The following is a 60948-nucleotide window of genomic DNA, read 5'->3' as shown; positions in this document are numbered from 1 at the left end:
GAATAAATTGGTGTTTGAAAACTCAAAACTGTTACCATTGGAAGTGATTCACAAAGCTTCAACTTATCTTACATGGCCAAACTCAATTGCATGTAACCAAAACATCAGATCATGTCTTAATCCACATTGATGGTTCTTATGACCCTTTTATAGGTTCTGCAAAACTCGATCGCCTTCATCCTCCAATGCACTTCCACCAATTGAACCATTGTTAAAGGAGCCATGTTGGGCAGCAGACAGCTATGGTGAGTCTTAGTAAGGGCCTTGGAATTAGCAGCTTCGAATGCTAATCTTACCAAGTAGAGCATTCACTCTGACTCTCAAAAACTTATAAACCTTTTGAATAACAAGAATGATAACTATGACATGGAAAGAGCAACTTCATTGATTTCACATCAACAATCTACTCAAGGATTTCCGATCAATATATAGTTTTTTTCTTTTCATGTTAATAGAACGCAGAACCGAGTTACTCACATTTTTGCTTATTTTAGCTTGTAAGCTACGATTCTGTATTCAATTGTCAATTTGTTCTGTTTTTTAACGAATGAAGCTGCTTCTTTTTCTTTGAAAATAAAAACGAGAAGAATCAATGTCCATAAAACCCCATCCGAAGAAAAACAATACGGCAGTAATATATGTAACTTTTGATTGGGTTTCCTTGCTCATTGACACAGCTTGCATTGTCTGTAGCAGGTTGGGAGTCGAAACAAGGAGCTTTTACTTGCAAAACATTATGGAAGGATTTCCGTATTACAACACACTAGTGCAAGATGTTTCATTCAACAAACCAACTAATTAACACACGTAAGACGTACACAGACAACCGAAAAGAAGGGCTCAAGGAAGGGAAAAGCAAAAAAAGTCACACACCGAAATGCACACGTTTAGGTTTAGAGGGAGAAACACATGCATAAACCTGCTTGCATAGTTTGTTAAACGTTGATACTCTGATTTCTTTTCCTCCGAAGCAGTTTTACCAATTTTTTCAGCCCTCTTTTCAGCAAGCGAATGGTGTTGAGCAGGAGAAGAAGAAGGCCCATGATGCACAACCACATCGTAGACATAGCAAACATAAATTGGTAATTAAATTGTGCTGCCAACCCATTTAACGACATAAGGTAGGTTAATGTCATTGCTGTGATGGCGATCCACATGGCCACCATCAGAATCCACACAAAAATCCTGTGTCTCATTGGTAATCCACTAACCAGCAGCAGAATTATGCTCAGAGAGGCAATTAATCCCGCTGTGTTAAAGTTGATAAACCAATGGAATATGCCTGGATACATATCAGCCAACACAGAGGTGCCTGCAGTGTGTGGTTGTGTGATAGCATTGGTGCTATTATCACTACTATCTTGCCAAACTCCACCAGGAGGATTAACTCCTGCTTGAAAGGCCATGGTTGCAATAAGCGATGCAACCACCATTAATGTACCCCGCTTCTTTTCCACCCAGTCTTCGTGGTTTCGAGGCTTTTTCCTCAATTTTGAATCCATTTGTCTTTCATGGATTACTTGATCATGTTGCGCAGCTAGAGAGATCTGTACTACGGGATGCGTTGATGTGGTGTGATGATGGGCTGTTGGAGGTATATCCCTGAATCTTAGAGCTCCGGCACCTCGAAGAGCCTCTTCCATGTCCATATCCATCAAATCTCTCGGACCATTTGTTAAAACATCCAAGGCTGTGAAGGAGTTGTTGTTTACAGAGTTCACTTTGATGGCTGTTTTCTCAAGCAAAAACCTTACCATCTGCACATTTTGTTTTGCACCGTTAATTACCTTTTAATTAATCATGGAAATGTATTAAAAGTAAGTATTAATAGGGGGTTATTTATAATCCATTTTTCAAAGAACCATTAACCTAATTAAAAGTTTAAGCTGTTAGGCGAGGTCTTTAAATAGGTTTTTATAATTAATGCCCATTGGGCTTAAAGTGTGGATTAGTATGGGCACAGCCATATCTTGTGCTGAAATTTAATTAATTAAAATGGATGTGACAGGATTAAACAATAGACCACTTGGTCAAACAGAATCTAATACCATGTCAAAAAACCATTCAACCTAGAAAGCTATTAGGTGAGGTCTTTGAATAAGTTTTTATTCTCTAATACCATTCTCATTTGAGAAGGCTCAAGCTTTAAATTGTGCTGCTGCCAAGCAAAATTACACCCCCCCACAAAAAAAAAAAAATCACATGGCACTATAACAAGAAAAAAATGAATGAAATTTTTCAAAAAGTAATACATGAAAAGTATAAGTCATACAAGAAACTTGTTGTGTTGGTAGTTAATAAAGTTTAGCTAACTCTAGAATAATTTTAAAAAGGAGCTAATTAGAAGTTTGTTCTAGAATGAGAGTTAATCAACCTTTGGTCATTGTTAAAGGTGCCAAACAGCTGGTTGGCAAGGTCTCCTGCTGGTTGTAGTAGAGACTTGGGGTTGAATCCCGCTTGCACCTAGGTTGGGGTTGGGTGATAGGCTATCCCCCCAAACCAAGCCCTAATTGAAATCAAACTGAGTCAAGTCAAATATGAGCTACTCAAGCTTGAATTGACTTAAAAATTTGGAGCTTGAAAATCAACTTAAGCTTGATCTGAACTTGACTCAAGTAGAAAAACTCGAGTGTACTGAATTACATTCAACTATAAATAACTTAATATTAAAAATTAAGTTATAAATAAAATATTTAGGATTATCCGAATATAAATGTATTTATATTACAAAATATTTTAAAGGTTAATATTTTACTGTGCACTTGATTAGGATTGCGAGCCACTGGAGTTAGGTATTATCATGGTTTTTAAAACCAGACCGGACCGGAGAGTCGGACTAGAAAAGCCTGGAATCGGTCACCTGTTTTCCCCCAAAACCACTTTTTTTTTTCTCCAAAACCGTTGATTTTGGTCAGCAAACCGCTGAACCATCCGGTTAACCATTCGAACCATTTGAATCGTTTGAACGGTTTTGACCATTTTTCAAAATTTTAATTTTTTTTTTTATTTTTTCGTTACAATGGGCAGACCATTCGGATCGAACTATCAGACCGTTTGAACTGATAACTGGACCCCTGACCGATTCGATTTTAAAAACCATGGGTATTATGATTCTCAATCACAACTCGACTAGCTATTTGACTTGTTCAAGCTCAACTTAGACTTGTTATTTGTGAGTTGAGTTTGAGTATTTAATGGCTCACATACACCCCTAATGTGGTTCAACTACATTGAACTTGGTCAATTCAATTATTTATAACCCTTATAAATACCCTAATCCTTACCCCGTTACCCATTTTCATCACGAATTTAGAACAACAATTAAATACAATCTCTTATTCTCATACTTTTATACTCTCAATCTCTCATATCATACTATTCTATTTCCTTATTCTCATTTTTTTTTTAATTTTTAATTTCAACGAGAAAAGGCTTCATCGATTGTCTTAAGTTGAAGTTGACAATCTAGGAGACTTAAACGCTTTTCATTCAAGTTGAAATACTGAATCATTAGACTTCGAGGATTGAAGTGCAATAGTCATTCTGGTTGGATTTTTTTTATAAATTTTAGATTTTAATATTTATTAAAATGGTTGTGATGAAGGATAATTTGACCCGACCTATGAAACGACGACACGTGGACGCCGACTCAGCGTAAGCGACACCTCAGCATTGTGTTCCGATACGGTTAAGTGATAGGCTCATAAAGCAGCCCACTATGTGGTAGTGAGGTAAAGGAGGGGCTCGTCACAATGCGAGCTCCGAGTTCGCCGAGCTACCTCAAGGGATATTCCGAGGTAAACTTTAACTTGCAATCTAAGAAAGCCAGCTTGCCCGAGCTCCCGAACAAGGAAAATCATCCGAGGACCAATTCTACTAAGGGTACTTCTAAAGTATTCAAAGCTCGTTGCAGAGTAGCTCGCGAATGGGCTGCAAAAGCTTTCCTTAGGAAGCTTCTATTTAATAAGCCGTACCTGTCAGGATGGGCCACGTCCCTAACTGACGGCGCAGTCCCTGTCCTTTCGACAGTCTACCCCCATGTCTCTCAGTAGGCGGAGGCGTGCCTGTCACTTTGGGGACGTGTCACTCGCCCAAGTAAGGAGTACGTCCCAACGGCCACCTGCGCAGCCCTGGCGGGTAACGGGGGTGGCAGGGACCTAGTGGCGGTTATGCCCGATCTCGCAAGAGCACTCTTATAAAAGCCCCCCCAAGGCAGAAGAGAAACTCTCTCTTGAGACCTCTAACCTCTCGAATATAGTGATAAAGCGCGACCTCCACTCTTAGCTTTAGTTTTTCTCTTTATTCCCCATACACAATACTAACTTAAGCATCGGAGTATTCCCATCGGGCAAATCACCGGGAATCCTTCCTTTCATTTTCTCAGGTGCCGCTCGTTGCCAACAAGGAGCCAGTCAGCCACCAGCTAGGAGTGTTCGGATCGTGCCACATCATTTGGCGCCGTCTGTGAGAAACACTTCAAAAGGCCTTCCCTTTAAATTCTTTCAGTTACTTCTTCTTCCTTGAAACAACTCAGCGCTCATGGCTTCCTCTAGCAACGTTGGACGAAGCATGGAAATGGGTAACTAGAGGGAGCAACCCCAGTCTCCTACTGTCTGTATCGGACAGTTCACTGTCCCCCTCTCAGCGAACAGAATTCCCAGCTTGAACGTGCCTCTCACAATGGCACCTATCATCGCCCCACTCCCCGCTACAGTCGGAACGACGTTCACCGAACCCTCGGTTGTGCCCCCAGCGGCCAGCTCGAACCAGATGGAGGACTTGATGCAGTGCATGAAGGCCATGCAGGCCCAAATGCAACAGTTCCAACAACTTCAGCTCTATCAACAGCATGTGTTGCACCAGGTCTCCCAGTACCAGTATTAGCAGTAGTTCCCCCAGCTGCCCCAACCCCAGCTTCAACAGCCTCAGCTCCAACCTCAGCACCTAGCCTCGCAACAAGCCAAATCTCGCCACCAGAGCGAGCACTCCGACCGAGGAGAAGCCCCCCAAAATCTCTCAAAAAACCAGGCCTCCCCCCACGACAGACGGGAGAGACCGGCTACCCCGATCTCGCCGCGGGTGGACAGGTCGGGAGGACCTCGGCTCGGTAGGTCAACGTCGCCTAGACAGTCGAAGTTCGAAACCCCGATCCTTGAAAACCGGTTCGAGATCGTACCAATAGACTCTAAGAAGGCCCCTTTTGTCCGCAGCCATCACCAGCAGATCGGGCTGCTCCCGGTGCAAACCATTCTGGACATCGCGGAGGTGAGCAGCACAAACGTCGAGCCCACCACGAAGCAGAGACGCCACCGCCGAGCTCGCCGATCTGTCACCCGCGATTTGCCCGAGCTCATGGGCAAAGAAGAGGTAGGCTCGGCCGAAGCCAAGGCTCCCCTCCTCTCGGTTCCGTCCCCCCTGTCCTCCGAACTCTTGGCAGTCCCAATGCCCAAGGATTTCAAGCTTCCCCCTCTTGACAAGTATGACGGGTTGTTCGACCCGAATGATCATGTAGACGCCTTTCAGTCACAGATGCACCTGGCGTGAGCCAGTGAGTCATGCATGTGCATGGCCTTCTCCACTACTTTCAGGGGAGCAGCATGCATGTGGTACCGGAACTTGGCGCCCGGGTCGATAAGAAGTTGGGTGCAGTTCGCACAAGCCTTCACGTCCCACTTTGTCACCAGCAAACGGTGCCCGCAAGCTGAAGAAAGCACTTCAATGTAGCCGAAAGAGAGGGAGAGTCCATCCGAAGTTATATCAAGTGGTTCAACGACGCTTGTATGCAAATACTACGCCTGGACCCGCCGTACGCCTAGCAGCGGCCAAGAAGGGCGTAAAGCACAAAGAGTTCAAGTGGCACATGGTCGTCAACCAATCCGCGACCATAACCGAGTTTCTAAAGCTTGCGGATAAATTCATAGCCACTGAAAAGGAGATCAACCAGAAGGGTGAAGGTGCACCCAAAAAAAGAAAGAGAGAAGGGGAACCTCCCAGTCAGTCAAGAGGACACCCGAAGAAAAAAGGAAATAGTTCGGGGTGCAAAGCCAGGTCAGTTGTTCCGAGCTCCTGCACTAGACCAGGCAGACTACACTCCACTAAATGCAAAGTGGGCCGAAATTCTGATGGCAATCAAGAACGCCCCGTACGTGAAGTGGCCGTGCCATCTGAGGGGGAATCCCAATGAAAGAAATAAGTCTATATTGCAGTTTTCACAAGAACCACGGTCATAGTACCGAGAGTTGTAAAAACCTCCGCGACGAGAGAGAGAAGCTCATCCGTCGCGAATATTTGAGAAACTTTGTACAAAATAATAATAACAATAATAATAGTAATAGAACAGGTCGGCAAGGGGAGCACGGTAAAGACGCTCCCGAGTCTAGTAGCAGGCCGGCCGAACAACCACAGAGATAGCCTCCAAAGGAGAGGCCAGTTCGGGGAACCATACACATGATAGTGGGAAGTTCGATCCTTGCAGAGTGCACCTCGGCGACTGCTCGGACGTCAGTTCGCGAGGTCACCGGGGAGGAGCAAAACCCCCCAAAGTGGCCAAGAACGGAAGAGCCAATTTTATTCACAGAAGACGATGCGCGAGGGGTCCATTACCCCCATGACGACGCGCTCGTAATAAAGCTGAGAATCAACGACTTCGAGGTTAGGCGCATACTCGTCGACTTGGGCAGCTCGACCGACATACTCTTCAAAGTCGCGTTTGACCAGCTCCAGTTGTAGAGAAGCGACCTGAAGCCCACAGACACTCCTTTGGTAGGCTTCAGCGGAGAAGAAGTCTGACCCCTTGGGAAAATAACAGTACCTGTAGAGATCGGCACATGACCTTGCATGGTCAGGTTCGAACACAACTTCCTAGTGGTAGTGACCCCCTCTCCCTACAACGCCATAGTAGGTCGACCAATCACCCATGTCCTATGGGCGGTGGTCACCACCTACCACTTGGCTATGAAGTTCCTAACAGACTTCGGTGTGGGGTAGCGCGGGGCGATCAGCTCGAGTCCCGCAAGTGCTACGTTGCCGCCCTAAAGTGGAAAACCAAGGTCGATAACCTTGAACTGGAACGACCCAAGGAGCAAGGCGAAGAACGAGTCACGCCCACAGAAGAAACAGTCGCGGTCCCAACCTCAACAACAGACCCAGCTCGGACGCTCAAGATCGGCGCTTCCATCCAGGAGCCCCTATGATTCGAACTGGTAAGTTTTTTACTTCAAAATTTAGATATTTTTGCATGGTCCATAGCAGAAATGCAAGTATAGACCCCGAACTCATAACTCACAAGCTGAACACTGATCCTGTAGTTAGGCCCGTTAGACAGAAGAAACGCAACCTAGCCCCGAAACGGTGGAAAGCGGTCGACGAGGAAGTCGAGAAGCTCCTCGCGGCGGACTTCATAAGAGAAGTCCACTACCCAAGCTGGGTAGCCAACCCCGTACTGGTAAAGAAGGCCAACGACAAGTGGCGCATGTGCGTCGACTACACCGACCTGAACCAGGCTTGCCCGAAAGACTGCTTCCCGCTCCCCAAAATCGACCGTTTGGTGGACGCGACCTCAGGGCATGAGTTGCTAAGTTTCTTGGACGCCTACTCGGGCTACAACCAGATCAAGATGGACCTGATAGACGAAGAAAAGACTACCTTCATCACTGAATTCGGTCTGTACTGTTACAAGGTTATGCCCTCCGGGTTGAAAAACGTAGGGGCAACCTTTCAAAGGCTTGTAAGTAAATTGTTTGCGCCGTTAATCGGTAGAAAAGTAGAATGCTATGTAGATGACATGGTCGTCAAAACCCAATTCTCACATGAATTAATACAAGACTTGCATTCTGTTTTCAGAATTTGGCGTAAGTTCAATATGAAATTGAATCCAAACAAGTGTGTGTTCGGTGTAACCTCGGGTAAGTTTTTGGGATACATCGTTAACCAACATGGCATTGAAGCCAACCTGGATAAGGTTAAGGACATCTTAGACATGAAACCACCCCGGAAGCCGAAGGAGGTTCAGAGGTTGAATGGCCGCATAGCCGCCCAAAGCCGTTTCATGTCTAAGTCGGCGGGCCGCTGTTTGCCATTATTTAAGGCAATAAAGAGCAAAGGGTTCGAATGGACCCAAGATTGCCAGTTCGCGTTCGACGAGCTCAAGGAATACATTACTAGCGTGCCAAACCTAACCCGGCCCGATGAGGGCGATGTTTTAGAGCTCTATCTCTCGGCAAGCGACGAGGTTGTCAGTTCGGTACTAATAAAGGAAGTAGATCGAGTCCAACGACCCATCTATTATGTTAGTAAAGTATTGTAGGGAGCAGAAACAAGATACCCGGAGATGGAAAAGCTAGCATACACATTGATAATTGCAGCTCGGAAGCTCCGCCCGTACTTCCAAGCTCATTCTGTTATCGTCCTTACCGACAAACCTCTGAGGCAAGTATTGCTTAAGCCCGAGGTCTCCGGTCGGTTGACGAAGTGGGCCATTGAGCTCAGCGAGTACGACTTCCAGTACAAGCCGTGAACTGCCATTAAGGCCCAAGCCTTATCAGATTTCATAGCTGAATGCACATTCAGCTCCGAGGTTCCCAGGCCGGTTGAGCGTGAGGCTCCCACCTCGGGTGAGCCCGAAGCTCCCGGGTCGATCGAGTCCGAATCCCACGAAGTAGTAGCCAGTGTGGCACCTCTCCTAGCTTGGCCAACCGCGAGCTGGGATGAGGAGCCCTGGATCCTTCACATAGATGGCTCCTCGAACCAACAGGGCAGCGGTGTCGGAATAGTTCTGCACGGCCCAAGTGGCATGAAACTGGAGTACGCGCTACACTTTGAGTTCGAGGCGTCTAACAATGAAGCAGAATACGAGGCGTTGATAGTCGGACTAGCCTTAGCCAGAGAAGTAAAAGCCAAACACATTGTTATCTGCAGCGACTCCCAGCTCGTGGTTAACTAGGTCACGGGTGAGTATGAAGCTCGCGAGCCGACCATAGTTGCATATTTAGCCAAAGTCAGAGAGGCCTTGCCCAACTTCCAGTCACACTTTATCAGACAGATCCCTAGGTCGGAGAACGCCGAGGCCGATGCCTTGTCCAAGTTAGCCAGCACTAGCGACATCACCATGAGAACCGTGTACATAGAGGACCTGTCTCGGCCTAGCATTCTCGAGGGGGTAGAGGAGGTCGCTCCCGTCGTTCAAGTAGAGCCGAGCTGGATTGACCCACTCATGAGCTTCTTGTTACACGGGACTCTCCCTGCAGAGCGCAATGCAGCCAGAAGGGTGCAATGTCAAGCAGCTAAATACGTCATGATAGACGAGTGGCTATACAGGAGATCCTACACGCTCCCCTACCTGCGTTGCTTACGACCTACCGAAGCCGAACTCGTACTCCGCGACACTCATGAAGGTCTGTGCGGCGGACACTTGGGGGGCAGGGCCCTCGCCCTGAAAGCGCTTTGACAAGGGTATTACTGGCCAACGATGAAGGCAGATGCCATTGAACTCGTTAGAAAATGTGATAAATGCCAGAGACATGCCAATGTTCACCACCAACCCACTGCCGACCTCAAATATCTCACCAGTCCGTGGCCTTATGCACAATGGGGCATTGATCTACTTGGGCCATTCCCGCCAGCAACGGGTGGAAGGAAGTTCTTAGTGGTAGCAGTGGACTATTTTACCAAGTGGGTAGAAGCCGAACCCCTCGTAGCAATAACAGCCCGAAATGTCCAAAACTTCTTTTGGAAGAACATCGTATGTCGCTTCGGATTACCTCGGGTATTGATCTCCGACAACGGAAAACATTTCGAGGATATCAAATTTCAAGACTGGTGCCGAGACATGGGGATTCAACAGAACTTTACTTCAGTCGCGCACCCTCAGGCAAATGGTCAGGCAGAAGTCACAAATAGAGCCATCCTCCGCGGACTAAAGGCACGGCTGGATCGAGCTAAAGGATTGTGGGCAGATGAACTACCCAGTGTTCTATGGGTCTACCGGACCACGGAGAAAACCGCCACGGGAGAAACACCTTTCAATCTCACCTATGACACTGAAGTAGTGATCCCCGCAGAGATCGAAGTACCTACGTTGCGCCTAGAAGAATACAGTGATCAAACAAACGAAGATGAGCTACACACCAACCTCGACCTACTCGACAAAGTAAGGGATCTCGCGTACATTAGGACCGTAGCCTACCAGTAGAGAGTAGCTCGGTACTACAACGCCAGGGTCAAAAAGCGGAACCTCCACGTTGGCGACTTGGCCCTTCGTAAAGTTATGGTACCTGAACCCGGCACTGGCAAACTCGGGTCCAACTGGGAAGGTCCTTACCGAGTGAAATGAGTGCTCGGGGAATGAACATACGAGCTCGAGACCCTGGAAGGGAAACAAGTACCTCGAGCATGGAATATCGTCAATCTGAGGCAATATTATCTGTAAGAAGCGAGTAGGCCACGAGCTACTCCCAAAGCCTAAGGGCCAGAATACCGAGCTAACATGACCTCGGCACAAGAAGACCCCAATCGCCACTTCGGCTTGGGAGAATCCAAGAGTGGACTACGGGTCCCTCCCTAAGCCTAAGGGCCAAAACACTGAGCTAACAAAGACCTCGGCATGAATAAAGCTACTTCAATGGCGAAGGCAAAGTATGAAATATTAAAGGCGTAAGCAGCTCGGGTTCAAACCCTACGAAGCATAGCTCGTCTCGATACGTCGGTCGAACTAAGGGATAACCAACCAATGCTTAGTTCGGACGTATGTAGTAATCACTTCGCGGTATGCCACGGAGGCCCTAAACGTGACAGATAGGGAGAACGCCTACCGAAGAGCCCTACTTTGGGTAGGTAACTTCAATAACCCAAATGATGAAACCGCTTTAGCAAAAATAAAAGGAGTTCATCATACTCAAAAGAGGGGAGAAATTTTCATTGTCAAAAAAAAAAACACAACAAACAAACAACAAACAAATGCAGTAAAGGAAAATAACAAGTGCAGCAACTGAGCTAAGCAGCTCGGGAAAGGTATGATCATCATAGGGTAAAACCGCCCAACCAAAAAACTGGTGAAAGACCAGGTTCACGGCACCCGGAAGCCACAAAAGCTCAGAGAAATGCCACCTCAAGGATCTGCCTCCTCATCCTCCGGAGAGTCAGGATCCTCTTCGTCCGCTTGGTCTGCTGTCTCAGGGGACAGACCCTTCATGGTAATGCCGTCGAGGTTAAGCCCGGAGAACTTCTCCCGAACCAGCCACCGGCAGAGCTTGAACCCTGAGCGGTACGAACCCAAGCCATACTTCACCTGGAGGTCATGAAATTCCTAGGAGTCTTTAAAATCCTAGACTGCTTTCTCTCGCTCAGCCTCCCCCATCTGGTCAAAGTTTAGGGTCTGATTCAGAAGAGTGGACTCCAGTTCCCGCACCTGTTGCCTGAGGAGCTCCCTCTCTCCCGCCATCCTCGACGATTCCTCCATATAGCGTGCGCTCTCTTCAGTAAGCCGAGCGATTTGAGCATCCTGGTCATGAACGAGCAGCTCCTGAGACTCGCTCCCCTTGCGGGTGTGATGGAGCTCGCCCCGAATCCGGTTGAGCTCGACCTGGAGCTTCTGGTTGGCAGCACACTGGTCGAGGGCGTCGACGCGATGGATGCGCGTCTGGAGAGCCATGGCATGGATGACAGAATTTACCTATCGGCGAAAAAGAAAGATCAGAAGACAGCGGAAAAGGGCAAAACAAGAGAGAAAAAGAGAAAAAGGCCACTTACCACCATGCAGTGAGCAAAGGCGAATGCGGAGAGATCCTCGGGCTCCATATTTCCCCATTGAGTGATTTCATCATTGGTGATTGCCTTCCGACTCCTCCGACGAGCTACCAGATAATCATTTACCCCTTCTCAGTTTCCCATTGGGAATTGGGGGTAAGGACGGGGCTGAAGGGGGTTAAAGGGTACCTCCCCCGGTTGAGGGAGCTCGCTTCCCCCAGGGTTAATCCCACTGGTCCCCTCAGGAGGGGGCGTCGGAACATCAGGTAGAGAGGGCAGGACCGGCTCGACAGACCCGAACTCAGCGCTTCTCGAAGGAGGGGTCCGGTCGGGGCGCGTCCTCTTCACCTAGCGTCTCTGGCTGCCCGAGAGAAGGTGGCGCGAATCGGCACTAGACATGATGGCTGCCAAAAGACCAAAAGATATCAGTCTAACAAGAAACAAAATGCATGTGTACACAACAGTCACAAGGCGCTACGCGACCTAAAAGACCGACCTACCCGGGCTCAAGCCTGCCTGCACGAGCTTCTCCTCGGTTAAGTAGTCCGAGCAAAGGAAGCCTACCAACGCCCATGACAACATCATTTTCCGAATCTCAGGGTTCAACTCGGCCCCCGGGTCCTGGATAGCACCCCTCCAAGCGGTGGGAAAGGGCCACCCCTCGGGGTTACGGACCACAAAGTAGTCCCGCTTCCAGGCGGGAATCTTATTCGGCAGCTCGTATAAGAGCTTATAGCCGCGACGGGGGGAGAGGTAATAAAAGCGCCTATCCGGAGGAACCCCAGGAGCAGCATTCTTTATACAAATGATAGAGGCGAAAATGTCAAGGTCCAAAGGGAGGCAATACTTGTGACATAGGGATATAGTGCCAATCATGTTTCGAACAACGTTAGGGTGAAGCTGGTCAATGGTGACTTTGAAGTGGTTCAGCACCTCCACTATCAAGGGGTGCAGGGGAAGGCGCAGGCCAGCCTCGAGCTGTTCCTGAAAGATCACTATGTCATTGGGACCATGCTCCCAAGGGAAGTTGCCAGTGGGGAGGCTGTAAACCAGGTCCCCAAGAAGGCGAAAGTAGCGGATCAGAGACCTGAGTCTCTCTACTGTCATTAAGGAAGGGCCAAAGGTATCAGACTCTCTCCCTCTAGAAGTGGACGCCATGTCGCCAGAGGCCTCCCGAGTCTCTGGGATATGCTCCTAGGCTCCCCCCGAGCTCAAGGGAGCATCATCATCTTGGCTATCACCCCTGTGGTAGGTATGGCGTGGGTACCCAGACATGGCTGACGGCGATTGGGACTCACCAGAGTAGACGGAATGGAGCAGATTGAGAAACTTGAGTAGACTAGGCGAAGTGCGCAACCTCAGAATCCAAAGCAAGATAGCGTGGACGGAGATAGGGCCGAGGGGGGCTCCCCATTTATAACCCTCGCCCTCTCAAACCGACGGTCTGGATCAAAGCAGATCCAACGGTCCACGGGCGCCCTGACCACACGCCTTCTAAAAACCGAAGGCGATTGGCAAAACGTCTTCTGCGATTAAGGTAGTCACAGCTGCACGACATTCGGAATTAAAGGCCACCTCAGCACGTTTTCGGAATCCGAAAAGTCAGAGAAGTCAGAAGATCTCTTGATTCCCGCAAATGCATTTATTGAAGACAGTCAATCAAGTTTGAATTTCAGTCAAATCAGTCAATCACGCTTCATAAACTCACCGCACTAAGGCGGCACTCTTAGCCCGAGGAGGGGGGAGGGGAATTGATGAAGGATGATTTGACCCGACCTATGAAACGACAACACGTGGACGCCGACTCAGTATAAGCGACAGCTCAGCATTGTGTTCCGATACGGTTAAGTGATAGGCCCATAAAGCAGCCCACTACGTGGTAGCGAGGTAAAGGAGGGGCTCGTCACAATGCGAGCTCCGAGTTCCCCGAGCTACCTCAAGGGATATTCCGAGGTAAACTTTAACTTGCAATCTAAGAAAGCCAGCTTGCCCGAGCTCCCGAACAAGGCAAATCATCCGATGACCAATTCAACTAAGTGTACTTCTAAAGTATTCAAAGCTCATTGCAGAGTACCTCGCAAATGGGCCGCACAAGCTTTCCTCAGGAAGCTTCTATTTAATAAGCCGTACCTGTCAGGCTAGGCCACGTCCCTAACTGACGGTGCAGTCCCTGTCCTTTCGACAGTCTGTGCCCACGTCTCTCAGTAGGCGGAGGCGTGCCTGTCACTTTGGGGACGTGTCACTCGCCCGAGTAAGGAGTACGTCCCAACGTCCACCTGCGCAGCCCTGGCGGGTAACGGGTGTGGCAGGGACCCAGTGGCGGTTATGCCCGATCTCGCAAGAGCACTCCTATAAAAGCCCCCCCAAGGCAGAAGAGAAACTCTCTCTTGAGACCTCTAACCTCTCGAATATAGTGATAAAGCGTGAACTCCACTCTTAGCTTTGGTTTCTCTCTTTACTCCCCATACACAGTGCTAACTTAAGCATCGGAGTATTCCCATCGGGCAAATCCCCAGGAATCCTTCCTTTCATCTTCTCAGGTGCCACTCGTTGCCAACCAGGAGCCAATCAGCCACCAGCTAGGAGTGTCCGAATCGTGCCACATCAGGTTGGTTCCTCTCAAATCCAATTTGATGCTGGCTCTAGTAATTTTAGGGTATGAAGAAAAAAAATAAGTGATGTTTGGAGTTATTTTACAATGAACGGTGAAAGGCATGAGAGTAGTTTGCAATAAATGTAAACATTATTTTTACTATCAAAAAGGTAGTATTGGTATTGACCATTTGAACATACATCTAGCATATTGTTAGATGTTCAACATAGAAAATTTTGAATTTAGCTTGGTGGAAAATACAGAAAAATAATCATTCTATGTTGTTACGGCACATGATCTACTAACCCCTGTGGTGCCTACAATAACATCAAAATGTTGTTTTAGCATAGGAAATAAAGTGTTAGATGAGAGGAGGAACCGGATGAAAGATGAAGCATTGGAGATGCACATTTGTGTAAAATATTGATTTGATGCAAAAGAGAGATTGCAAGATAAAAGAGGACATGACATGTCATCCTATCACCACTTAGTGGGTCTTCAAGAAAATTTTTATCGAAAATTTTGAGATTTTCATCAATTTTATTCGTATCTTGTTGAGTTATTTGTAAATTTGTTTAATTCCATTTTAAATTTTAAATTTCTGTTTTTTATAGCATTTTTTTAATTTCATTGTAATTTTTCAATTTTATTTAATCATTTTATATTTTTATTGTACGTAATTGATTATTCATATAGAATAACATGTTAAGATGATTTTTTTTTTCACATTGTTGTTGCAATCATTAAATTTGTCATTTTTTCCTTTATTTTTTTTTTATTTTTTTAAGTTTTTTGTTTTTTTTTTGTATTGAAAACACAAAAAAAAAAAAAATGAAAATGAAAAATACAGGCTGGCATGGCAATTGGCCCACCTCAAGGCCCGCAGGCGAGGATTGTGCTCGGCTCACCCCTAACCTGCACTAGCCGTGGCATGCGGGCGACACGAATTATGCCAACTAAATCCTTTTTATATCGAATTATGCCAACTACAGGCCAGACTTCAGTGGAGTGGTTTACTAGCTGTTGTAGGACTTCTGTCACACTTCAGGCCAGGAGATTAACTATCACAAATCCAACATTTTCTTCAGTGCCAATACTCCTCCCAGAATAAAAAGACTATTATCTAAATGGCTTCACATTCCGTACATGAGGTCTCCTAAGTACTTAGGTCTTCCTACAGAAGTGGGGAGAAACAAAAGGCAACTCTTTCAAGAGCTGTATGAGAAGTTAGAAAAGAAGACTACGTCTTGGAAGAGAAGCCTCCTATCCTATGTAGGAAGGGAAGTTCTTCTTAAGGCGGTTGCCTTGGCCTCTCCGATTTATGCAATGTCACATTTCAAACTATCCGTGCACACTTGCAAAAGAATCAATCAGAGAACATACAGGAGGGCTGGGTTACAGGTATATCCGGGCTTTTAACGGGGCTCTCCTCGCAAGATTGGCGTGGAGGCTAATAAGAAACCCTCAATCTTTATGGGCCAGGGTAATGAAAGGGAAGTACTTTCCTCGCTCGTCATTTGGGAGACTCAGTTGGGCAACAAAGCTTCGTGGGGTTGGCAGAGTTTGCTTTGGGGTCGAGATGTCCAAAGGAGAGGCTTTATCTGGGGCATAGGAAATGGTGAACAAGTAAAAATTTGGGGGGAAAAGTGGTTGCCGAACCTTCCAACTCATCGATTGGACCGGTTCTATGCTCGGCTCTACCAGGCGTGGCTCGGGTTGTGTATGGTTTACGTGCGGACGTCACGTGACTTGTAGACTCCGCGGATGTAAAAAAAAAACATGCTAAACTGATTTCACCTCGAAGGTCGCGTAGCCAGTTTTCATGAAGACCGTCAGATCGTTTCGATCTCAACCGTTGATGCTCGCGTATAGTGGCTACAAATAGCGAGGGTCTTGGCCATTTTCCTTCACCACAAATCCTCAACCGTAGTCTTGAGCTCGCGTCCAAAGCCTCCAGCCCGGGTCAGTTCTTCCAAGTCTGGTCCATCTCTCTTTGGTGAGTCACCCTAGCTCTTCTTCAGTTTCATTATGTCTTCCTTTGATAGCTAGTTAGATGAGCCCGAAGTGCCCGAGGTGGGTACCTCGGCTTATGGTAACCCTACCGGAGTCTAGTCCCCCGAGGTGCGGGAGGCCTCGGGTAACTTGGCGTCCACCTCTCACAGAGGTCGGATGTTGGACAGGTTCGGACCCTCCACCATGACCCTAGAGAGGCTCTGCTACCTTATTCGGCAGTACAACCCGCCCAGTGAGTACACCTACAGTTTACCTGTAGGTAACTTCCCATGGGAGCACGACCCTGATGAGGTCGTAATCTTCCGGGAGTAGCTCATAGCCGGGCTGCGCCTACCCTTCCATCTACTCATAGTGGAGGTCCTGAACCACTTCAACGTTACGATAGACCAACTTCACCCGAACTCGGTCTGTAACGTGGTTGGGACCATCTCCCTCTGCTACGAGTATGTCCTCCCCCTTAACTTGGACATATTCTGTTCTATTCTCACCATCAAGAAGAGCGCTTCATGCATTCTCCCCGATCACAGGAGGGCTTACTACTTGTCCCCTCGCCTGGGGTTCAAGTTGATGCATAAGCTTCCTACCAAGATCCCGACCTAGAAGTAGGACTACTTCGTAGCCTGAACCCTGCGGGGTGGCCCTTCCCTACTCACTGGAGGGCGGTTATCCAAGACCCCGACATCATCATCGACAAGAAGACCAGGGAGACATTCCAGTCATGGGCTGAGGTTGGTTGTAGTTATAAGGATTACATCACCGAGAGTATGCTCATCCAGGTTGGCTTGAGTCCAGGTAGGTAGTTAGTACCTTAGTTGTTTGGCCTGCTCCTTTCTTTTACTCGAGTACTAATGTCGAACTTTGTTGATGGTCCCATGGAGGCATATAAACTTAAGGGAGATCGGCTCTTCAAGCACATGAAGGGGAGGAAGAAGCAGGCTGCTAAGAGAGCTCGTATCGAGTCACCGCCAGCCCCCACTCCCGAGCCCAAGCTTCCGTCGGCTCCAACATCCGAGCCCGAGCTCCCTCGGGCTCCTCCGATTATTGACTTGGAGGACTCCATACCACCTAGGGAGCCTGAGATCTCGGCCGAGGTTCCCACCGGGGTTGCTGACGTAGCAGCTGAGGTCTCCGCCGACCCTATTCGTACAACCGAGACGGCAGTCTCCAGCTCGGAGAGCCTGGATGGGGGTCGAAGTATCTTGGTCCCCCAGTGCGGCCTTCGAAAAAGCAAAGGGTCTGTTTACAACGAGGAAATCTCGGTCTGGGCCGATATGCTCAACCCTGCTCAGCTCGGAGCCCGGGCTGCCACTCACACTATGGTGGTAAGTTTTCTTCTCTTTCCTTTCCTTTTCTTTTATATATACGTTTCTTCGGTACTAACTAACTTCCTTTGTCAGGCGAACTCTGTCGTGCATGCCCTTGCTCTTCAGTCTGAGAGGAACCTGAAGCGTGCTCTGACCACTGAGGAGTCCTCCCGCACTGCCCATACCGATCTGTGGGCAGCTCACGAGCAAATCCACCGGTTGGAGAGCGGTGCCAGGGCTCAAAGGGACATTATTATGGCGCTGACGACAGAGAAGGATGAGCTAACACGCGAGAAGGACGTGTTGAGGGGCGAGGTGGGGGCCCTCAAAGCGGAGCTGGCACACGAGAAGGGTGTGTTGAGGGGCGAGCTGGACGCCCTCAGGGCAGAGGCGGGAGGCCTCAAGGACAACAAGAAGGCCCTCCTACACGAGGTGGAGTTCCTCAAGGCTGACATCGAGGAGAAGACTGAGATATTTACCCAGGCTGTAGAAGAGACGAAGATCAAGGCTGTCACGGAGTACATCCAGTCTGACAAGTTCGATGCCGTTCTGGGGGAGGCCTATTGCAAGGGGTTCAAGCTCAACAGGTGGCTGATAAGACACACGTACCCCGAGCTTGACATGAGCATCATCACCACCTCGCGAATCACGGATGAGATAGCTCGTCAAGCCACAAAGGACTTGGATTCAGAGGAGGAGGACGAAGAAGCAGACGCCCCTGATCAGCCTGAAGCTCCCAAGGAGGTCTCGCACGAAGATGAAGAGCCCCCGAAGTGATTGCCTTTGTATTCCGAGCCTGTGAGCTCAATCTTTGTTGTTTTGTTGTTTTGTTGTTTTTTTTGTCAAGATCACTGTAGAAAACTTACTTGTTAATGAGATTGATCTTTCTTTTCCAAGTGTTGTTTTATCCGAGCTATCATGGTTGAGTGTGTGAAGTGATTGACATAGTAGGGCATAGTAATGCATATGCTCGAACTGTCTTGTGGAGTGCACCGAGGTGACTGACATAATAAGGCGTAGTAAGGCATATGCCCGAACTGTCTTCTGGTTGTTAGCCGAGCTAAACTAGTCATCATGGAATCTACTAGTCTACTTGCACCCTTGATACATTATGTATTGTGGTGCCGAGCTCCTTGGTCAGTTTCATGTTTTAGCCCCTTGGCCAGGAGGGGAGTGGCTTCAGCCACCCTTAGAATCCGTTCGTGTCATAGAGGCAGCTAGGTTACTATGCCGGAGTCTGTTAGTTCGTCATTATGGCTCTTAAGCCCTGAGAGTGACTTGTGGTCTGCTCTTGGAGTTCATCCACATCATAGAAGCGACTGGGTTTTATCGCGCCGAGGTCTCTGTTAGCTCGGCATTTTGGCCCTTAGGCTCTGAGAGTGATACGTGGTTCACTCGGTAATTTATAGGTAAATACTGCTTTAGGTTGACAATATTCCATACCCGATGTACTTGTTTCCCTTCTAGGGTTTTGAGCTCGTATGTTCCTTCCCCGAGTACTCGCTTTACTCAGTAGGGTCCTTCCCAGTTCGGACTGAGCTTACCAACACCGGGCTCAAACACCATAACCTTACGGAGAACCAGGTCGCCAACGCGGAGAGTCCGCTTTTTGACCCTGGTGTTATAGTACCGAGCTACCCTCTGCTGGTAGGCCGCGGTCCTGATGTATGCGAGGTCCCGTACTTCATCAAGTAAGTCGAGGTTGGTACGTAGCTCGTCTTCATTTGCCTTGTCATCATACGCTTTTAGTCTCAGTGAGGGAACTTTATTCTCAGCTGGAATTACTGCTTTGGTGTCGTATGTGAGGTTAAAGGGGGTTTCTTCTGTGGCGGTCTTTTTCGTGGTACGATAGGCCCATAATACACTGGGCAACTCGTCTGCCCATAGTCCCTTAGCTCGATCTAGTCGCACCTTTAGTCCATGGAGAATAGCTCGATTCGTGACTTCCATTTGACCGTTTGTCTGAGGGTGCGCCACTGAGCTAAAGTTCTGCTGAATTCCCATATCTTGGCACTAGTTTTGGAATTTGATGTCTTCGAACTGCTTACCATTGTCGAAGATCAGTACTCGAGGTAATCCGAAACGACATACTATGTTTTTCCAAAAAGAGTTCTGCACATTCCAGGTTGTGATTGTTGTGAGGGGTTCAGCCTCGACCCACTTCGTGAAGTAGTCAATTGCCACCACTAGGAACCTCCTTTGCCCTATCGCTGGTGGGAATGGCCTGAGTAAGTCAATCCCCCATTGTGCAAATGTCCATGGGCTAGTGAGGTATTTTAGGTCGGTGGCAGGTCGGTGGTGGATGTTGGTGTGCTTCTGACACTTATCGCATTTTTTGACGAGCTCGGTCGCATCTGCCTTCATCGTTGGCCAATATTATCCCTGTCGTAGCGCTTTCTGAGCGAGGACGAGCTCGGCTTCAGAGGGTCGCAGACAACGCAGGTAGGGGAGCGTGTAGGATTTTCGGTACAGTCATTCGTTTATCATGAAATATTTGGCTACCTGACGCTCTACCCTCCTGGCGGCATTACAATCTGCGGGAGGGTCCCGTGTAGCAGGAAGCTCGTGAGCGGATCAATCCAGCTCAGCTCTGCTTGAACGATGGGAGCGACCTCCTCTGCCCCCCTGAGAATGCTAGGCCGAGGCAAGTTCTCTATATACACAGTCCTCATGGTGTTTCCACTAGTGCTGGCTAATCGGGATAGGGCATCGGCCTCAGCGTTCTCTGATCTCGTGATTTGATGGATGAAGTGTGACCGAAAGTTGAGCAGAGCCCCTCATACTTTGGCTAAGTATGCTACCATGGTTGGCTCGTGAGCTTCGTACTCACCTGTAACCTGATTGGCTATGAGCTGGGAATCACTGCAGACGACAATGTGTTTGACTTTCACTTCCTTCGTCAGATCCAGCCCGGCTAGTAGTGCCTCGTACTCTGCTTTGTTGTTGGATGCCGCGAACTCAAAGCATAGTGCGTACTCCAGTTTCACACCACTTGGCCCGAATAGAATGATCCCAGCTTCGCTGCCCTGCCGGTTTGATGAGCCATCTATGTAAAGGATCCAGGGTTCCTCGTCCCAGTTCGCGCTTTGCCTAACTAGGAGAGAGGTCGCGTTGGTTGCTACTTCACGGCGCTCGAGCTCAACTAGCCTGCGAACCCTGGGCTCACCCGCACTAGGGGCCTCGTGTTCCACCGGCCTGGGGACTTCGGAGATAAAGGTGCATTCTGCGACGAAATCTGCTAAGGCATGGGCCTTGATAGCAGTTCGCATATTATACTGGAGTTCGTATTCGCTGCGCTTGATGGCCCACTTCGTCAGCCTTCCCGAGACCTCAAGCTTGAGCAATACTTGCTTCAGAGGTTTGTTGTTAAGGACAACGATGGTGTGTGCTTGGAAGTACGGGCAGAGCTTTCGGGCTGCTATGACCAGTGCATAGGCTAACTTTTCTATCTCTGGGTACTTTGTCTCTGCTCCCTGCAACACTTTACTAACATAATAGATATGTCATTGGACCCGATCAACTTCTCTTATTAGTACCGAACTGACCATCTTGTCACTTGCCGAGAGGTATAGCTCTAAAACATCACCCACTTCGGGTCGGGTTAGGACTGGGATGCTAGCGAGGTGCCTTTTGAGCTCATCGAACGTGAGCTGGCACTCTTCAGTCCATTCAAAGCCTTTGCTTTTTATGGCCTTAAAGAAGGGCAGGCAGCGATCTGCCAACTTGGACATGAAGCGGCTCAGGGCGACTAACCAGCCATTCAACTTCTAAACCTTCTTTAATTTCCAGCGTTGTATCATTTCTACGATGGCCTTGATTTTGTCTAGGTTGACTTCAATGCCTCGCCGGTTAACGATGTACCCTAGGAATTTACCCGAGGTGACACCGAAGACACACTTGTTCGGATTTAGTTTCATATTAAATCTACGCAAAATTTCAAAAACTGAATGTAAATCATGTATTAAATCATGTGAAAATTGGGTTTTGACGACCATGTCGTCTACATAACATTCTACTTTTTGCCAATTAGTGGCTAAAATAGTTTATTTATAAGTCTTTGAAAAGTGGTTCCAGCGTTTTTCAATCCGAAGGGCATGACCTTGTAACAATACAAGCTAAACTCGGTTATGAAGGCAGTTTTCTCTTCATCAACTAGGTCCATCCTGATCTGATTGTAGCCCGAATAGGCGTCCAGGAAGCTCAGCAACTCGTGCCCCGAGGTCGCGTTCACTAGATGATCAATCCTGGGAAGTGGGAAGTAGTCCTTTGGGCAAGCTCGGTTCAAGTCGGTGTAGTCGACGCACATGCGCCATTTACCGTTAGCCTTTTTCACCAGGACGGGGTTGGCCACCCAGCTCGGGTAATGAACTTCTCTGATAAAATCGGTTGCAAGGAGCTTCCCGACCTTGACTGCCCTCCATCGCTTTGGGGCTAGGTTGCGTTTCTTCTATCTAATGGGCCTAACTACAGGATCAGTGTTGAGCCTATGAGTTATAATGTTGGTGTCTATGTCGGGCATTTCTGCCGCTAACCATGCAAAAATATCTAAATTTTTTAGTAGGAAACTTACTAGTTGAGACCGTAGGGGTTCCTCAATAGAAGTGCCGATCTGAAGTACCTGAGTTGGGTCCTCTGTCGAAGTCGGGATGGGGATGGTCTCTTCGGTAGGCGCGACTCGCTTCATGAACTGCTCTGTAGGTTGCTCTAGCTCGAGGTTGTCTGCTACCTTGGCCTTTCCTTTGAGGGCGGCTACGTAGCACTTGCGAGACTTGAGATGGTTGCCCCGCGTCACTCCAACTCCAAAGTCTGTAGGGAACTTCATTTCCAGGTGGTAGGTGGAGACTATTGCTCGTAAGGCGTGGGTGATGGGCCGACCTACTATTGCTTTGGACGGTGAAGGGGTTGCGACCACCAAGAACTCATGATTGAGCTTTACCACACTAGGCCAGGTGCCGACCTCCACCGGTACAGTGACTCTCCTTAAAGGCCTGACCTCCTCACCACTGAATCCCACAAGCGGAGTGTTTGCGGGCTTCAGGTCACTTTCCCGGAGCTAGAGCTGATCGAAGGCCACCTTGAAGAGAGTGTCTACCGAGCTGCCCGAGTCGACTAAGATGCGCCTAACCTCGAAGTCGTTGATCTTTATCTTTATGACGAGCGCGTCATCATGGGGTAATGGACCCCTCGCGCATCGTCTTCTTTGAAGAAGATCAGTTCCTCCACCCTTGGCCGCTTCGGGGGGTTAAGCTCTTCCCTGGCGGCCTCACGGGATGATGGCTGAGCTGCAGCCGAAGTGCAGCCCGCGACTATTGATCCTCCAACAATTACATTGATGGTCCCCCGGACTGGTCTCTTGTCGGGAGGCTACACCTATGGCTGTTATGCTTGTCTATTGGACTCGGGAGCCTCTTTATTCTGCTCCCCCTACTGACCTGCTTTATTATTATTATTGTTCTGTACAAAATTTCTCAGATATCCGCGACGGATGAGTTCTTCTATCTCGTCGTGGAGGTTTTTACAATTTTCGGTACTATGACTGTGATCTCTATGAAAACTACAATACAAGTTTTTATTCCTAACATTGGGATCGACCTTCAGCCGAGATGGCCACTTCACATATGGGGCGTCCTTGATCGCCATGAGGATCTCGGCCCGCTTTGCGTTGAGGGGCGTGAAATCCCTTTCTGCTGTCGGAGCTCGGAAAGGTTGAATTGGCTTTGTCCCCCGAGATTGGTCCTTCTTCTTCTTGCTGTCACTTGGAGCTGGGGGCTCTGGTTCCCTTTTTCTTTTTTCAAGGGCCTGCTCATCCTTCTTGTTGATCTCCTCCTCTGTCCCTATGAACCGATCAGCGAGTTCGAGGAACTCGGTCACGGTCTTGGGTTGGTTGACAACCACGTGCCACTTGAACTCCTTGTGGGTGATGCCCTGCTTGGCCGCAGTGAGCCGAACTGCGGGGTCTAGGTCGGGTATCTATAAGCAAGCGTCATTAAACCGCTTGATATTGTTCCGGATGGACTCTCCTTCCCTCTGGACTATGCTAAGGGGGCTTTCTTGGGTCCTCAGGCACCTTTTACTGGTGACGAAGTGGGAGGTGAAGACCTGTACGAACTGCACCCAACTCCTTATTGAACCTGGTACGAGGTTTCCGTACCAAGTGCGGGCCACTCCTTTGAAAGTGGTGGAGAAGGCCACGTACATGCAAGACTCGCTCGCTCTGGCCAGATGCATCTGGGACTGAAAGGCGTCCACGTGGTCATTGGGATCGAAGGACCCATCATACTTGTCCAGGGGGGAGCTTGAAGTCCCTTGGCATGGGGACAACAAGGAGCTCTGGTGACAGGGGGGAAGGAACTGGAAGAAGCGGAGTAGCTTTTACCTCGCCCGAACTTACCTCTACCTTGCCTTTGAGCTCAGGCAGATGGCGGGTGGTAGCTCAGCGAGCTCGGCGACGCCTTCGCTGCTTCTTAGCTAGCTCGACGTTGGTGCTGCTGGCCTCAGTATTACCGAGCTCGATGGGCCCAGGGAAATGCTTGGACGGCTACGGTAGCTGCGAACAGAGGGACCTTGTTCTAGGTCGTCGGCCAGCACTTCAGACTGGTTTTCGGCAAGTGGAGGTTCGAACTACGAACACTGAGGTGATACCGGCCTAACCGGCTGGGAGGCCCCCAACCTTACTACAGGCCACAAGGCGGGGGTAGGGGGTCTTTCCTTCCTTCCATGGGATGACACCGAGGTCTCTCCTCGGCGGGAAGGAAGTTCACTTCGACGGTGAGGCTTGGTTGGTTTCGTAGCTGGATGCTGAGGGGGGAGTGACGGAAACTGTTGTTGATACTGATATTGGGAAACTCGGTGCAACAGTTGTGCTGGTGGAACTGTTGCATCTGAGCCTACATGGCTCGCATGCACTGCATCAGATCCTCAAGCTGACCTTGGCTGGCCACCGGAGGGAGGATGGTGGGTTCAGCGAAGGTTGTTCCGACTGCAGAAGGCAGTGAAACAGCCACGGGTGCTACCATCTGATGCACATTCAAACTTGGAGCCCCGTCCACAGAGAGGGGGACGGTGAATTACCCGATGCAGACGGTGGGTAACTATGGTTGTTCCTCAGGGGTGTTCTGGCATCCGGCGTTGCTGGAGGAAGCCATAGATGTCGGTGATGCTGATGAGTTCTTTGAAGAGAGTTGCACAGAAGTTAAAGGAAGGCCTTTTGAACCGCTTCCCACAGATGGCGCCAAATGATGCAGCATGATCTGTGCACTCCTAGTTGGTTGAAACTTGGCTCCTAGCTGTAACAGACGACGCCTGGGATGAAGAGGAACGTGAAGGGTTCCCGGGGAGCTCTCTTGGCGGGAACACTCTGATGGCTAAGTTAGAACTCTGAGGAAATCTCAAAGAAAACACAGAGAGTTAAGAGTGTTGAAAGTGCTAGCTTCAATACCTTTGTTTCGTGAAGGTCGAGGTCTTCTTATACCGGAGCTCAATCACATCAGGCGTAACTACCACTGCCCTAGCCATTACTGCCAGGACTGAGGTGGCAGGTGCAAGCTGTTGCTGCAGGATATGGACTCGTCAGGCGTGCCATGCTTTTTAGAGACGGCAGGCACGGCGCCGCCTGGCAAGTGATGTGGGCATTGCCACCAGATCTGACAGGTACGGATGTCAGACGGATCTTCACTGTGGGCTGCCAAACTACTTTGCACTGAACCCCCTAAGACTGGGTTGCCTTGCACTGAGGTGCCGAGGTACGCCGAGGTGCTTGCACTGGAAGCGAGCCTTGAGCAAGTACGAACAGGAGTTTCAACGGTGCTGCCCCGAGGTGTTTCTCCATTCTTAGGAAGGGAGAGCTTAGAGCCCCTTAGGAGAAGCTCGGGTCCCTTCGGAGGGAGCTCGGGGCGCTCCATCCTCAGGCTTGGGGCGGGCTGGGCCTCGCTTCTCGGCGAGCTGCCCGCCGAGTTGTTTGGTTGGGCTTCGGCGAACTTGTTGCGCTGAGTTGCGGTCAGGCTATCGCTGAGTTGTCACCTATGCCAGGTCACGTCCACGTGTCCCCGTGCTACGAGGTTGGGCCAAAACACCCTACATCAAAAATATATATATATATATATATATATATATATATATATATATATATATATATATATATATATATATATATATATTCAAACTGTCGTTGACCTGGACGGTCAGACCGTTCGGCTCGGGAGCCATCCAGGCAACCGGTTTCGTTTTTGCATAAACCTGGAATCTGGTAAAAAACCGTTGAAAAATCAACAAAACGTTGACCCAAGTGGTTGAACCATTGAACCGTTGACCCGTTCAACGGTTTTTTACCGTTTTTTATTTTTTAGTTTTTCTTTTTTTCTATTTTTTAAATTTTCCTGTCATAATGAACCGGCGGTTGAACCATTGAACCGTCAACCCGTTCAACGGTTTTTGACCATTTTTTCTTTTTTAATTATTATTTTTTTAATTTTCCTGTCAGAATGAACCATCCGTTTGAATCGGACGGTCGTACCGTTGACCCAGAAACCGGTGACCACAACGATTCTGTTTCTGGGTCATTTTTTAAAACATATCAAAATGTGTTTAAAATATTATTTATATTTTAAAATTTTCTTTTATTTTAAGTAAATTTATTTGTCAAAAATTTCTATTAAGTATTAATTAAAAAAAAATCAGGAATTTGGGTCCATATGGGAAACCTGCCTCCGTTAGAGATTCGGGTGAGAGACCGGGAATATGATCGCTGCCCCGTTGCCATTCCCATTTGATGACTATGACAAAGGATTGGGGTAAAAGAGATTAAAAAAGTATTATTTATAACTATCTACTATATAAAAAAAGGGAGTTTAACGTTCTCCTTTTCCTAAATCATCAACTTTTTCTTTCCTTATAGCATACTTCTGAATTCGTTAATTTCCCACTTTGTTATCCCCTCTCTCTTAGGTTGTAAATGAATCAGATTTGGATCAGAGTTAGCAAATTTTGAATCTAATCCAATTATTCAAAATTTTGCATCTGAGTCCATTTTGAAATCTGATTAGATTTGCAGACCTTTAATTCAAATTCTAATTCTAATGGATCAGATTTAAATTCTGCCATATACATTTTTAAATATAGATGAAAAAAAAAAGTTAATTAGGAAATAAAATTAATTTTTGATTAAAAATACATGTACCAACTTTTTAATCTAAATTAGAAAATAAAATTAATTTTCTGTTGGTTGGATTGCTCTTATCTTCTTGTTTTGAACATGTTGAATATTCAAATTATAAATTGTAGTCATAAAATTATCTTTCTTGACCCATTAGAGTTGCTAGGTTTTGTACTCTTCAAGTCTTCACATTGGGTTTGATTATTGGTTCAGCGTTTAACATTAAATATGTTTTTAAAGATGAAAATATTTTGCTTGTTTTATTTTGATGAAGAAAATATATATATTTTTAATTCTTTTATGCATGACAAGCTGGTCAAAACTAACATATATAGTAAACGATTTTTCGGTAAATTACATATTACTACCTACCTTGGGGTAGTGGCAAACTGGCAATTGTTCCCTAAACTTTCATTTACCCTCTCCATTAAGTTGAGTGATGGAAAAAGTTAATTTACTTAAAAGATCAAATGAAAATTGAAAACAAAATAATCAAGAAACTTCTATGAAAATCTTGAGCCAATATCAACTCAACCAAGAACATATGGAAATCTAAAAAAATAAAAAAAAAAAAGCTAAACTGAACCCTAACACTTGTTTTAGAAAATTGTTGGAAAAAATAATTTGGAAATGAAAATTAAATTCAGGGGGTAATTACCACTACCCAAAATTACAGGGTAATAGTTGTGATTTATCCTATTTTTTTTAATATTGTGCACGTGTAAATCACGTGTTCTTTCTGCTGGTTTAACAGAATCCGGATCTGCTCCTCACGTATCACTCCTCACACCAACCTCATTACACATTGCAGCCATGCATTATGCAGTCACTCCGGCAGGTTTTTAGTGAAACTCCCAACTATGGTTTTCAAAACTGAACCGGATCGGAAAACTAGGAATTGGTTAGGTGATTGGTTCTATTTTTCACCAAAACCGGATTTTTGTCAAATAAATATTGATTTGATCAACAAAATCACTGACCCGAGTAGTTGAACTTCGAACCATTTAACAGTTTTGACCGTTTTTTAATTTTTTAATTTTTTATCAGAATAGGCCGATCATACAATTACCGTTCGACCCGAAAACCTGATGCCTAACCGATTCATTATCCGGATCGGTTTTAAAAACCTTGCTCAAAGTGACTGAAAACTCACTGCAATTAAACTAAACAGGTGTACGATTTTATACTGCAGAGAGGTTTGAAGTTGCAAGGTGATTCAAAGACAATGAGAATGATATGGTACCTCAATCTGCTTGCTAGCTACTGCAAGATGGAAAACGGTGTTGCCATCATCGTCCTTGTTTACAAAATCAACGTTCCCGATTAACCCCAGCATCAACTCCAACACCTTCAACTGGCCATGCTTCACGCAGAGATGTAGAACAGTCCCACGATCCACCGATACCCCAATTAGTTGAGGTCTTGCCTTGGTCAGCACCTCGACCACCTCAGCTTGGCCATTCATCGCAGCCAGATGGAGAGGCGTTTTCCCATCGTGATCACGAGCCAGCTGGCAAACATCATCCAGCAACAATTCCTTTACGATTTCAACATGGCCTTTTGCTGATGCCAAGTGTAAGGGTGTGCGCCCCCGGGAGTCTGGCTTCAAAGCAAGTTTAGTCTTCTTCGATACAAGCACTTTAACGAAATTGACGTAGCCGAGCACTGCAGCTATGTGCAAAGGAGTCTCGGTGATGCAATCTTCTATACCTTTCTCAAGAATGAGGGGATCCTCTTCAAGTAATTGAAGCAAGGAACTTACGCTCCCTTGTTTTGCTGCATCACGAATCCTTGTATCCATTCTCTCACTCACTTCAACGTTTCAACAGTTATTCATCACTTGCTATCCCCGCCTTAAATAAGTAATTAGTGGCCATTAATCTTATCATCCACTTGCCCTTATTTAATCTATCTTCTTCCTTTCCTTTCATTATTAATAAATGTATTGCAGGTGACAATTTCAGAAAACAATAATACTTTTAGTATTCTTCGTCACAACCCATGAAATAAATATAAATAAACAAAACAAAATGTGCATGTGGATTAAATTTTATTTGTGTGATATTTTTATTGTTAATTAAATTGCTTGTTATTTACTACATTTATTTTTATTTAATATAATAAATATGTAATGTCAGAGATCTCTAGTTTTTTTCTACAACTTTGTTTTACTTGTTGGTAGAGTGGCCATAGGCCCATTACCAATGGAATATCCAGTGGCCATGTGACAAGCCACATGTTGATAGAAGATGATTATTTTATGGTTATTTTCATGCAATACTCTCACACACAATCATTCATTTTAAATTATTACCCATTTATTTATTTTTTATAAAATAAATTTATTTGATTGTTTATTTGAAAATGTTTTATGCATGGAGATACCAATATTGTTGGATTATTCTAGATCCAAATTTCAGCTCTTATTGGGTAAATGGATATCCATTTGACCCAATCTAAACTAGATGACCATGTGGCTAGATCCTGGGTCAGTATGAGACATTTGTCTCAATCTGGAGAGGCCTTAACTTGGTCTTCCCTCCAAACCGTCAAGTTGGTTAAGTTCCCTCCTCAAAACAATGAAGGGAATTGGGGAAAGACTTATATATATATATATATATATATATATATATATATATATATATATTATATATATATATATATATATATATATATATAGATATATAGATATATGGCTATCACAAAGATAGCAAAATGTGTGCAAATCAAGATAACTTGGAAGGTCAAGTAACCTCCAAATTTTGGCCCCATCCAAATTTGACAGTTCTCTCTTGCATTTTATTTGAGAGATAGGTGTCTAGGATCCTATATTGTGCCTACTCTTTTTTTCTTGTATGCAAGTTTGGTATGTCCATCTCAGCATCTACTCGGTCGTTCAGTACTCTGTATTTTTTATTTCTATATACTTTTCAATTTTATTATATAATTATAACACCATGAGTTGACTAATATTTTCATGACTTTAAATTTTCTATTATACTTCCATTTTAATTACAGTTATCTTGATGTGAAAAAATCTTTTTATATATATATATATATATATAATTTTATTATACTACTTTATTCCAATTGTAATGTATTGTATTTTTTTAATTTCATTATATTATATTGTATATAAACAATTGTATATATCAAAATCATATAGAATAAATTTTAAGAATTTTCTATTTTATTAATTTATTTTAAATTTATTATTATTTTTTATTATTTTAAAAAATATACCACTCATGGCCTAGCGAAGTTCGACCCCTAGCCTGGCCCAACTCAACACGGACCTGCTTGGAACTTACACTCCTTAGTGCTACTTCACAAAAGTTCTGTCCATTCCTCTCAATTGAATATTCGGTCAATTTCTAGCTTGCTTGGAATTTTACTAATAATTTGCAGCCTTAAATAGTTAACTTATTGGCGGCAACATTAGCATATGCTTACCTTTTTTCTCTAGTAATATCTGCTTCGTTTACTACCAACTTGACCCGCCACTACACATCTCATTATGAAATTGGGGCCTACCAGACAAGTGTGGATCTATCATGCTTGAGATATGCTGTGTTAGATAATGTATTTGAATGGCCCTCCACTAAAAACTTTCTTTAGGGTTCGAATCTGCCCCCCACCGACATTTGCCCCAAAATCGTCCCCTATCATTAAAAGATGCCGCGTGTCAATGCACTCTCAGTCTCGTGCGGAGCTAATGGAACGGCCATTAGATCCCATTTCACCCAAAAAAGTGACTCTCTCTCTCTCTTTAAAGTTTGAATATCAGTCTCTCACTCCTCCTATCCACCTGCCCTCTGAAACTCAGACCACCGATCTCCTCCCCGCCGGATCTTGTCGAGAAATTCAACGTCGATGATCATTCCAGTAGATACACCAGAGGTATTACTCTCCGTCCCTCTCATCTCAGATATTCTCAAATATGTTTTTATCAGTTTTTTTCTTTTTCTTTTTTTGCAATAAAAAACACGTAGAAGGGAAGAATCGCACAGATACAGGTGCTGGCTCTGGTTAGGACTCAAAGGCTTGAAACAATGACAACAATGTTATTTTTTGCCATCCTCATAAAGCTCTTTGTCATGATTATGCGACTTTTAAGTTCGACAAACCAAATGCCTGTTTCTATCTCTAAATTATCAGTACCAAGGACGAGTATAGGAAGATTCATCATTTTTCTTGATGGAAACCAAATTGAATTAATTTAAGCAACTCAACCTCCTACTAATCTTGATTTCCCTTTAAAGCACAAAAACACATCATGGCTTAAAATCAAGCTCTGAACTTGTTTATGAGGTCTTCAGCGCCAACCCTCTGATCACGAAAACGATTGTGCTCTGTCTAACCCACACAATTATTATTGTTTTAATTAACGCCATCTTCATTCTTTAAATAACCATGAAATTTGCTCTTAGCTTTGCACTGCGTATCAGCCCAACTGGAGACATTCCATGGTTAAACTCAAAATAAGTGAATTTAGAGTGGAGTATTGCAGGAGGAAGAGAGAACAGATTCGAGAATATCTGTTGGCGATTCTTCCCTTATGAGTTTTTTCTATTGCAAAAAAATAAAAAAAGAAGTTAAAAGAACATCTGAGAATATCTGAGATGAGAGGGATGGAGAGTTCTGGTGTATCTGCTATAATGATCGTCAGTGTCACATTTCATGGCAAGATCCGGCGGTGGAGGAGATGGGGCGGTCTGAGTTTCAGAGGGCAGGTTGATAGGAGTGAAATACTGAGATTCAAACTTGAAAGAGGGAAATTCACTTTTTTGGGTGAAATGGGAGTTAACGGGATGAGGTAACGGCCGTCCCATTAGCTCCACATGAGGTTGAGGCACATGCGCGTGGGGGGACACGCGGCGCCTTCTATTTTTCACTCACTTCTTATACTTTATGAAGGAAATGGAATCCTTTGAATGCAAAAACCATAACATTTTGAGAACACAACACATCCTGCATATTGGGAATATTTCTTCCAATGGATTTATGTACATACAGTGGCGGAGCTAGGATTTTTTATTGAGGGAGGCTAAAGTAATAAACATAGATAGGGGACCCAAAAAATAAGAAACCTGAGTAAGAGGGGCAAAATATATGTGACTATGAGGATTTCCCATGCATAGGCGGGTCATGGCTCCCCTCTACCATCCTCTGGCTCCACTATCTATCTATCTATCTATCAAATATCTTTATATATATCTATATATATATATATATATATATATATATATATGGCCTCTTCCATGCTCCATTACCCTAAGGTGCAAATGTAGAGGGAGTGTAAAATTCTTTTTAAGAGCACAAAGAATTACCACCTCAACATGGCAATGTATAGTCTCAAATTTGTTTACTTCTTAATCCTCACTTTCCGATTAGAATCTTCACAAAATCTCTCTCTCTACATCCCTAAAACCTCTTCAACACATTAGGAAACTTCTCTAATTTTCATGCTACCCTTACTGCACCTTATCTTTTTGATCAACCTCCTACCATATTAATCATCTTTCCATTTTCTTCTTTCTCCTCTCAACATAGAACTGTCTTCTCATCACAATTCCCACATGTTAGATAATACATTTTTTAAACAATGTTACATAAAATGACACATTTAATATAATTATTGCCTTCAATCATGTATGGCTACATAGCTAATTAATAAATAATTTATTTGATTATCTAATTAAAGTATTACCTAATTAAATTGAGCAACATAACTAACCAAATTAGCCCATTTAATTAATTTAAATAAACTTAAATTAAATAACGTAATTAATCAACTTTGAATTATGTTGTCCTAATTAACCTATATAACCTAATTAATGAAGTTAACCTTAACTTGATGTTTTAAAAGTCAAATTGAAAATGAAACCATTTTTGTCTTTGGGTTCTAGGTTCAGGTTTGAAATGGATCCACTTATGATATTCATCATTGCTTTAAAAATTGATCCAGAACTGGAACTACTTTGGCCACTGATTTCTAGGTTAGCGGTTTGATTGTCTGGTTCTAATGAAAGACCCATTCTAATTTAAAAAATAAAAAATAATTAAAATAATCAAAAATAAAAAATGACCAAAAACCATTGTCCTAGTCATATAGGTTGACTGTTTGATTGTCTAGGTCAACGGATTGTTAACCAAGTTAATGGTTTTTGGCCAAGATATAGGTTAAGGGTGAAACGGAATTGGTTGCCTTGACGGTTTTCAAGTTGAATGGTTTGATCGTCCGATTCAAATGGCTGGCTCGTTCTAATTTAAAAAATTAAAAAATAATTAAAATAAAAAATAACCAAAAACCATTTTTGGGTCGAACAAGTTGACAATTCAACCATCTGAGTCAATAGGTCATTGACCAAGTCAATGATTTTTGGCCAAGATATAGTAGGTTAAGGGTGAAACGAAACTGGTTGCCTTCACGGTTTTAGGCCAAATGGTCTGACCGTCTAGCTCGAATGGATGACTTGTTCTAATTAAAAAAGTAAAAATTGATTACAACAAAAGCAACCAAAAACCATTATCTAGGTCAAGCGAGTCGGCGGTTCGTCCATTAGTGGGTCGTTGACCAAGTCAACGGTTTTTTGGCCAAGATACAGGTTAAAGGGTGAAACAGAACTAGCTAATTGCCTCAATGGTTTTTGGGTCAAAAGGTCTGACCATCCAGGTCAATGATGACTTGAAAACCATGATATTTATCATAAATATAACAAAATATTTAAATTATAAAAAATAATTATTAGTTTATAAATGATTATCCACTTCAAATAGTTCAATGATTATACAGTTTGGATCAAAGGTCCATTGACCAAATTAAAATCAACTATATTTTACAAAATAATGGGCTAAGTAGTAATTAAACAAAAAGTGTGCCCAATTTTCCATTAAAAGAGCTAAGCTCAATGATCTTTGGTAGGGGAGGAGCCAAAATATTTTCTACGGTGGCCAAAACCTAATTAAATGGATGGGGAATCCAGTAGCGTTTGTGGGCAATTCCTGAGATCTCGCTGGAAGGGAAGATGCTGGAAGGGAAGATTTCTTGAGATCTCGCTTAGTTGCACAATTCCCAAATATCGATGCCCTAAGGCTTTTGAGTTGGAAAGCTGGGCAGGTTTGGCATGGAGAATCCAGTAGCGTTTGCAAGAAATCTTGAAAGAAACAAGTTTCTTCTGACTTTCTTGTTTGAACTCAAAGCTATGGGAGATCTGCATTCAGGCAAGTCCAACATCAATGGAAGGTTGTTGTTTTTGTAGAGATTGAGCCCTGGCCATGACTTACGATGGAAGAAAGTAAGTTTTGGAAGTGGTGGATTAACATATCCGGGGTCCCTCTTCATCTAAAAACAGATACTATAGTTCGAAGAAGATTAATTGTCTTCTATTCAATGTCTAATTTATAACTGATTACATTTGTTTTAGTGACAACTATAATAACAACTCAAACAAATTCAACATGTGTCTAATAGGCCCCCTAAGGTTGGAGCATGGGTTGGAACAATGCCCAACTTGAGAAGGAGAAGATGAACGGCATCCCATCCTAAGGCTTTTGTGAAGATATCAGCTAGTTGCAAATGTGACAGAATGTAAACAATAGCAATGTCATGAGACTGTAGATGTTGGGTTTTAATGTATTATTGATGTTTTCACGAATCCTTCATTTCTTTTAAAGAACCATTATTCCAATAGGAGTTACACCTGAAACATTTTAATCTTGAAATACAATACATCAAATTCTTTTGCACTTCATTTTATTAAAAATGTGAAATAATATAATTGGATATTTTTAGTTTAACCTAGTAATGATCATATGCACTATCCAAATTCAATTCTAATTTGAATATTAATAGACTATACTTGAATTTAGATATACCTTGATTTGATAATTATAATCATAAATCATAACAAGAGAGAATAATGAGGATGTTGTCTGTAGAATAGAGCAGCACTGAAAATGGAGTAGTGCATCTAGATTTAATGTGGCCGAATACCATTTAGGCTCTTCATTTTTCAGTAAGTTACTTACCTGGGTAAATGTAGTTATTTGGGTAAGTTTTTCTTGGGAAACACTTACCTGGGTAAGTGCATTTACCAATGTTCTTTTATTTCTCATGTAAATAAGACAATGACTATTTTAGCCATAAAAATCCATTATTAAAAAGGGCATTTTTTCCCATTCAAGTGTTGGCAACTTTCCCCCTAGGTGGGAAAGTTATTTACCCACCTAGGAGATGGGTATCACTTACCCGGGTAAGTGATACCTAGGAAAATAAACTTTCCTTGGTCCCCACATAAATCTGAAAAATGAACATGGGATTCTTGGTTAATGGGAACCAAAATCCCATTGATCAACTGCTCCTCTCAAAATCCGAAAAAAGAACACCCCCTTAGGTGGAAAGGAAATTTTATAAAATGTTTATAAGGCCAATAATATTGTATAGAGTAGAGTGTTGGGCGAATAAGAAATAATATGTTCAAAAATGAATGTGGTGGAAATATAAATATTGAAATAAACCAATGAAAAAAACTAGAAAGGATGGAATTAGGAATGAACTCATTTGAAAGAACCTGGAATGGCTTCAATGAGGCTATGTTTGGTTTGAAGGAAAAGATAGGGAAAGCCGGAAAAGTAGGGGAACCTATACAAGGTTTACAAAGATTTCCCTGCCTTTCCCTTCCTTTTCCTACTTTTTCCTTCAAACCAAACACATAAGATCAGGGAGAGTAGACAAAGATGATTTGAGCATTTATAGAAAGGACCAACAGCACCAATAACAAGTGATCAATCACAACTTATAAAAGCTATAGAAGAGCTAAAGGCAGGGAAAAAAACACATGGTTTAAGTAATTATAAACAATTTAAGGGCCCAAAATTCAGCAATAGACATGTCACGGAATAGGGTGGAATGGAATAACAGGGCTTAGATGATGATATACCTGATTTGAATAATTTGATTGGTTTGCACTCGTCAGCATCATCCTTGGGTGGACAGAGAGTGATACTATCTTCTAAGGAAAATAATTGGTGAATTTCAACTTTTTTTTGTGAAACTTCTTCACTATGAATTTTAAAATTATCTAAGAGTATCTATAGAGTTCTTACTACTCAATATTCACAACAATAGTGAAGTAGATGCATCCTCACAAGAACCTAGGAGTAGATGGTTACACAACCTCTACTATCAACACTTTTGGAGTCACATTGGTTCGAATGTTTATAACATGGTGCTTCATTTCTTTACAATTGAGCACATGCCTAAAGAAATCAATAATACCTAATCTTCATATCCAACAGTCAACTTCCAATGGATTCCTTAAGTTTCAACAAATTAGTTTGTGCAATGTGCTCTATAAGATTATTTTTAAATTGTTAATTTCGAGAATGAGACCAATTCTTCAAGATATCATATCTCCCTTGCAATCAGGCTTTTTGAAAAGTAGACAGATTATGGATAACATTCTTTTGGTTAAGGAGATTTTGCATGTTATGAAAACACAAAAATAGTTAAAAGTTATATAGCTTTAAAGTTTGATATGTCAAAAGCTTTTGATAGAATGAATTGGCAGTTCCTTTGGCAAGCTCTAATATGATTTTTTCTCGTAAGTGGTGCCAATTAATCCATCAATGCATTTCTATTTATTCCTTCTCCATCAGGATGAATGGTCAATCTTATGAACACTTTCATTTTTAAATAGGTCTCAAATAGGGTGATCCATTTGCATTAAACAACCGATTTGCATTTCTATTTTGCATTAAACAACCGATTCAGATGTGGAGTTATGCAAACAAGGTACTCCAATTACTAACTTAATTTTTTTATTCTGATGATTGCATTATATTTTGCAAAGTAGACTTAACACAAGTCAAAGCCCTCACCCAAGTTCTTATGTCATTTGAAGAATTCTTAGGACATTAGATCAACTATGATAAATCCAATGTGATGCTTTGTAGAAATGTCCTTAAACAGCACCAAAAATTCTTTTCTCAAGTCCTTAAAGTCAAAAAGCCACTCTAGAGATCTAAGCACCTAGGATCCAAATTAACATTGAACACCAAATGTCAGCTTTCTCATCAAGAATTGGTGGATCGCATGCAATCCAAGTTGAATGCTTGGAGATCACATTTTGGCAAACAAGAGATCTCCTGGTTTTTTAGCAAGCTCTGTGTTCTCTTATATCTAATTTGGGAAGCAAGGAATGAATTGGTTTTTGAAAACTCAAAACTGTCACCATTGAAAGTCATTCACAAAACTTCAACTAATGTTATTAGTGAAGGCAACTCTATTCAGGATCTTAGATGGCCAAACTCAATTGTAGAAAACACATCAGAACATGTCTTAATCCACATTGATGGTTCTTATGACACTTTTATAGGTTTTGCAAAACTCAACCACCTTCATCCTCCAATGCACTTCTACCAATTTAACCATTGTTAATAGAAAGCCATGTTGGGCAGAAGACAACCATATATGATGCAAAACCCAGAGCCTTAGTAAGTGCCTTGGAAGCAGGCTCCAATGTTGATCTTACCAACTTGATCTCTGACTCTTAAAAACTTATAAACCTTTTGAATAACAGGAACAATACTATGACATGGATAGAACAACTTCATTGGCTTCACATCAACAACCTAATGAAGTATTTCCAATCTACTATATTTTTTTGTCATGTTAATAGAATGCAGAACCAAGTTACTCACATTCTTGCTTATTTTAGCTTGTAAATGTAAAGTGGCTATAAGCTACTGTTCATGTTCAATTTTTAATGAATGAAGCTGCTTCTTTTCTTTGGAAAAAAAAAAGGCGAGAAGTGTCGATGTCTATAAAACCCTATCAGAAGCAAAACATAGCAGTAATTTGTATTGATACTAGCAACAGATTTGTTTACTTTTGCTCATTTACAGCAGGTTGGGAGTCAAAACTGATAATGGAGAAACAAAGACATGGGAGAATGAAAAATTTTGTAAAGAGTTGTGTATCAATCTTATATGTTGTGTACAATGGCAGACGTAAATATATATACAACTAGGCTGCACAAAAGAAGGAAACTAAATCAAATATGTGATTATTGTAATCACAACAAGACACAACCAAATATCATATCTTAACAACCAATATTGTATCTCAACATCCCCCCTCAAACTCAAGGTGGTGCAGTAGAACATATGTTGAGTTTGGAAGTGAGTTCCCGAAAGCGACCTAGTGAGTGAGCTTTAGTGAAGATGTATGCGATCTGGTCCATAGAAGAAATAGACACAAGATGCACAGTGCCATTTTAAATTTGTTGTCTAATAAAGTGACAATCCATTTCAATGTATTTAGTGCACTCATATTCCCCTTTCTACATGAAACATATGTATGATAATCCACTTTATTATTCTTGTTTTTTTGTCCTTATTTTCTAATAAAGAAAGAGTTTTTTACGAATTCCAGAAGGATTCGTTAGAATCCGATCCGACAGGGATTCTTAGTAAAAATGAGAAAGACATCATTATGGGCAATCTGAATTGCACTACGATTGTCACAATAAAATGTAGTTGGACCGTGATGTTTGACTCCCATATCTTCTAATAACCATTGAAGCTAAATAAGTTTAGTAGAGGTGTCTACAATTGCTCCGTATTCATCCTCAGTGCTGGATCGAGAAACAACAGTTTGTTTCTTACTATGCCAGGAAATAGGAGAATTACCCAAAATAAACAATAGCTAGTTGTTGAACGTCTATCAATGGGATCGCCAGCCCAATCGGCATCTGAATAAGCATTCAATTGTAAAGAAGAATCAGTAGCAAAGTGTAGCCCATAAAATGAGTATCCTTGATATAATGGAGAATGTGAAGGACCACAGCATAATGATTGGAACGAGGGGTTGTCATAAACTAACTTACAATCAATGTCTGGATGAGTGATAGTAAGATATACAAGACTTCCGACAAGTTTTCTATAGAGTGTGGGATCAGAAAGAGGAGTGCCACCAGTGGCGCAAAAGTGGTCTTGCTATCTGTTAATCTAGCTTGAGAAATGAGATTAGATGCATACTTGACTTCAGATAAATAACACCAGTCAAGTCTAGTGGTAACTTCAAGGCCTAAAAACAATTTGAGTAGACTGAAGTCTTTCATTTCAAATTCTTGTCTAAGGTGCATTTTGGATTCACGAATGCCGGAAGTATCATCTCCAGTAGTGATCATGTCGTCCACATAGAGTAATAGCAGTATTAAACCTCTATTGGACTTTCGAATGAAAAGAGTTGAATCATAGGAACTGGAGGTAACGACAAACCGAGACATAGTAGCACTAAATTTTGAGAACCATGCTCGAGGAGCCTGCTTAAGACCATACAAAGCATGACGAAGGCGACACACTTTATCAGGTGGGTGAGAATAACAAAGCGGTGGCTGCATATATACCTCTTCCATAAGGGTACCATTAAGAAATGCATTTTTTATGTCCATCTGAAACAATTTTCATTGACGTGTTGCAACAACTACAATTAACCTCTTCATAGAAGTAAGTCGAGCAACAGAGGCAAACGCCTCATCATAATCAATGCCATACTCTTTAGTGAATCCTTTAGCAGTAAGTCGTGCTTTACAACACTCAACTGAGCCATCAGAATGGGTCTTAATTTTATAGACCCATTTACAACCCACTATTGATTTATCAGGAGGTAAAACAACAAGATCCCAAGTACCCAATTTTTCCAAGGCTAGTATTTCGCATGCCATTGCTTGCTACCAAAGGGGATCAGAATTGGCCTCGTGAAAGGTACAATGTTCACAAAGGGAAGTGATGGTAGAAAAACAATGATAATCACGAAGATGACCATGAAGTTTGCTTACCCTTGTAGAGTGACGTAGAGGAACAACATCAGAAGAAGTTTGTGGAGTAGAAACAGAAGGTATAGGATCAACAAATGGAGTAGTGCTATTGGGAAAAGTCGTAGTACTGGGCACTAGACTGAGCTCACTAGGGAGTCCTACACCAGCATCTTTAAAAATATCTCAAAAGAAGGACTAGTGAAGAAGGAAAGGGTTGAAGGAACAAAGAATTCTAACATGATTGAAAATATTTTACGTTCCCAAAAAACAACATGATGAGAGATTTAGTGTCTCTTATAAATTGGATCCCAACATTGATAGCCTTTGTATTCAATCCCATAACCCAAGAAACAACATAATTGAGAGTGGGGTTCAAGTTTGGTGTGCTCATGAGACCGAAGTTGAACAAAACATACACAACCAAAAACTGGAAGCAAATTATAGTTAGGAGGAATACCATGGAGTTGTTCATAAGAAGACTGATTTCCAATTGTTGGAGAGGGAATGCGATTAATGATATAAACAACAGTAAGCGCAACTTCTCCCCAAAACTGTTCAAGACAAGAGGCAAAAATAAGGAGTGCATGAGCAATATCTAGTATGTGTCGATGTTTACGTTCTACCCTTTCATTTTATTGAGATGTACCTGGATAGTAATGATGAAGAAGAGTACCATTATGTTTCAAAAGGTTAAGATGGGATTGTTCTTTGTACTCCATGGCATTATCAGTTTGAAGAATTTTGATTCTACAAGAGAATTGAGTTTGAACCATATGGGCAAAGTTGGAACAAATTTCATGTAATTGAGATCTATTATGCATAAGATATATCCATGTAAAATGAGGGAAATCATCCACAAAAATAACAAAGTATCGTGAGCCACCCATAGTAATAGTTGGGGAAGGTCCCCAAATGTCTGAATGCACTAAATCAAATGGTGCATGAGAAACATAACCACTAGTAGGAAAAGATAGTGCAGATTGTTTTGCAAGTCGACAAGATTGACAATCAAAATGATTAATAGAAACACTTCCCAATTTCCCACTAGAGACCAAAGTTTGCAACCTATTATGTGAAGCATGTCCTAACCAAGAATTCCAAAGACTCAAAGAGGAAGAAGAATGCTAATTCAGAAATATTAGTAGGAGAATCAACTTGAAGTGAAGTGAGCTCAAACAAGCGCCCAACTTTATGTCTGGTCCCAATGATCTGTTTTTCTACAGGTCCTATACAAGAAGGTTGAGAAGCACTTTTGAACTGTTGAGATTTGACATAACTTTTTCCTAAAAAATTCTTATGCGCTAGCTTACGACAATCAAAAATATGATGCCCAGGCTTTTTACAATATCGGCATTCCACTGTTGATAGAAAATTTGAACTAGGAGCAGCTGCAACAATACCAATTGAAGAGGTTGGAGATGAAGCAATTGAAGGAACGATTGCAACTAGATCTGAACGGTGAGATCGAAGAGATCCCAGACGTTTCTCTTTTGAAACCAACTGCTCAATCGCTGGGTCAAGCGTTGGTAGTGATACCATATGAAGTAAGGAAGCACGAGTATTTTCAAACTCATCTTTAAGAGCCATTAGAAACTAAATTAATCGATCTTCATTCCTGTAGGTATAGTACTTTTGATTGTCAGTAGTAGTATCCCATTCCAGTTCAGAAAGAGCCAATTGATCCCAAGGGAGCGCATTTGCTAGTAAAAATCTTGTATGGATTGACCGGGTTCTTTCTTTAGGCGATGAAGATTGCTTCTGATTTGATAACGATGAGTGAGATCTACTATGACATACCTTTCTTTCAATATATCCCATATGTCATTAGAAGTCTCGTAATGTCCAAATTCCTCATGAATTGAGGGAAGAGAGGTATTTCTAAACCAAGTAATGAATTGATGATTTTTGCAATCCCAGTCTTCAAGACATTCTGAATATTTTGCATCATCTTCATGGTCAACTTTGACAGGTTGCATAATGTCACCAGGGATGATGCGCCATAACTTTTTACCTTTGAGAAAGCTACTCATAGCTTGGAACCAAGGAATATAGTTTGAACCATTCAGCACAGTTTCAAAAGGTCTGGAAACCTCAGGGCTAATCTCACTAGTACAAAGGCAGAGGTAAATATACATACAACTGGACTATACAAAAGAAGGAATTTATACAAAAGGAAACTAAATCAAATCTAGATCAAATCTGTGATTACTATAATTACGGCAAGGCACAACCAATATCATATCTTAACAACCAATATCGTATCTTAACAAAAACAAAGAGTCTTTAACTGCAAAATACTACTAAGGATTTCCGTATTATAACACACTAGTGCAATATGTTTCATTCAACAAACAAACAAACACATGTAAAACGTACACACAGACAAGAAAAAAGAAGGTTTGGAGGGAAAAATCAAAAAGTCACATATCCAAATGCATACGTTCAAACTTGAGAGGGAGAAACACATTCATAAACATGCTTGAATAGTTTCTTCCTCTCACGGGGAATATGTTAAACGTTGATGCTCTGATTTCTTTTCCTCCGAAGCAGTTTTACCAATTTTTTCAGCCCTCTTTTCAGCAAGCGAATGGTGTGGATCAGCAGAAGAAGGACCATGATGCACAACCACACAACAACCACAATACCCAACTTTCTAAGCATAGTTTCGTAATCAGATTCTGGTGCCAACCCATTTAACGACATAAGGTAGGTTAATGTCATTGCTGTGATGGCGATCCACATGGCCACCATCAGAATCCACACAAAAATCCTGTGTCTCATTGGTAATCCACTAACCAGCAGCAGAATTATGCTCAGAGAGGCAATTAATCCCGCTGTGTTAAAGTTGATAAACCAATGGAATATGCCTGGATACATATCAGCCAACACAGAGGTGCCTGCAGTGTGTGGTTGTGTGATAGCATTGGTGCTATTATCACTACTATCTTGCCAAACTCCACCAGGAGGATTAACTCCTGCTTGAAAGGCCATGGTTGCAATAAGCGATGCAACCACCATTAATGTACCCCGCTTCTTTTCCACCCAGTCTTCGTGGTTTCGAGGCTTTTTCCTCAATTTTGAATCCATTTGTCTTTCATGGATTACTTGATCATGTTGCGCAGCTAGAGAGATCTGTACTACGGGATGCGTTGATGTGGTGTGATGATGGGCTGTTGGAGGTATATCCCTGAATCTTAGAGCTCCGGCACCTCGAAGAGCCTCTTCCATGTCCATATCCATCAAATCTCTCGGACCATTTGTTAAAACATCCAAGGCTGTGAAGGAGTTGTTGTTTACAGAGTTCACTTTGATGGCTGTTTTCTCAAGCAAAAACCTTACCATCTGCACATTTTTTTTCTTTTCCACCATTACATTCTCATCTTGGAAATGTATTAAAAGCATGTATAATGAAGAATTTCTGTCTAAACCATTAGAACTAGGAGAGATGAAAGTTGAACTGCATAACAACATACAGCAGCTGAAAAGATTCACAATATTTGGTAAGGACCTGATTGCTTGTTCCATTAACAAGATACGATTACATAGGAAGTAATAAAAATGCATCACAGATTCACAGTTGAGGGAAATTGTCGAAAACTCACTCACCATGACTTCTCAGCATCTCTTAAGTTCACTATAACTTTTCAAAACATCCAGGAAATTAACCCCTTATCAATGAGTGAGTTTTTGTTTTGCAAAACTAAACAAATCTTAAAGCACCGTTAGTGTTCATGACCAAACTGCCCCTGAACAGTGAGTCAGCCTTATTAAACATATTTTATGACTAAAATGCCCTTAAGCACCTAACTGCCTTATATATAAGAGACGATTTGCTCTCATTGTGCTGCTTGCAAGTATTCTAAGGAAACTAAAAAAATGGGTTTTGAGTCGAATAATAATAGGGATATTTCTAAAATATTAAAAAATGGGTTGAATATAATAAAGGGTAACTGACACCGTTAGTCTGTTTAGAGTGAAGTTAGTGATGACCTGGGGTTCGTTGGACGTTTTGAAGAATTATATATGGTGAGTTTAGAAAAAATGCTGAAAAATCATGGGGAATTTTAAATGATTTTCCTAAATAAAAAAAAAAAAAAACTGACATTAATTAATTCTCATCTTATATTAACTATATTTTTAACATAAAAAGGAAAAATATTTTCTAACTGGATTAGTTATAATTTATTCATTAAATTAATATTAGATGGTGTTATTTGCATAATTATTAATAGAAATTAATGGAATTTTAGGTTGTTGAGTTTTAAAATTAATTTTTGTTAACATAATATGTATGCGTGTAGTGAGCAGTCAACAGACATTGATGTGTATCTGACTTTGAAGATCTTGGCCTCTTGGGCTTGATTTGTAATCACATAACCTCTTAATCTAGAGAATGATAGGACGGTAGAATCTTACTTTTGGCTAATTTGATTTAATTAATTCTGGTAAGCTAAGATTCTTTATGTAAGATTTCTTTTCTTAAAATGCACTCATGTTTCTCTTCTTACTTTTCTCTTTGTTAGTCATGCTGGCGTATGTAAGGACTCTTCAGCTCTTCTGGTTGTAATCAAATTTTAGTAAAACTCCAAACCATTTGGTTCAGATTTTAAGTGCAAAACTATATTCAATTCTTTAATACGGGCTGAGTCAAAAATCTACCAACAACCCGTTGTAGGATTAATTTTGGCTAGTGGTTCAAAAAATTATTAGAATATCAATAATTTAAGGCTATGATTGTATTAGCTTCTGTTTTTGCGCTTTGGGGTTGTGGTAAACAAATGTGTTATACACATACAATAACAACTGTTACTTTTAAAACAAAAATCAAAACGGTTTTAAGCCCATAAAACAAATCCTTCTTTGTGCTTTGGGGCTTTAAATAAACTTATCTTCGAATACAACCTAAATTACTATCATGGTGTTTGGAAGTGTGGGTGTTTTTTGGGACTGATTTTAAAGAAAAAACGCTTATGCTTCTAAGACTCGTTTTTTAGAAAAAAACGCTTCTGTCACGTAGGTAGTGAGTAATACTATGCTGTTTGATAAGGTGATTTTCATCACCCTTTTTTCATGTATGTACTGACAGGTAAGTACCACATAGGATATACATCAGTCAACCGTTGGGAAAAACGATTCACCGATGCATGAAATGCCAAATTTGACGTTTTATGCATCGGTGGGATTCCGATTTTTGAGGCATGTGCCCGATTTTTTAATAATCGGCTGAATTGAGACGCCTATATGGATCTGATGTGACACCATTTTTTTGAAAAATAGCCATGGTTCCAAACATCCCCTATATCCCAAAGGTGTTACCCAGCTGGTAAAAGCCTTTCTTTTTTTTTTTGTATTGATCAAAATTCCCATCATCAAGATGTTTTTTTCATCCCCAAAGCTTTACTTTAAGACTAGTGGCTAAAATTTATTAACCATTATCAAAATTAAAAAAAAAAAAAAAGTACCCCAAACCTAAAATAAAATGTACAAAAGGAAGGCCCAAATTATCCTCATGATGAAGAAGCAACCTGACATAGTCTAAAACGGTTAAAAACCTAGTTAAATTGGTGCTTTAATTTCAACGCCACAGGTATTTTGATTGGTGTGTTCTGGAAATTTTATACAGAGATCAAGGTTTGAAGTTCGAAGGTGATCCAACCATCATACCTCAATCTGCTTGTTAGCTACTGCAAGATGAAGAACAGTGTTGCCATCGCCATCCGTATGGTTCACAAAATCAACATCACCAATTAATCCCAGCAACAACTCCAACACCTTCAATTGCCCATGCTTCACACAGAGATGTAGAGTTGTCCCTCCACAATCCACCAACACCCTCGAGATCACTTCTGGTCTTGCTTGAGCAAGCACCTCCACCACCTCAGCTTGGCCTTTCATGGCTGCCAGATGGAGAGGCGTTCTCCCATCTCGATCACGAGCAATGCAAACATCTATCATTCCCGTCGGCAGCAGCAACTCCTTCACGACTTCAACATGGCCTTTTGCTGATGCCAAGTGTAAGGGTGTGTGACCTTGTGATCCATCTGGCTTCAAAGCAAGTTTAGGCTTGTTTGATAGAAGCACTCTAACGAAGTCGACGTGTCCAAGCACCGAGGCTATGTGTAAAGGAGTCTCAGTGATGCAAGCTTCAATACCTCTGTCAAGAATGTGTCGATCCTCTTGAAGCAATTGAAGCAAGGAGCTCACGTTCCCTTCAAGTGCTGCTTCACGAAGTCTACTATCCATTGAGATCTCTCAATTCTTCTAATCAATTGATTTGTTCTAAAACAATGTTGTCACTTCACTTGCCGGAGAATTTTGCTGCCTTAAATAGGCAATTGGCGCCAACCTTAACATGACATCCACTTAATTGCCGTTTTCCTCAAGTTATATCTATTTTTTATTCATTTTTTGCCCTTGTATTGACTATGTATTACACTATTACGTACGTAGACAGGTCAACGACCAAGTCTATACATTCTTGCACAGATTTGAGATATGTCTCGAGACTCGAGAGCAATGGTCCAATGGATGACTAATGAAAATGAAAGGGTGTTAAGCCAAAACCCTCCATTCCTTGCACAGGGAATCTAAAAATTCCAACCATGAGTAGGATGATTTTGACATCTGCATCAAGTTTGTCGCATCGAAGACAGTGATTTCTCGCAAGCGCAAGGGAAGAAAAAAACCTTCAATTCTGAATTAGGATGCGAAAAGTCTCAGAAGGGAGCTGTGTTGGAGCTTGGAAGCCTTGAGGTTGAGGATTAGCGAGTGGCGATCTGGTCATGGAGAAGGTACGTACGTAGACAATATATTTCTATATCCCCTGAGAGGCTGAGACATTCCGTTCGGCTGATTATTCAGGACTCCTGAACCTGTCGTCCTCTGAGAGAGTGAGAGGTTAACCTGCAGGCAGCTGGTCAAGTGCTAGCCCCAGCTGCCAAGTCTTTGGTTTTGTACCCACTCTAGCTCTTGCAAACTCTTCCTTCAGACTATATTTCAATTGCTTTCAGCAACTTCGGGGAATATTTGATCCCTCATTGTAGATGGCCAAATAAATTTTCTCTTAACATTCTTCCCAAACTGAGCCTAAATACCAAATATAAGTGGTCCAACGGAAGGTCTGATGAGCAGCTGCACACAATAGGCGTGTACAAGGGGCTACGGAATCAATAAGAATGATACATCAGTACTGTAGTGTTTCATGCATGGCCCCATTGCACCCGGTAATGCCTCGTGTGCAGGGACGTAGAAATAGGAGTGTTCATTCTTCATTATACGGTTCAAACTGTAAAATCGAACTGAACCAAATCGAATTTGCGCTTTGCTTCGATTTCATAATTTTGAAAAATAGGGTTTATGGTTTCGATTTGGTTTATTAAATTTTATAAACCAAATCAAACCGTAAACTGTTTTAATATAATATAATATAATAATTTATATATATTCATATATATATCGAATATTTTAGAATTTAAATTATAAATATATAATCAAAGTATTTATTTTAATCATGGTAATGCCTCCATGAATTCACAGGTTAATAACACAATTTTCTCTTGGATTTCTCTACAAATGCACTGCAAACCACAAATATTTGTGTGGAATCCTTGCGCATTTTCTTAAACAACACAATGTTTCAAATGTGTGGTGTTGAGTGCATTTGTAACACATTCAACACACTATAATTTTATTATATATGTCATCGTCTGCACAGTGAAACCCAATTTCTTTATGCCATGCCTATCTCTACAAACGAGAAGTGTCAATGGCTACGAAACCCTATCAGATGCAAGACATGGCAGTAATATGTACTGATGATACTAGCAGCTGATGTGTTTGGGTTTCTTCTCCTCCGAAGCAGTTTTACCAATGTTTTCAGCCCTCTTTTGAGCAGGCGAACGGTGTAGACCAGTAGAAGAAGGCCCATGAGGCTCAACCACACAATGATCACAATCTTCAACTTACAAAGCATACCATATTCAGATTCTAGTGACAAGGCATCTAATGACTTAATGTAGGTTAAAGCCATTGCTGTGATGGCGACCCACATGGTCACCATCAGAATCCACACAATAATCCTGTGTCTCATTGGTAATCCACTTATCAGCAGTAGAATTATGCTTAGAGAGGCTATTAATCCTGCTGTGTTAAAGTTGATGAATTCATGGAATACGTCTGAATACATATCAGCCATCACAGAGGTTCCTGCAAGTTGTGATATATCTTCATTGTTTTCTTGCCAAACTCCACCCGGAGGATTAATTCCTGCTTGAAAGGCCATGGTTGCAATAAGCGATGCAACCACCATTAATGTACCCCGCTTCTTTTCCACCCAGTCTTCGTGGTTTTGAGGTTTTTTCCACAATTTGAAATCCTGTTGTCTTTCATGGATTACTTGATCATCATGTTGTGCAGCTAGAGGGATCTGCACTATGGGATGTGTTGACGTGGTCTGATGATGGGTTGTTGGAGGTATATCTCTGAATCTTAGAGCCCCGGCACCTCGAATAGCCTCTTCCATGTCCATATCCATCAAATCTCTATGACCATTTGTTAAAACATCCAAAGATGTGAAGGAGTTGTTATTTACAGAGTTCACTTCAATGGCTGCTTTCTCAAGCAAAAACCCTACCATCTGTACTTTTTTTTTTTGGCACCATTACATTCTCATCTTGGACGTGTATTAAAGGTAAGTAAATTTTTTTTGGGTCATTTATTAAAACACCTCCTATAGTTTCATGATTTTATTAAAACCTATGCTATAGTTTGTGTTTTACTAAAGCATCCCCTATTTATAGTTTGTAATCAATTTACTTAGTCAATCTTCCATTAGATGAAAATGGAAAATGGCAGTTTTAACCCTAACATCCATTCAAAAAAATTTAATCAAAAGAAACTAAAAACAAAATATCAATTTTGCCCCTAATAAAACATGGATAACCACTGGTTTCTCTATTTGATCAATTTTGCTTTCTATACAAAATTGTGTTAGGGATGCTTTTGGAATAAATAACCATGGGTCCCTGCCCTTGAACATCTTTCACTTGGTTTAGGTGATCATGTTATTATTTTCAGATGGCAAAACAAATAGTTAGTTTTTAATGAAAACTATAAGTTTAGGTAAAATGTAAAACTATAAGAGATGTTTTAGTAAAATACAAACTATAGGATAGTTTTAAGTAACTTTATAAAATGACATATAGGGAGTGCTTTTTTTTTATATGTTCTGAAGGGTTAGACAATGGGGGGCATAGACCATCTCCCCCAATCCATAACCCACCCCACCCCTAAAAAAAAAAAAAAAGGGTGGACGCCGGATTCGATCCCAAGTGAGTTGCATAATGTTTGATAAGGACTTGAGTGCTTTTTTCATTAGCAAAAGACACGATTACATAGGAAGGAATAAAATTGCTTGACAATTAAATAAGAAAAAAATTGGCATTAATTCTCTTCTTATATTAACCATATTTTTATCGTAAATAAGGAAAAATATAAGGCTACGACTTGGATTGGATTAACCCGAACCCAACCCAAAAAAGTCAAGTTGGGTTGGGTTGCATACCACTATATATACTACTATTTTATAATTAAAATTTATTAATTTTTTTTCCTGAATAATAGGACGGGTAGAATCTTACTTTTGGCTATATAATTTGATTCAATGCAGCTAAGCCAATTTTAATAGGAGCAGATTTATACTCCTTAGTAGAGGAGAGTATAGGGGTTTGATAGAAAATTTTGCTATAATTTACTGCCATAATTGGTGCCAACCTTAACATCCACTTAATTGCCGTTTTTCTCGAGTTAAATATATATATATATATATAATATATATATATATATATATATTATTCCTTTTTTACCCTTGTATTGACTATGTATTACACTATTACGTACGTAGACAGGTCAACGACCAAGTCTATACATTTTTGCACAGATTTGAGATACGTCTCGACACTCGAGAGAAATGATCGAATGGATGACTAATGAAAATGAAAGGGTGTTAAGCCAAAACCCTCCATTCCTTGAACTGAAGGCTAACCTTAATTGGATTGATTAGTACAGGGTATCTAATAATTCCAACTATCAGTAGGATGGTTTTGACTTCTGCGTGTTAGTTAGTGGACGCTTTTAACCCAGGCCATCTCCTTCGTTGGGAGTAATCACCCCGTTTGACTTCTGCGTGTTAGTTAGTATTTGGCATTGAGCGGTGTCGTTTTCTCAAAAAACAGTGCTGTAGATGTGTGATTGAAAGTATTATTTTTTAAAAAGATGGTGTTTGTTTATTTTTTTGGAATCGTTGGTATTAGGTAAAATGTTTTTTAGAGCAATAGCAACTTTTTTATTTGATACTAATGTTTAAAAAAAAAATTTCTGCACTTCTACCCATTATCCAAAAAAATATTTTTACATTTATGAAATCCACCAGGTCACATCAAGTTTGATGCATCGAAGACAGTGATTTCTCGCAAGTACAAGGGATGAACCTTCAATTCTGAAGGATGCGAAAAGTCTCAGAAGGGAGCTGTGTGGGAAGCCTTGAGGTTGAGGATTAGCGACCTGGTCATGGAGGTAAGTAGACTATATATCTCTATATATGCTGATCAAGGGGGGCCTGATCCTGAGAGGCTGAGACCTTCCGTTTGGCTTATTATGAGAGAGTGAGAGGTTAACCTGCAGGCAGCTGATAAAGTGCTAGGCTATATTTAAGACAATAGATTTCCTCTTAACACCCTTCCCAAACTGAGCCTAAATACCAAATAAAAATGGGCCAACGGAAGGTCTGATGAGCAGCTGCACACATGTACAAGGGGCTACGGAATCGATAAGAATGATACATCACTACTGTAGTGTTTCATGCATGGCCTCATTGCACCCGGTAATGCCTCGTGTGTAGGGAGAAATAGGGGTATTCATTGTACGGTTCAAACCGTAAAACCAGACTGAACCAAATCGAATTTGCGCTTTGGCTCGGTTTCATAATTTTGAAAAATAGGGTTTATGGTTTCAATTTGGTTTATTAAATTTTATAAACCAAATCAAATCGTAAACCATTTTAATATAATATAATATACATCGAATATCCCTCTATATACATTGCCGATGACATCCACTAGGGGTGAGCATTATTCAGTTAAAATAAAAAATCAAACTATAAATTTTTTGGTTTTTGATTTTTTGGTTTGACTAATTCAGTTTTTAGAATTAAAAATTGGTTAACCAAAAAAAGTCAAATTAATCAAAATTCATTATATAATATATAATATATTTATTTATTAATATATTGTATATAGTATATTATAATGAAATTCAGTTTCATAAAATATATTAATATATATAATCAAAAACAAAACAAAAAATTTTGCTTTTCTTGTAATTTGATTTTGATTTGTTTATTTTGATTTTAAAATTTTAATTTGTTTGATTCAGTTTTTAATCAAATAAACCGAATGCTCACCCCTACACTCCACTGACCAACGACCACCACTGCTATTTCCGATTTATCGTCACTGACTATATGTCACTTTGGCATCCATTCACCCTCTCTCTCTCTCTCTCTCTCTCTCTCTCTCTCTCTCTCTCTCTCATCTTGTCATCTCTGCTTCTAAGTTCCAACCCTTACAAAAGCTTCAACCCAAGAAACCTGAAACCCTCTTCCTCTATTCATCCAAACCATATCCACCCCATTCCCACAATTGTCACCGACTCGCCAATAAACTACTAGAATCTCTCTCTCTCATCTTCCCATCTCATTCCTTCTATTATTTGAAAAAGAAAAGCCCTAGCCCCTTTATCTCTGTCTTTGGACTCTGACCTATGTTCAACTGTGAACACTGAACACTGATGAACTGAAAGTACAAGAACAACCGACTCAAATTTGGACTCGAAAGACAAGTAAAATATCAACCATTTTTGAAATTTTGGAGTTTGTACAAAAAAATTAGGATTTATTTATTTTTTTAATTATATGTTTATGTATGCATGTTTTTAGTAGTGGAATGTTCAATTATATGTTTTACATACATAAGAATGTTTTTATTCATGTTCTGTTTTTTTACTGCATTTATATAATTGATTATTTTACGTTGTTCTTAAGGTTTTTGTTTTTGTTATACATTGTACATATTTAAATTGTCAACAATAAACTGATTTATCTTTCATTGCAATTTTATTAATAGATTTATATGTAAAGTATATTCCATTGTTCTTTGTTCAAATGTTTCTAATTCCATATTTATTTGGGTCATACTTGTTAATATATTTCATTATTGACGCCCCAAACTGATGACACTCTGCACCAAATGATCCTCTTCATAAAAGGGATCAAAATCCCCAAACCGTATTAGAAACTGCACCAAACTATAATAAAATGGTTTGGCTTGGTTTGGTTTCTATACCAAAATAGTTTAGTTTGATCTGAAAATTTCTGAAACTATAATTTACTGATTTGGTCTGAAATATCCTCTAAACCTCATCAAAATGGACCATGAACACCCTATGTGGAAAGCATTTGTGGATAGGAGATTCAGTGTGGGCCCATGTGTATGGAGCATTGGCCAAGTTCTATACGAAGCCTGTTTGGGACCCAAATCATCTTCTATGTATATATAATATTTTATTGACATGTTCAATCTTAATTGATTTTTGATAATTCCCAAGCTGATTGTAGACGCCTGTTTTGGGGGTAGTTTCATCCTGATTTCTTTTTTTTTTTTTTTTTTTTTTGAGAGCGGGGTGGGGAGTTAAATTTTGAAGTATTTGAGACAAATCATTTTGAAGTGCTGCGCGTTAATTTAGACATTTGAAAATTTGCAAGTCTCATTTTCCCATATTCCACGTACAAGCAACTTGTAGTGCATTCAATTGCTAAATATGATCCACTTGACATCCATGATTACGACTTAAGCCAATCCACTTGACATCCATGATTACGACTTAAGCCAATCCACTTGACATCCATGATTGTAAATATGATCAATATTCATCAAACATTTCAAACAATGCCCGTTATGATTCCTTTTCTTTTCTTCAATTATATATTTACGGAATATGAATGCCTTTTTTTTTTCTTTTAACTCATGAAACATTTGCTTTTACCTTAAAATTGCTTTTGTTAATGTTATTCTTTAAGCTTATAAGAAGAAATAGAAGGAGATGAGCACTAGTGATCAAGTAGTAGAATAGTACCCTGCCACGGTACAGACCCGGGTTCAATTCCCGGCTGGTGCAATTGACGTTTCTCTTTTTGAAGTTTTTGAATCTACCTGCAAACTTTAGACATTCCCACTATTTTATAACCATAGTTTTTACTTGTTACACTGCCCAGTATACCTTCTGGTTAGAGGTGTAAATCGGGCCATACCGTGATCAGTTCTGCACAAACAGCACCCGGACCGTGCCAAACACGACATGATCGTGTGGGTCGTACTGGGCCAGGGAATTTCAGGTTTATGGACTGACACAACATGGCATGCACACGGCTCAAATCTCTCAGTCTCTCATCACATAGTCTCATACTATCTATCATACACTTAGCCCCAGTTTGGCCTAAACCCAAGGCCCGACCCATAGCCCTGCCCGTCACAGTCTACAGCCTGCCCAACCTAGACCTGGGACACGACATAGTACAACATGGGCTTGCACGGGCTTGGGTCATGAGCCATGCTGGATCAACCCTCCAAATTATCCCAAAGAGGGAAGCATGGCCCACGGGCCATGCCATGCAGGCCCAACATGCCCAATTTACACGTCTAGTTGTGATAGAACAAAGCGTAAGGGGATGTTTGATAATGGTTGCAGTGGCTGAACTGAATGATTTATTGTTTTTTCTTTATTAAATGAATAAATAGCATAATAAGATATTTAGAAATATAATAATTAATCATCCTAGCTTGGCCATTAAGAGCTCCCAGCCGATAATGACTTACCAAAAGACAAAAAGTAGGTAATAAGTCATTAAGTTCAGCAATTTCAACCGATAAGGAACCACTACTAAGGAGGTGTTTATATAGTGCTATGTTGTTGTTACATTACACATTAATCATCTGTAGCACAGAAGCAGATCAGTCCAAACATAGATAGCTTTTAATTGGAAAATATTACAAAATGATTCCATACTAATACACAGTACAAGTGCAATATTGTACTGTTTCATATTCGCAACTCACAAGGGAACTAATGCCAGTAACACGTAAACTAGAATACAGACACCCAAAAAAGAAAGGAAAATTAGTAGACACAGATCCAAATGAACACGTAGCACACAAAAATTAAACCAAGACTATTTCCCCTCTTCATGGTTAATACATATCACACAGTGATGCCCTGATTTCTAGTCTTCTGAATCAGTTTCCATAATATTTTCAGCAAAAGAATAGTTGGAAAATACAGTACAGCTGTACAGGATATGTTTAGCAGTTTATGTATGACTTCGTCATCACATAATAAAAATTATGAAAAAAAATTGTCAAAAGAATTTTGTTCCAAACACTTGATATAAAAACCATAAAAATACATAATTAATGGTTTGGCTCAGGCCTGGGCTGGGCTTAGGTCGGACAATTGGGTTTTGGGCAGACATATTAGCCCCGTTGTATACATGTGTGTGTAATCCCAAAATTTCCTCCAAAATAAGTAGTTCCTCTCTATGTTGAACGTTTTCTTTTATTCTTTTTTGGACATGAAATAGACATTCTATGGATTTTTTCTTATCAATTACGAAAACTTATATTATTTAGTTTTTTAGCTTATTTTTATTTGTTTTTATATTATTTTATAAGCCATTTATTTTCATTTTTATCTCAACTAGTAAATATCTACAGGCATTGCACATGGTAATTTCAAATAACAATAATACTTTCAATATATTTATCATAATCCAATAAAAAGGATAAGAAACTAAAGCATGGTCTGCTATAGTGGATTTAAATCTTGTATTTCATTTTCATTATTAATAAAAATACTTCTTATTTTTATATTTATTTTTTGTTTAATATGATAAATATATAATATTAGATATGTACACAAATATTATAGACAATCTTTTGTATTTTATATAATTTTTTTATTTCTATCTCTCTTTTGAGATTTTATTATATAAGTATGACATCATGTGTTGACTTATTTGACTTGAAAGAAAAAGTGGTCTAAGGCCCTGTTTGGATAGACTTATCAAAGTACTTTTGAAAGTACAAAAGTATGAAAAACACAAAATCGTGTTTGGATGGCATACTTCCTACTTTGGCTTTCATACTCTTTAAAAGCATGAAGTCGACTTTTATTACTTCATGCTTTTGGGGAAGTTTTGCTTCCATTTCATGTGGCCACCCTTCAAATAAGACCTCTCGTTCGAGACTCCTCCATTCGCATGTCTTCTTCAAGCACTAACCTCTTTGTCGTCGCGGGTTCTTGCTTCGTCGTCGCCCATTTCCGACCACCATTGCCATTGGAAATCGCCACCAAAAGAATGGTCCTCACCAGAATCGCAAGTATATATGGATCCAGGTTTCATATTTTCCCCCCTTTCTTTTAATGTTTTTCTCCATTTCATGCAATATCTTCAAGCTTAATGGTATGTTTGTTGCATGTTTACCACCACTGGAATCACTGTTGTCGACTTTCGTTTCCTAAACTATTCTTGAAGATTAATGGAATGTTTTTATGGCTTGTTTACTGTAATGTTATATATAGCATTATACTTGTACATAACCACTTCGTTTCCTAAACCAAGTGTCAATTCTAAGTCATTGCCATGTGAACATGATTTGTACATGTGGCATGTGTATGTATCTTCGGTGTATATAGGTGGCTAATCATGGGTATGTGGCCTTTGTCATGTATAAGATCAAATGAATCGCATGACTGATAAGGTGTTTTCGCCGAACAGAAAATGATACTTCTATTTTGGAAAGAATGCTTTTCAAAATTTTTTACCCAAACGATTTTCAAAGCAAAAATACCAAAGTAAAAGATGTATTTGTACTTTGTACTTTCGTACTATTAAAAGTACAAATGTAGAAGTCTACCCAACATAGCCTTAAATTTTATATTTCTTTCCCAAATCTTTTAGCCTAATCCTAAGACCAACTCGATGACCAAAAATCCAAGCCAGTCTATCTAAAATTTCAATCTAGGTAGATCCAAGCTTGAGCTAATCCTACCCAACTTGCATCCCTATGGACCATTGACCACCAATTATATGTAAAAAATAGTTTTCTTCTCAAGTTAGTTTACCTTTTTATCATGTTTTTATCATTAATAGAAACAACACTTAGTTTTGTTATATGATGAATACATAATATTATAGATTCACCAAAATGCTTATTACAAAATTTCTATATTTTTAAAAAATTTTCATAACTCTATCTTTTCTTTTTAAATTTTAGTATTTAATTATGACATTATGGATTGATCTATTTGAATTAAAAGGTTGAACCAAGGATCAAGATTATCGATATCAGATGTTGTATCAAACAACTCGGATATGGATACACTTTGAAAATGCATGGATATGGGCAAAAAAATATATGAAAACGCTTGGATATGCCAAGGAAATGCATAAAAATTCCATAAATATATTAATAACACTAAATTTAATATGAAAATACCCACAAGTAGTGTATGCATGAATATGAAATGTATATTTTAATGGTATATATGAAGAAATATGTTACAATAAATATAACGGGATGCATAAATATCATACAACTTTATTGATAATACATCAATCAAAAGTCCAAGACATATACAAATTGAAGTGGTGAATCACTCAAATTCAATAGAACCACTCATATACAAACTAAAGTGGTGAATTACCCTTTAGGTTGTGTTTGGTTGCAATGCAAATTTATTTGCTCTACCGTAAATGTATGGGAGCGCAAATGAAAAAAATGGAGAATGACGCATCAGCCCAGGGTTAGAATTTGTAGGCCCAAAGTACTGTTGGGGTAGGTGCCAACTCTGAATTGATGCCAATTCATAGGTGGGCGTTGGTGCATAGAGTGTGGGTATTTGACATTTTGAATGCTTATAGATATGCAGTGGAATTCAGAAATCTGCATTGGGCATGTCCGTACTTTTCCAAAAAAATGTAAATTCTCATTTAATTTTGTTTTGGGTTTTACTTTATTCTACTAAATGTCTTAATTTACTTCATTTGCACTACAATCAAACAAAATAAGCTAAAATTTGAAACAAAAATATGTTAGAATTTACACTCAAATCATTTGCACTGCCATAGTTTTGCATCAATGTAACTTTATTTGCATTCAACCAAACACAACATTAGGGAATAGGTTCTAAACTAAAACTAAATCCATTGTTATGAGTGCATGAGGAAGGCCCTACTTCTATGAAGGTTTTTGAAGCTTTCAGCACAATGGTTGTTTTGAGCGTTGGAGTTGCTGGAAGGGAAGATTTCCTAAGATCTTGCTTAGTTGCACAATTCCCAAATCGATGCCCAGAGGCTTTTGAGTTGGAGAGCTGGGCAGGTTTGGCGTGGAGAATCCAGTAGCGTTTGGGGTTAAGTAATCTTGAAAGAAACAAGTTTCTTCTTATTTTCTTGTTTGAACTCGAAGCTATGGGAGACCTGCATTCAGGCAAGTCCGGGATCAATGGAAGGCCGTTGTTTTTGTAGAGATGGAGCCTTGGCTATGACTTATGATGGAAGAAAGTAAGTTTTGGAAGTGGTGGATTAACATATTCGGGGTCCCTCTTCATCTAAAAATAGAGACTATAGTTCAAAGAAGATTAATATTTTTCTATTTAATGTCTAATTTATAACTTATTACATTTGTTTTAGTGACAGTTGTAATAACAACTCAAACAAATTCAACATGTGTCTAATAGGCCCCCTAAGGTTGGAGCATGGGTTGGAACAATGCCCAACTTGAGAAGGAGAAGATGAAAGGCATCCCATCCTAAGGCTTTTGTGAAGATATCAGCTGGTTGCAAATGTGACAGAATGTAAGCAGTAGCAATGTCATGAGACTGTAGATGTTGTTTGACATAATGGCAAACTATTTTGATATGTTTGGTGCACTTGTGGTAAATAAGGTTGGTTGCTTTGTTTTCGTAGAATAGTTGTATTGGTTGGGTATGATTGAGGCCCAAATCATGGAACAGGCGTTTGAGCCAAATAAGCTCATCACTAGTAGCAACAGCCATACCTCAATATTCAGCTTCAACAGATGAGCGTGAAACCATTGATTTCTTCTTGGTTTTCCATGAAAAGGGAGAAGAACCAAGAGTAGTAAAATATCCAGTGGTGGAGCACCGAGTAGACGGGCACCCAGCCCAATTAGAGTCACAATAGGCCCGTATAGAGATATCACAAGATGATGGTAGAAGGATACCATGGTCTGGAGAAGATTTAAGATAACGGAGGACATGCATAGCTGCATCCAAATGTTGTTGTCGTGGATTGCCCATAAATTGACCAAGTATATGGACTGAGTAATAGATTTTTGTTCTAGTCATGGTCAAGTATATCAATCGACCAACTAATCGTCTATACTGATTTGGATCGGCAATGGGAGATCCAAAATCCAGTCCAAGATGATGTTGTTGCTTAATTGGAAAGGCGCTTGGTGCACCCCAAGCATACCAACCTCTTTGAGGATGACAAGAGTGCATTTTCACTAGCTAAGAAAGATGCCCTCATTGGAATGAGAAACCTCAATCCCTAGAAAGTAACTTAGGGGCCCAATGTCTTTTATAGGAAAGCAACTACTAAGATAGCTCTTGAGTGCTAAGATGCTAGTTGGATCATCACATGCAATTAGTAGGTCATCCACATATGCTAAGACAGCCATGAAACACCCAGATTGGCGTAAAGTGAAGAGTGAATGATCAGTAGATGATTGAACAAATCCACGTTGTTTGAGGGCATGTGTTGCGGTTTCAAACCAATTGCGAAAAGCTTGTTTAATTCCATAAATGGACTTATTTAATTTGCAAACTCATGTATCATTTGAAAAGATAAGACCCGGGGGAGGCAGCATATAGATATCTTCATGTAGAGTACCATATAAGATTGCATTGTTTATGTCCATCTGATGAGGAGACCAACCTCAAGCTACAACCAAGGCTAATAGGCAACATACGGTTACAAGTTTAGCGATCGAGGCATAGGTGTCAGTGTAATCCACACCCTCAATTTGGGTGTACCCTTTTGCGACAAGTTGAGCCTTGTAGCGCTCAATACTTCCATCAAGTTGGCGCTTGATCTTTTATACCCATTTACAGCCTATGGGTGTCTTTCTTGGTGGTAAATCACTAAGAGTCTATTTACAAGTTTGTTCAAGAGCTTGTGGTTCAGCCTGCATGGCTTGTCACCATCACTCATGACGTTGGGCCTATATGTAAGAAGTGGGTTCAAGAGTCACATCAATAATTTCATAAGTATGGGAAGCCAAATCTTTTTGTATAGTGAGGTAATTTGATATAGGGTATGTTGGTCCAGAAGTGGGTTGTGTTTAGAGAGAAGGACAGATGAAGTCTTTAAGATGAGATGGTGGTTTACGAACTCGAATAGATCTATTGGTAATAGGCCCACTATCAGATGAAATGTGAGAATATGGTAGAGTATCAGGCCCATTAGTGGCTGGATCATTAGTAAGGGTGTCCATGAAAAACCGAAAAACCAATCCGAACCAAGAAAATCGAATCGGAAAATGTGGTTAATCAAAATGATTGGTATATATATTTATATGTATATTTTATATATTTTAAATATATGTCACATATTTTCTATATATTATATATAAACATATATGCATTATATATAAATATATACATATATTATATTTATAATAATCTATTTATAAATATATTATAAATATAATATATATTTTTATAATATATTATATCATTTATTATTTATAATATAATATTACACATATATTTATATAATATATTATAAATATAAAAAACCAAAAAATTGAAGAGCCAAACCGGTTAAAAACCAAAACTGACGAATCGATTACTCGGTGGTACCGGTTCGATTTTGGTTTGGAGAAATTGAAAAACCGGTAGAACCGGTTCGATTTGCAAAAATTGTCCATGGTTCGACACCCCTAATCATTAGTGACAATAGCAAGCCCACAGTTAGGGGATGCAAGTAGAGATTCCAACAACGCATCCAATGTGTCATCAGAAGCTGGGAGGGGAATTACAAGTGAATTTCTTGTATGAGCAGTCTTAGAAGATAGAAATGGGAAGCTGTGCTCACAAAAAGTCACATCCCGTGAAACAACAATTTATTTGGTGTCTAGATTATATAACTTGTAACCTTTTTGGCCATGTGGGTAGTCGATAAACACACATCATCTTGAACGAGAGGCAAACTTATTTCTGCCATGCTTAGAAGTGCTTGAATAGCACAAACACCCAAAGGTCCACAAATGTTGATAAGAAGGTGCTCGATTAAGAAAGGGACTTTTGCCATGGAATACTGAAGAGGGAAGTTGATTGATTAGGTACGCAGCTGTCAATGTCCATTCGCCCCAGAATTGGATGGGAAGTCCAGCTTGAAATCTCATTGTCTTGCCCATCTCTAAGAGATGTATGTGCTTCCTTTCTACAACCTCGCATTGTTGAGGAGTGTCCATAGTATAAGGGTGTCAACGGACCAGTTTTGGAGTGGACCCTGTCTAGTCCAAAATTAATTTGGACATACTGGGTGGACCAATAAGACATATCGGATTGGACCAATCTAGTCGAAAATATTAATTAGATTGGATTGGACCTGGGTCCGTTCGTAAAAAATTTATATTGGATTGGGTGGGAATAAGCCAATATCTGGTCTATTGATATAAGATAAGAAATTATGTGCCAATGGACTGAGTTTGGATTGAAACCAATCTAAATAAAAATGAATTTAAATAGATTGGATGGTCTAGACATTGAATTGGACCGATCCAAATTGGTCCAAAACATACATTGGATTGGATTGGACCTGGTCCATTTATAATGGACTCACATTGGATTGGATTGGACCAAATCCAATCCAATTGACACCCCTAGTGGTGTAGAATTCCATGATGCATCATGTAAGCTTGAATCGGACCAAATGTGAACTCAGCTCCATTATCAGATCCCATGCATTTAACAATAGTATGGTATTGGGTGTTAACCAATGTTTTTGAACAGCCATTGACCCAAACGGTCGGACCATTCAGACCAGAAACCATTCAGGCGACCAGTTCTGTTTTACCCCAAATCCGGTCTCTGGTCAAAAACCATTGAATTAGTCAATGAACCATTGACCCAGACGGTTTGACCGTTAAACCATTCAACTCGGAGAACAGTTTGCGGTTTATT

The 60948-nt window shown here is 41.1% G+C and overlaps 3 protein-coding genes across 3 annotated transcripts; all 3 read right to left on the bottom strand.

Annotated features, from left to right (window-relative positions):
- Window positions 1-908: 908 nt before the first annotated feature.
- Window positions 909-28604, bottom strand: LOC148864695 (uncharacterized). Its single transcript, XM_088975990.1, has 2 exons — window positions 28047-28604; window positions 909-1757 (listed from the first exon to the last, which is right to left on the bottom strand). Exons 1-2 carry the CDS (start codon window positions 28602-28604, stop codon window positions 936-938), a joined length of 1380 nt encoding a protein of 459 aa, XP_088832116.1. The 3' UTR covers window positions 909-935.
- Window positions 28605-42138: 13534 nt separating this feature from the next.
- LOC148864694 (uncharacterized) lies at window positions 42139-45870 on the bottom strand. The gene is made up of 2 exons (XM_088975356.1): window positions 45292-45870; window positions 42139-42969 (listed from the first exon to the last, which is right to left on the bottom strand). The coding sequence occupies exons 1-2, from the start codon at window positions 45868-45870 to the stop codon at window positions 42139-42141; spliced, it is 1410 nt and encodes a 469-aa protein (XP_088831482.1).
- Window positions 45871-47389: 1519 nt separating this feature from the next.
- LOC148864693 (uncharacterized) lies at window positions 47390-48271 on the bottom strand (the record flags this gene model as incomplete). The annotated part of the gene is made up of 1 exon (XM_088976328.1): window positions 47390-48271. A coding segment is annotated over one exon (882 nt), but the record flags the coding sequence as incomplete, so codon positions are not given.
- Between the last annotated feature and the right edge of the window lie 12677 nt (window positions 48272-60948).

The sequence above is a fragment of the Nelumbo lutea genome, chromosome 3 (assembly GCF_056320005.1).
Source record: "Nelumbo lutea isolate HS-2025 chromosome 3, American lotus-T2T, whole genome shotgun sequence".
Taxonomy (NCBI): domain Eukaryota; kingdom Viridiplantae; phylum Streptophyta; class Magnoliopsida; order Proteales; family Nelumbonaceae; genus Nelumbo; species Nelumbo lutea.
The sequence above is the reverse complement of the archived record's forward strand: the minus strand, read 5'-3'. Positions and strand labels throughout refer to the sequence as shown.

Coding starts and splice junctions, on each gene's coding strand:
- LOC148864695 (XM_088975990.1), bottom strand. CDS start 28,604: ATGGATACAAGGATTCGTGATGCAGCAAAACAAGGGAGCGTAAGTTCC. Junction 1,758..28,046: donor TAGCTAGCAAGCAGATTGAG/GTACCATATCAT, acceptor CAAAATGTGCAG/ATGGTAAGGTTTTTGCTTGA.
- LOC148864694 (XM_088975356.1), bottom strand. CDS start 45,870: ATGGATAGTAGACTTCGTGAAGCAGCACTTGAAGGGAACGTGAGCTCC. Junction 42,970..45,291: donor TAGCTAACAAGCAGATTGAG/GTATGATGGTTG, acceptor AAAAATGTGCAG/ATGGTAAGGTTTTTGCTTGA.